The 63,412-nt window shown below is 54.7% G+C and overlaps 8 protein-coding genes across 8 annotated transcripts in view; 4 read left to right on the plus strand and 4 right to left on the minus strand.

Annotated features, from left to right (window-relative positions):
* NCLIV_057800 (conserved hypothetical protein) overlaps nucleotides 1-9,195 on the plus strand; it is a gene marked incomplete at both ends in the record, with an annotated part of 12,264 nt that extends 3,069 nt beyond the window's left edge. Inside the window, 8 exons of the mRNA XM_003885336.1 lie at nucleotides 1-225; nucleotides 712-1,881; nucleotides 2,355-2,499; nucleotides 2,848-4,589; nucleotides 5,546-5,735; nucleotides 6,222-6,673; nucleotides 6,999-7,780; nucleotides 8,787-9,195. The exon at nucleotides 1-225 is cut by the window's left edge and continues 3,069 nt beyond it. Of these exons, the coding sequence (XP_003885385.1) occupies nucleotides 1-225; nucleotides 712-1,881; nucleotides 2,355-2,499; nucleotides 2,848-4,589; nucleotides 5,546-5,735; nucleotides 6,222-6,673; nucleotides 6,999-7,780; nucleotides 8,787-9,195 (5,115 nt within the window). The remainder of the gene's footprint in view (nucleotides 226-711; nucleotides 1,882-2,354; nucleotides 2,500-2,847; nucleotides 4,590-5,545; nucleotides 5,736-6,221; nucleotides 6,674-6,998; nucleotides 7,781-8,786) is intronic.
* Nucleotides 9,196-10,713: 1,518 nt separating this feature from the next.
* Nucleotides 10,714-18,445, minus strand: NCLIV_057810 (putative NAD-dependent DNA ligase OB-fold domain containing protein; the record flags this gene model as incomplete). The annotated part of the gene is made up of 5 exons (XM_003885337.1): nucleotides 10,714-14,284; nucleotides 14,907-14,998; nucleotides 15,409-16,234; nucleotides 16,669-17,144; nucleotides 17,465-18,445. 5 exons carry the CDS (start codon nucleotides 18,443-18,445, stop codon nucleotides 10,714-10,716), a joined length of 5,946 nt encoding a protein of 1,981 aa, XP_003885386.1.
* Nucleotides 18,446-21,507: 3,062 nt separating this feature from the next.
* NCLIV_057820 (hypothetical protein) lies at nucleotides 21,508-34,051 on the minus strand (the record flags this gene model as incomplete). The annotated part of the gene is made up of 20 exons (XM_003885338.1): nucleotides 21,508-21,603; nucleotides 22,262-22,830; nucleotides 23,283-23,346; nucleotides 24,251-24,296; nucleotides 25,197-25,434; nucleotides 25,979-26,030; nucleotides 26,631-26,698; nucleotides 27,214-27,335; nucleotides 27,571-27,620; nucleotides 27,933-27,939; nucleotides 28,679-28,765; nucleotides 29,370-29,442; nucleotides 29,854-30,055; nucleotides 30,383-30,464; nucleotides 30,818-30,936; nucleotides 31,238-31,299; nucleotides 31,819-31,880; nucleotides 32,452-32,794; nucleotides 33,295-33,392; nucleotides 33,948-34,051. 20 exons carry the CDS (start codon nucleotides 34,049-34,051, stop codon nucleotides 21,508-21,510), a joined length of 2,544 nt encoding a protein of 847 aa, XP_003885387.1.
* A 4,580-nt stretch (nucleotides 34,052-38,631) lies between these two features.
* NCLIV_057830 (conserved hypothetical protein) lies at nucleotides 38,632-46,758 on the plus strand (the record flags this gene model as incomplete). The annotated part of the gene is made up of 10 exons (XM_003885339.1): nucleotides 38,632-39,916; nucleotides 40,714-41,763; nucleotides 42,120-42,211; nucleotides 42,506-42,641; nucleotides 42,865-43,139; nucleotides 43,429-43,646; nucleotides 43,950-44,214; nucleotides 44,566-44,659; nucleotides 44,947-45,399; nucleotides 45,845-46,758. 10 exons carry the CDS (start codon nucleotides 38,632-38,634, stop codon nucleotides 46,756-46,758), a joined length of 4,782 nt encoding a protein of 1,593 aa, XP_003885388.1.
* Nucleotides 46,759-48,334: 1,576 nt separating this feature from the next.
* NCLIV_057840 (hypothetical protein) lies at nucleotides 48,335-49,975 on the minus strand (the record flags this gene model as incomplete). The annotated part of the gene is made up of 4 exons (XM_003885340.1): nucleotides 48,335-48,633; nucleotides 48,875-48,982; nucleotides 49,119-49,317; nucleotides 49,931-49,975. 4 exons carry the CDS (start codon nucleotides 49,973-49,975, stop codon nucleotides 48,335-48,337), a joined length of 651 nt encoding a protein of 216 aa, XP_003885389.1.
* A 1,776-nt stretch (nucleotides 49,976-51,751) lies between these two features.
* Nucleotides 51,752-57,600, plus strand: NCLIV_057850 (conserved hypothetical protein; the record flags this gene model as incomplete). The annotated part of the gene is made up of 4 exons (XM_003885341.1): nucleotides 51,752-52,810; nucleotides 53,251-53,643; nucleotides 54,018-54,473; nucleotides 55,327-57,600. 4 exons carry the CDS (start codon nucleotides 51,752-51,754, stop codon nucleotides 57,598-57,600), a joined length of 4,182 nt encoding a protein of 1,393 aa, XP_003885390.1.
* Nucleotides 57,601-58,803: 1,203 nt separating this feature from the next.
* NCLIV_057860 (putative prefoldin subunit 5) lies at nucleotides 58,804-60,746 on the minus strand (the record flags this gene model as incomplete). The annotated part of the gene is made up of 4 exons (XM_003885342.1): nucleotides 58,804-58,972; nucleotides 59,443-59,537; nucleotides 59,986-60,150; nucleotides 60,636-60,746. The coding sequence occupies 4 exons, from the start codon at nucleotides 60,744-60,746 to the stop codon at nucleotides 58,804-58,806; spliced, it is 540 nt and encodes a 179-aa protein (XP_003885391.1).
* Nucleotides 60,747-62,689: 1,943 nt separating this feature from the next.
* Nucleotides 62,690-63,412, plus strand: part of NCLIV_057870 (conserved hypothetical protein) — a gene marked incomplete at both ends in the record, with an annotated part of 2,152 nt that continues 1,429 nt past the window's right edge. The window contains one exon of the mRNA XM_003885343.1: nucleotides 62,690-63,126. Within this exon, the coding sequence (XP_003885392.1) occupies nucleotides 62,690-63,126 (437 nt within the window). The remainder of the gene's footprint in view (nucleotides 63,127-63,412) is intronic.

The following is a 63,412-nucleotide window of genomic DNA, read 5'->3' on the forward strand; positions in this document are numbered from 1 at the left end:
TCGCTCTACCTCGCGGGCAGCGCGGCGAATTCGTCCACCTCACCTTTGCCTCCTCGAGTCTTGGCTTCGCTTTCTTCCCAATCTTCTCTGGCTGCTCATCGTTTTGAAGATTTGCGACGACGAGCGCCGGTGGGAGAGACCGGAGACGGGGCCGCAAGCGAGGCGATGGAGGAACCGTGTGAGCCTACCCAAGAGGCCTTGCGAAATGCAGCCAAGCTCTTTCAGGTGCGAGCCTTGCACATGCACTTCAAACCGGCAGACACATATAAAACCTTGAACGGATATATACATATATTTATCCATATCTATCTATCTATCTGTCTACCTATGATTATCTATGCGCTTAGAAACTGTACTGCCGCCACGTGACAGTCGAAGGAGATACATTTCTGCACTTGTGGAAGTGTATATACATCTTGATTATATACATATGCAAATATGTATTTACGTGCACGTGGAGTTGTATGTCCTCAATTTCGGGAATATATATATATATATATATATATATATATATATATATTTGTGTGTGTGTCTGTAGGGGGATTGGGAAAATTCTGTTTGTGTAACCAGGCATACGCGGGCGCTTTGGATGTGGACACACGTGCGTGTCGCTTTCTCTCCACATTCAGCTCCGCGATGCTCCGGCGTTATGCCTCTCCTTTTTCCTGCGTACGTGTCGGTGGGTGCGCGTGTCTCCTCTTCGCCTCTCAGGCCTTGCTCGGAAGGATCCTGGAGACGGACAGTCTGTGGCAGAACGGCTGGGCCGGAAAGGAAATCGTAACTGTAGCTGGGGCTGTGGCGCGTGCAGCCCCGGCTTTGCTCTCTCTCTCTTCGGCCTCGGCTGCTTCACCTTCGCCGTCGGCTCCTCTTCGTTTGTCTCCTTCCTCTAGCTTTCCGTCTCCTTCACCTTGTCTTCTTCCGGCTTCCGACTCCACGAGTAGCACCGCCGACTCGCCGTTGGTTCCCGTCGAGCGTCCGCGAGAGCTTGCGGGCACAGAGTGGGGGGAAGGGGAAGACTGCGAGAGTTGTTTCTTGGATCGAGAAGGCGAAGACGACGACGACGGATTTGGACTCGTCCACGCGACATTGCCCAGCGAGAAAGCGAACGAAGCACTGCACGAGCGCACAGGGCGCGATGTGGCCTCGGCGCCGCCTTCTCAGGTCTGCGTCGCTTCGTCTCTGACTCTCCTTCCGTCGTCTGGGTCAGTCCCCGCGCTCTCGCGTTCCAGTCTCGACTCTTTGCAGCGTCCAGCGCTGGACACGCCAGTAGCAAAGTCGCCACCTTGCCTGGTGTCTCTCTTCTTCTCCTCACTCTGTTCCTTCCTCCTCAACCTGAAGCTTCGCAGGTCTCCATTCGCTGCGGAAGGCACTGCGAGCGGGCCGTCGCACCTGATCTCCCCGCCACGTGCTTCCTCGCAAGGTGAACCTTTCCAAAACGCCTCGCCCTTTTCGCGAGAAGGTTTGTCTCCTCGCGTGTCGTCAGTTTTCCCGGCGGAGGGGCGTTCTCCCGGAGCTGTGCCGCTCTCTCTTTCGACGAGGAAATTGGAAGAGATTTGCGCGTCTCCGCACCTCCTCGTTATGTTGATGGATTCGATTGTCTCGGTGGCGACTACCCTCCACGACTGCAGCCTGGCTCTTGAGAGAAGAAAACGGCCTTTCACTGGAAGCACAACGTCACGCGGAACCGCAGATGCAACGTGCACGGCGCGAACAGACAGCGAAGGGGAAGAAACGCGAGAGGACGTGCAAGAGGACATCTGTTTCGGAGAGGGGAGCGGGAGACAGGAGCGTGTGTGGGCTTCGTTCGCAACACCAAACGATTTGAAGGCGTTCCTGGAGAGAGGCGACGCGGCACATCGAGACTTGCTCCTCCTTCTGCAGGTAAACGCTCAAGTTTCTTTGTCTCGGACACGAAAAATCCCGGAACATGAACACGCGACTGAATGACCGAGAAACGGCGAAAGAAGAAAGTGGAAGAAAGTGGAGGAAAGAGGAAGAAAGAGGAAGAGAAACGACCAGTGCCCAAAGACGGATCGAGAGACTTAACAGGTTAACGGGATACGCGGAGAGGGACAGAGTGAGAAGCGCAAACCGCGACAGAGGGTGCGCCCGAGAACGGAGAGGCTGCCAGGAATGCGATCGAAGGATCCTCCCGAGGCGCGACGAACGGACGAGAACAGAAACAGGGGAAGGGGACGGAGGAACGAGGTTGGGAGGCTGTGAAGCAACGAGCTGGGGAAGGCACAATTGCTTTGAAGGAAAACGCGACTTTCAAAAGCGAAGGCGAAAATGGCATATGTCAGGCGTGTCCTTCTCCCTCTTTGTCTTTCTCTCTCTTTGTCCTGTTCTTGTAGGTCTGTGGCCACGTGCTCGCGTCCCGACATGGACCGGATTTATCTCTGCTTGACATTGCGACTTTGTCGCATGCCTTTTTGAAGGCTCCGGCGCTATTGAGTGTTTTCTGCCTTCCTCCAGCTCTCGTGGAGCCTCCCGTATCCAGTACGACAGCCCGCCTGTTACCTTCGGCCCGTTCCTCGCAGGCGTTGTTGTCTCTCTCCTCATCTCCTTCAGTTGCCTCTCCTAACCCTTCGGTGTCTTCCTCTGTCCCCGCCTCGGCTTCTGCTTCTTCCCCGTTCCTTCCGTCTTTGTCTCCTTCGGCAAACGCGCAGGCATCGCCACGCTGCTCGCAACAGAGGAACGGGACCAGCCCGCACCCGGTTCTTCTTTCCCTGGTCCTTTCGTTTCTTTCCCGAAACGGAGACGGAGACCGTGCCGTGGCGTCGCCGCTCGCCGGCGCGTCTCCGCAAAGTTCCTTCGGCTCAAGGAGACATCGAATGTCCGTCGCAGTCGCTCTGCTGGCGACCTTTGCAAAGGCGGCGACGGTGGCGGAGCCGAGTCTCGAGGCGAGTCTCAGAGAACCGCCTACGCGGAGACAGGCGGACGCCGCGCGAGCCTGCGTCAAAGAACATGCGCCGCGAAACGGGGGGCGAAGAGACACCAAAGAGCGCTTGCCGAGCGAGACTGAGATGCGCGGCGCAGACCCAGCGAGAAGGACAACCGTCGCTGCAACCGACAGAGAGCGGGGCGATGGAGGGGGAGAGGAAAGACCAGGCGAGGAAGGAACCTCGGAAAGAGAGGTGACGAGGTTCTGCGGAGAACGTCGAGTTGTCTGCCGACCCAGCAGCGCCGATTCGTCCGTATATCGGACGATGCTCGCACACCCAAGAACCTGCGAGTTCGTGCGAGAAACGTCGCACTTGATTCGAAAAGAGTCCGAGGACTTGGCGGCGACGCTTCGATCGGTCGCGTTGCCACGGGACTCCCACGAAGCTGGAAGCAGAAAACGGTGTTCTAGTGCCACGTCGACTTTCTCGGCTTCTTTAACGGTCCTCGCCACTCTCGTCCAGCAAGGATCCCTCGCGGCGTCTCGCGCTCTCACGTCTCTTCTTTTGCCGCGTTTTCTCCCCGCTTGGCCTTCGTCGAGTGGTTTCGCATCTTCGGCCTCAGCAGCCCCTGCATCGAGGCCGCTCGCCCAGGGAGTCGACGAGGCGCCTGGCTGTGGAGCCAGAGGCGAAGGCAACTGTGAAGAAGCACAAGAGAGAAGCAAGGGAAACGGGGGGGGAGAGAGGCAGAGAAACTACGAGGCACACGGCGTGGTGCACGACTACGTTTCCCTCTTGCTCGCCCTGGAAGACCTCAGCGCCGTGCTTCTCGAGTGCAATGCGGCGCTCTTGGGAAGAACGTCCCGTCCGGTTGCAAAAACGGCGGAAGAGTCGGATTTAAGCCCGTTAAGCGCGTCGAAAACGGATCCGTCCCAATCGCGCGAAACGCCACACCAAGGCCTCCATGAACATCCGTTTGCTCATTCGCGGGAGGCTTCCTCTTCCCATCCTATGTCTTCCTCCTCTCTTGTTTCTTCCTCCTCTCTTGCTTCTTCTTCCTCTCTTGCGTCTTCTTCCTCTCTTGTATCTTCTTCTTCTCTTGCTTCTTCTTCCTCTGTTGCTTCTTCTTCCGCTCTTGCTTCTTCTTCGCCGTCTGCTGTGTCTGTTGCCCGCGCCCCGTCGCCTTCTTCCGGGGCGTTTTGTTCCCCTTCGAGCGGAGGCAAAGCGCTCGACATCTCTGCGCCCCACGCGCCGCAGGCGATGTGCGAGCGGTTGATTGACATGATGCTCGGTTTGGAGAGCCTGTTGCTCCTCGCGCGGCACGCGATGCTCACGAGGAAGATCCGCGTCGAGCGGCCGGGATTGGGAGAGATGAACTCCACCCAGCGCGGCGAGGAGACAGCGGGGCCCGAGAGCGAAGCGATCGGGCGAAGGCGCCCTGCCGTTCGCGTGGAAGCCAGCGCGCGGGAGATCATGGACGCCCAGCGCATGCGCCGCAGAGAAAAAGAGAAGCGCAATGTTGAGACGGGGGAGTCGAGGCGAAGCGCCGTCTCGGAGGAAGACGAAGGTGGAGACGCGATGGCGCGAGAGAGAGCAAGTGCGGCGGAAGCTGCAGGTGCTGTCGATTTCCTTCCTCGTGAGTCGAAGGCTTTCGAGGACTTCTACGAGACCCGAATCGAGAAGCTGCTCGGTGAAGCAGCCAACCAGGTAGGCAGGATACCCGGAGGATGGACGAGGGAACAATGGTGGAGAGAGGAGAGACACAGACCTCAGCCGGTTCTGCTCACTCGTCGAGGATCGAGGACAGGGTAATCGAGAACGCGCAAGAAGACAACAGGAAAGAGAGAGGAAGACGTATGACGGAGCCGTACAGTTGAGAAGGCCTCTTGCGTCTTTTCGAGATCGCCTCTTGCGTCTTTTCGAGATCAACGAACGGCGCGTGGCTCCTTTTGTCACCTTCACACAGTGACCTTAAAGAGAGAGTTTTTGTGTGTCTGTGGATGGGGAGCCTGCGCGCTTCCCAAGAAACCGCTCCCTTTTCCTTCAGCTGGGTCTCAGTCGTCCCTCTGTCCCAGCTCATACGGTGGCGGCAGCGGAGCCTGTGTGCGTCCGCACGTTTCTCAAAAACGCTTTTCAGGCTCTTTCCACTTTTGTCGCAGTCGCACCTAGGAGCGCCGTGAATCTTAGTGCCTCTGAAACAGTTTCTGCCTCTGCTCGAGCGCCCGTTTCGGCTTCCCGGTCGGCGCCTCAGGCTGCACTCTATAAGGTCTGAGGAGGCGGATGGGCCGGCCTAAAATCGGTTTGCCAGAAACGCCCCGGAAAGACTTCATGTCGCTACGGGATCTGTCGACGTGACACGTCTGCGTGGTGGATTCGCATTCTCCCTATACATTGACATGTCTTACTTGATGCCAGGAATGATGTCCAAAAATATATATATATATACATATATATAGGTATATATATATATAGTTATATATATATATATATATATAGTTATATATATAGTTATATATGGATAGGTAGATTGAAACGTGCAGCCGTATGCCGACGCTCGACCAATAAGGTGTTGTGTCTTTTTTTGTGGATGTTTTGGCATGTGTCAGTGTGTGGACTGCGTGGTCCCCACTGCGTGTTTTTGTGTCTCTCTTTCTTTCTTCTAGCTTGAGAACCTTCTGCTGCTCTCCGCGCATGCGAGTCGCGAGACAGCCTGCGAACAAGAGAGGGCGAGGAAGAAAGGAGACGCGCGGCACAGCGAGACACAGCCGAGGACGACGCAAGGCGAGGACTTCCTCTTCTCTCCCATCCGGTCGTCACGTCTCGGTCTCTGTTTGCGAGTTCTTGATACGGGCCGTAAGGCAAACACACGCACAGACAGTCGTTCCTGATTCCACGAACGAACAGGAATATTCAAGCATTCCGTGTGTCTTCGACTGTCCGTCCGTTTGTGTGTATCGGTGTCGACTGATCCCCCGTCGAGCTTCGACGCAGGATCAGTCGTAACGTCCGAAAAGTGGAGCAGAATGCGCCGGAAGGATTTATGGCCTTCGTTTGCATGCGTTAACGGAGCTGTTCGTCCGCTGGGTCGCCCGTTTGCTGACCACGTTGGGGCCGTGTCTGGTGAATCTCAGGACTGTCACAGAAATCCCTGCGTTGTAACCTTTCTGGGTGATTTCGCGGCCCATGCGTTCGGCCCGTGGCCTATCCATCTGTTTTTTGGCTCGCCGTTTAGCCTGTCGACTGCGGAACACAAATTCGTCTTGTGTTTAGGAGGCCTCACAGCGTTGCGCTCGACGTTCTTCTGTCTCGTCCTCTCGCGAAACGTTTTCCTCCCTGCAGGTTTCCGCCAAACTCTCCTTCTTCCGGCCCTTCGCGATCATCTGCTCCGCCGCGCACTCGCTACCCTGGGCCCCGGTCCCCTTCGAGGACGACACGCGCCTGCCTCCGTCCCTTCACCGCCCTCGCCTCGTCCACGCGCCTCCACCGCAGACCAGGCGCGTCGGCCTTCTTCCCGTTCGCCACGCGCGCCTGCGTCTTTCTCTCCTTTGGCCTCTCTCTCGGACGCTTCGACCGCTGCTGTCTCTCGTTCGGCCGCCCTCGCTTCGCTCTCTCCCCGCCGGCTCCGGAAGGCGCCTGCCTCTCTCGCTCTCACCTCCAGTGAACTGTGTGGGGTGCTCATGGCGCTTGCCTCCCTGACTGCGTGCACGCCGCACCTCCTCGCGCAGTTTCTCCTGTGCGTCCTCGAACGCTCAGCTGGGTTCCGAGACAGAGACGAAAAAGGAGACTTCCCGGTGAGGCAAAGAGACCCTCCCCGTCGGGGCTCCTCTCTCTTTTGCTGTTTCCGATTTCGCCTTCTTTTCGGCCCCGCGCTTTTTTGGCTCCAAGCCCGCGTCGGATGTCTCCGCGGCGAGGCGCCGTCGGGCGGCGCATGGAAAGCGGAAACTGACCGTCGGCGAGAATATTCGACAGATGACAGAAAAGTGGAGCGAGGAGGGGCGTTCGGATGAGCTGCGGCGCAGACTGCCAAAAAGCACTAGGATTCGAAGGAGGGAATGCTCCTCGACGTTTTTGTCTCATCCAAGTGTTTCGTCTCCTCTTGTCCCTTGCTCTTCTCAGGTCACGCTCTCCCTCAGCCACACGCTCCAGTTTCTTCATACCTACACCGTCGTTTTCGTCATTCCTCAAAGTCCTACATCTGTCCTGTGGAACACGGTTCCGTCGTCCTCTTCACCTTCTTCGTCTTCTTCATCTTCTTCGTCTTCTTGGCCTGTACCTGTTTCGTCTGCCTTCTGGTTTCTCCTTCCCGCAACTTCTTCCTTTCTTCTCTCCTCTTTCTCGGACTGCCCTCGCTCTTCTGGGCACGCGCCACTTGAGCTTCTCCACGCTTCGCACCGGCTGCTTCTTCAGCGGCTTGGCGATTTCTCGGAGGACTTGCTTTTGCCGCTTTTGCGCGTTCACCACAGTCTCCTGCTTCAGCACGCGCTCGATTGCATGCCTGCATCCGAAACGAAGAACATGGAGGCGAAGCTGCAGACGCCCGGGCAGAAGGCGCGCGGCGGTCTCCGCGGCGATGGCGAGAAGCCGGCGGAGAGCGCGGAAAACAGAGACAAATCTGCTTCGGCTGATACTCGGAGCCGAGACGAACATACGGGACAGGACATACTAACAAAGGGCCAAGACGGAGAAGGAGACGGAGGAAGGAGAGATGGGAGACCGGTCGACGACGAGGCCGCGGATGTGCGAGAAGATGGAGTTCTCGACCTGAGTGAACGCGAGACGGAGAAGAAGGTCCAGCATCTGATTCTCTCTCTCCGAGCCTCGGCCTTGGGCGTCTTCGATTTCCCTTTCCTTTCAGAGGGGAACGCCGAACGGCGATGGAAGGCAGAATCCTACATGCGGTGAGGCAGGGGGGAAACGTCCGCTCGGCGCAGTCTGGACGATCGAAAAAGCGAACAGCGTACACAGCCGAAAGACTCTTTTGGTCTGACCAGTCACTTCCACAGACACGTGGACACTTAGACCGAAGGACGTAGATGGAAAGGCGAGGCGAAGCGGAACGGAGATTGATCCTGGAGGATAAATATACACGCAGGCAAACGAAGCAACGGCGCAAGTGGAGGCAGATAGCGAGACAGGCTTCCCACGTAGGTCGATTCAGGCTTATGAGACACCGCTGCAGTGTATTCGGGAGAGTGAGGGCAGAACGCGGGACACTGAAGGAAGTTGAAAAGAAGCGAGGCGACGCCGCCACAGGTTGGAAAGGAGAGCGGTGTGTACCGCTTGTTGCGTGTTTTCTATGTTTCCGCTTCCCATGTTTTCTTCTTCGTGCTGTCTCTGTCTTTCCTTGCACTCTCTCGGCGGTTTGTCGGTTTGTCTCTGCTGCTGGGTCTGTCTCCCCTTGCGTCCCGGCGTCTGGAAGTCGACCCCGCCTTTGCCATGTTCTTCTTCGAGGTGCGTTACCGTTTTCCGCTTCTCGCGTTCGGCTGTCTTTACGCACAGAACGCTGCCTCGCTCCCTGCTGCGGCAGGCTCGGGACCTCGTCCGGGGCATGCAACCCTTTCTTAATGCGGCAAACCCTGAGGAAGAAGAGGTACTCTGGCAGGTCTGTTCTCCTACGGCACACACGGAGCGTGTGTCATTGCCCCCGGCTTCGTCCGCCTCTCCGCCATCGTCGGCGTCTTGCCGCGTGTCGGAAGGCGAAGAGCGACGGGGGGAAAGAGCGCAAAACCCAGAAAAAGAAGAGTTTCATTTCTTTGAGGCGCTGGCCGACCCATCTCGGACTCTCGACACAAGACACCATCTTCAGTCCGTTACGCTTGCCACAACCCACGCTTCTTCCTCTTCGTCCTCTGTTTCATCTGCGTCTTCATCGCGATTCCCTCGTGCGACTTTCTCACCTAAAAGTTCGCGCTACCATGCAGACGTGTTGGACACCCTGCGGCGCGTGCTGCTCGCGGAGCTTTTTAAAGAAGAAAGTCTTCCGCTGCCGACCTTCTCGCCGCCTCCTTCGTCGCCTGCGTGCGACGCCCCAGGCCCCGAGGACGAGGCGGTGGCGCGGGGAGACGGCGACAGAGAAGGAGGGAAGGCGAGAGAGAGAAGAGAGAGACAGCAAAGAGACGAAACTGAAGGTGACCGCCACTGTCACGAACTCGCGAACAGGCAAGTCGTTGACGTTCAGGAAAGCCATGGAAGGCTCAAAGACGACAGACAGGCGTTGCTCTCCCTGAGGGACGTGCAAGTCTTCTCCGAAGTGAGGGTCTATCCGTGGTATATCGACCTCGTCATTGTCAACGGGTCCGCTCTCAATAAATGACTGCAGAGAACGAGACATGTCAGACACAGAGAGACAATGGCGGTTTCGAAGTAATTACCGGCGGCAAAAGGGTTGGGAGGCTGAAAAGAAAATTCGGAGGGTCTTCGCGTCGTTGCTGACTCGGGAAACGTGGGATCCGTCAAAGCGTCACCCGGCGCATGCACCACCGCCGTTTTCTACGCGTGGAAAGGCAGAGGGGCGCTGGGGCCGTGTTGATGCGCGCGAGGACTCAGAAAGGACAACCGGCGACGCAGCAATCGGGGCGCTTCAGGCGAGGCAGGCACCCGCTGGTTTGAAAGCGGCATCCCAGGCAGCGCCGCCGGCAAGCCTAGCAGAAGAGACGTGCACGGCCGATCCTTTTGAGAGAACGCAGATGAGCGAGAGACAGAAAAGAGACAGACCGAAGATGAGACAGAGCGCGAAACGAGAAACCGAGGCGAGGAGAAGAGAGAAAACACGAGAGAGAGAAGAGAGAGAAGCAGCAAGCCGTAGAGACGAAACAGTAGACACATCAAGAAGAGAAGGGACGAGATAGAGAACACATGGAAGCGAGAGAGGGAGAGACGGGTATGCGACCAAAGACAGAGAAAGGCGGTCGGAAAGGACGACAATAGAGATGAGAGCACGCCGATGCAAAAAGACCTGGAAACGAGAGAAGCGGAATCACTTGAGGTACATGGCAGCCATTGGCAACTCGATGGAGCGAGTGGAAGAACAAAGCGAAAATCCGCCAGCGGCTCCTCTGCTTCGGCGAAGAAAGAGGAAACCGAAGCGCCGAGGCAGAGAGACACCAAAACGAGAGAAAAGCAAAGAGCGCACGTCCCTTGCGTTTGCAGTTCGGAAGGCAGCGATCCTCGACACCCTTGCGAGGGGAGAGGAGGACATTGAAAAAACCGTTTGACAAGACCTTTTGTTCGTCGAGCGTCCAATTCGTTTCACACACGTTGCGTCAAACGAGCAGAGACAACAACCACAGTGAGGAGAGCGATGAAAACGCCTTTCCCTCCCTCTCTTTCTCAATTGCTAAATATCTCTCCCATGCACAAAGAGCCATTGTGCATCCCCAAGACAGCGGTTTGTGCACCAGAAGACTCAGACACAAAAAATTTCCCTCAGTCCATACACACATGTATCTATCATAGACATAGCTCGCAGAAATGCATGTCCCTACTTATATGCATGCATTTCCGGGAAGTCGATATATATATATATATATATACATACATACATATCTTTGAACGCTAGTACATATGTCGGCACAATGTGGATATATGTCCAGTGAGACCGTAGTACATATATATATATATATATATATATGAAATGAATGGAGGTGCGCAGACGCATAGACACGTGCGTGTCTCCATCAATGCTGCGTTGGTGAGAGAACAGGAGAGGCCACGTTGGGATCCGTAAGCCTCTAGACGCCACCGAGTGCTTGGTAGATAAGGTGAAAGACAGCTTGGGAGAGAGCGTCTCGATCACTTCGAACTCGTGTCACGGAACCCGGAAGGTTGCGAATCAGCAGATTCGCTCGCTCTCCCCAATCGGGGCAGCGTTCCTGTCTCTCGCAGGGGGGGGTAAGTGACTGGTCTCCCGCGGCGACAGCGAGGAGACGGACGCATTTGAAAATGCAGGAGACGGGGCAGTTGGAAACTTAGCCTGACTCGCAGGAGACGCGGGAGAGCAGAGGGCGGCCCTGAGGGAGACAGCGGAGACACCCGGGGCGAGAGGGTGCGGCAAAGGCTGCTTGCAATTCCCCCGGCAGTAGGCAGCAAGGAGCAGAAGTTCGCGCACGTTCTCATCATCCGCGAACACGAAGGAGAGGCGAGAACGAAGCGTCTCTGGAAGAGACAGGAAGGCGACTTTCATTTCTTCAGGAGTCTCTGGGAGGCTCCTCAGGAAGGCCGATGGGGAGAAGGACGACTGGGGATCGGAATGGAGAAGCGTTGCAAGCGAACACGCAGACGCCGGCAAAGACGAAGAAAACGAGGAACCCGAAGGCGGGAAAGAAGCTTCACCAGACTTCAGCGAAGACGCCACAGGGGCCGAAAAGCCCCGCGGCACTCCGTCATCCATTCCCCGAAGTGTGTGACCTTCCTTCCTGATATGTTGTCTTTCTGCTTCGCCTCGACCCTCGCTCGCTTCGCGGTCACCTGTTCCCTCTCTTGGCCCTTGTTTTCTTTCTCCGCTTCCGTCTTCTTCTCCGTCGTTTTCGCCCTTCTCTAGAGCGTCTCGCAGCCATCTCAGGAAGTGAAGTAGGCCCTCGACCGTCTCGCCACAGGCCTGGGCGACTTGCTTCGAGGCACGGAGGCCGAGACGCTCGACCGAGAGAGCAAAAATGAGCGTGTGAAGAGGCACGCCCTCTTCGCACCTGTCCACGACTCTCTTCACCAAACTCTCCCACCCCCGAAGGAGAGGAATGCCCGAGCGACATCCGCGCCTTGTCTTTCCCTCGCCGAGACACTCTGCGCCAGCGCTGTCGCCCTTGCCCAACTTTTCTCCGAGTATAAGCCGCGGCGCCGCGAGCAAGGCCGAGGGCGGCAGACGAGCGTTGGGTGACGGAGATCGACCTGCAGACGGCGAGGTGAGGCCGAGGACTTTCGGAATGATTCGCGGGTCGTCGAGCTCGGACCCCCTGAGGAAGACGGGGGGAGGGCGATTGCTGTCGCTTTGCGGCCTGCAAACATCGAAGAGCGACGGCAGCTTTTCGATTTGGTCCTCTCCCGCTTTTGCTCTGCGTGTGCGAGTTCGCGGCGCCGGTGCGTGTTCTCCCTCCGCGTGCTCTCGAAACAGACAACCCTGCGGAGAGGCTCGAAAATCAGCAGGGGAGCGGGAAGAAGACGCGGAGGCTTCTCCTTGACGTGCATGCGTGGGAAAGGGCCCATCCGCTGGACAGGCGTCAGTCGGCGACTTGCCAAGTCCCGGGTCGTTCTTCCTGGTGTCGCGTCGCAGTCTGTTTCCGGCTTTGGGTGTCTCGGCAGGCGTTGAGGCGAAAATCAGATGGCGCTTCTCGTGGTACAGAAAGCAGAGACGAAGGAAATCGGAGGGTCTCAGAAGAAGGCCGCTCGCATGCAGGTGAAAAAAGAACGTCGTCGGAGGCGCGCGAACGTTCAAGCATGCGCGGTCGAGGAGACGAAGCAGAAGCCGCGACACCTGGCCTGGACAGGCTCGGCCGCGAGCGCAGCGAAACCGGCCCGCGTCAAAAACAGAAGTTGACGCAGATGTCCGAGAGGGAGAAGGAGAAGGAAACGGCGGAGGGGGAGACGAGCAGCGCAACGGAGAAGAAGACGAAGAGGGGGTAAGCTGAATCGAGTCTGATTCGCGGGCCTTGCCTTGGGGCTGCGGGGCGGGGACGAAGACGAGTGCGCTTCCACAGGAGGGACAGGAAACGTTGGAAGGCTCAGGCGCAGCTGGTAGCTTCGAGCCTGTCCGATCGTCCGCGCCTGGAGCTTCAGGAGCCAGAGGAGCGTTCGCCGCCAGAGAAGCGGCAAAAGGCCCAGGCTGTGTTGCGAAAACGCCGCAAGGAGTCTGCCGACTGTCCACACACTGTGTCTGCTGCGCAGACACACCAGCCAGAAGGCGAGAATCTTCGCCAGCCAGAAGGCGAGAATCTTCGCCAGCCAGAAGGCGAGAATCTTCGCCAGCCAGAAGGCGAGAATCTTCGCCAGCCAGAAGGCGAGAATCTTCGCCAGCCAGAAGGCGAGAATCTTCGCCAGCCAGAAGGCTTCTCCCTCGCAATCGACCTTCACTTCTGTCCGCTACAGCCGCGCCTCCAGCTCGCCTCTGTGCGGCAGGTGTTACTTCGAACTTTCCCCCTCCACAGTTAGCCGGAAACGAGGCATCGACGCCGGAGCGAGGCGTTGCCGACGCTTCGTTCCTGTCTTTGCTTCGTTTCCTCTCGGCACCGTTCGAGCCAGTCTCCGCAGACACCCCGAGGGCCTCCTGAATCCCGACAATCAACGGCGTCGTGTGGCCGCTGAGGTGTACATACACCTCGTCGCCGACGGCGAGTCCACGGCGCGCCAGTGTCTCGATCGTGCCGACGGAGGCTCGGGAAATTGTGAGGTTCCCGAGGCGCACGGGCTCCAGAGCGGCGACGACGTGGACGTAGCCGAACTGCCCGACAGAGAAGGCAAAATCGCGGATCCTCGAGAGCGCAAACGGCTGCGGGAATTTCCGCGCGAACGCCCACCGCGGCCCAGTCGCGCGGTTCCCAAGAAGCAGTTGCGCAGGCAGCGACAGCACTTTGAACACGACGCCGTCAGCAGGAACATCCGAAAGGGGGGGAAACGAAGTTGACGAGGACACAGGAAAAGCCCCTCCAGAAAACGACGTTCCAGATGACGGCGAAGACGAACGCGCAGAGGAAGCAGACGCGAGCGAGGTCAGAGAGGACAAAGAAGACGAGGGAAAAGCGAGAGGGGGAGCTGAGGAGGAACAAGACTGCGGCTCTCCATGGGCACACGCTTTTGCTGACGGAAGCGAATGCGTTGCGTCTGCGGTTTCTGCATGTCCGACCTGGGGGCGGGCGTTCTCGTTTTGATCTCCGTTTACCGTTTCCGCTGTGACGTGCGTGTGAAAGAAAGCGAATGCGGAGTGCATTTCCTCGACAGTCGTGCAGACTCGGGTCTTATCTCGAAACGTGGAAAATCCCAGACGCTCGAGGAAGAAAAGCAAATCATCTTGTGTGGCCAGTGTATGGACAACTCTGCGTTCGTGTTTCGTTTCTTCGCCGCCGTGTCGCTGACGGTCTCCTATGGATTCCTCAGAGTGCTGATGCTTGCGGGCAAGTCGGGAATCTGAGTCTGCAGCGCGCTGTGCCGAATCCGCGTCTTTAACTTCGAGCGAGAGAACCGGATCGCGAAATGGGGCCGCCGCCAGCGCGTCGGCTCCTGCTGTACGTACACCCGGAGGCGGACGGCTGTCATGGGGCGCCACCAGCACAGGCGAGCTTGCTTTGTCCGGAGAGCGTTCGGAATCGATTTCTGTTGTGTCACTCGCGACTTCTGCCGATTCGACGAGGCCGTAGGCTGCGAAGCAAAGAAGGTCGGCGTGCTCACCCGTATCCGCAATTCCCCTTGCCGCGTGCCTAGACAGAGAATGGAAAAAAAGGGAAAATGAGATGAAGCAGAGAGGGGAATGGAAAAAGAGGAAAACGAGAGCAAAAAGAAGCGGCCAAACGAAAACAGAGCGAGCATGACAGGGCGGGAAGACGAGAGTAAAAAGAAGACGACGTTGATTAGCAGACGTCCAGGCATATAGCTCGAGATCACAGACCCCGCAGGTCCACGGCAAAACGAGAAGAGACAGATTCGCGCCACCGGGGGTTGGCGAAAGGGCGAGAGCAGCGCTAGGAGACAAATGAGCGCAGATCAGCGGTGAGCACCGAGTACTGCGAGAGAGAGGAAGAAGATCGCGATGGAGCAGGAAGCAGATACGTGAAACATAGAGTCGTGGGCCCGCAGGCGGGACAAAACGCAAATGTAGATTCAGCTATTTGCAGTAACCGACTTCAACAACGTTTTTCAGGAGTAGAGGAAGGCAAACGCCATAAAGATAGGTTTGCATGCAGGCACGCCCCTATGCACAGCTCGGAGACTTCGGAGCAATCGGCAGCAGCGCGGCGAGACAGAGGCAGGTGTATATCTGGAGTTGCCGAAACAGACAGGCAGCCTATGCTGGAGCGAACGGCGAAGAAGCAAATCACGCACCTTTCATGAAGGGGGGTATTTTTGCCTTCCTTTCGGCGGCGCTCCACGTAGTCTTGGAAGTTGGAGCGGGGCAAAAATAACTCGCCCCGAATCTGGCAACAGAAGCAGAGAGGCAAGACTCACAGCTTCCCTTCGATCCATGCAGATGGGTGCGAACTCGATTCAGCTCCCCACGGTACACAACCATATACTCGCCCATGCTGGTGCACAGGAAAACAGTTATATGCATGCAAATGTGTATCAGCATTTCATCGTATATATATATATATATATATATACATATCGCGATAGATAGATCTGCCTTTCCGGCATCCTCACACCCCTTTACCGGTGAGGGAAGCGAGAAAGAGGCGACAGGGGAGTGCCAAGAAACACGCAGAAGGGTACGCAGTTTCGCACCCCAATATACACGCAGGAATCCAACCGATAGACACAGACACACAACATATATATGTATATATATATATATATGCATGGATGTGCATGCGGTTGTTTGCTTCACCTCCAGAAACTGGTTGGCGAGGGCACCCGGCGCAAGAGGCTGGGAGGTGAGGAGTCTCGTGGAGAAGGCGACCGGCAGGCGGCCTGCTTGGTGCATCACGCGGACGCTGTGAGAAATATCTTCGCCCCAGCTGCCGTTCCCCCTCGGCGATGCGTCGACAAGTTCCCAAAGAACCCGCGAGGAGAAGCGCGCGGGACGAGAACCGGCAAATGAAGCGAGAGATGCAGAAGAGGGAAACCCACAGGACGAAGAGGAGTGAGAGGCGTCGCGAGGGAGGGGCGATGCTCCGCTCCCTTGCAAAGGCGGGCGGGGAGCCGAGGGAGAATGCGAGGGCGACGCACACGCAGCGGCCGTCGTGTGGCGTGTCGGGGATCCGAGCGAGCCTGGAAAAGGAAATAGGGATCCAGAAGAAGAGGCGGTGACATCGACAACATTCGCGTCAGAGACCGGAGTGGAGCGAGACGGTGACGGAGGGGCCGAGTCGAGCAGCCGACCCTTGAAGCGAAGCGCACAGGAAATCCCGTCGATCTTTGGCTCGGCGAGAAATGCGAGGGGCAAAGCCAGCTGGGGTGTGACGGGGGCGCCTGTGGAAGGGGAATCCGACGCGGGACGCGACGGCGACGAAACAGAGACAGGAGCACAAGGTGCCGGGGACGACTCGGGGAAGGCCGCCGTGGAGGGGCATGCGGCGCGACGAGAGACTGGGCCAAAGGAAGATGTCGCTGCAGGGTTCGCAGCTCCAGTAGGGCAGGCCGTGCGCCTTTCGGTCTCTTTCTTCTTTTTTCCCTTCGTCTCCTCTCGAAGAGGCCAGCGAAGCCCAAGAGGTCTGCGAAGCAAAGCGCGGCACCAGAGGACTCACAAGCAGGACGGGGCTGGCATGGAGGCAAAGAGAGGACTTTTTCAGCTTTCAGGGTCGCTTGTCCTCTCGCAGTCTGCGCGTGTCCCTCCCGTATAATACGGTGTCTCGCGCTGAGCGGCCTGACGCCCTCGTCAGGTTTACCGTTTTTAGACGCCTGAGTCGACAACGGTGGACGGAAGTGGTGTTTGATATCTCCGTTCCTTCGGTCGCGCCCCTTTGTTTCCTTCCGTTTTTCGTTGTCTCCGTTCGCCCTCATCTGCCGCGTGTTTCGCTCAGCATTCAGCCTCTTTCCGTATCTTTTGCCCCTTATTTTCGTCTGTGTTCCCGCTTCCCAGGTTTCCGTTCTCCGCGGGCTTCTCACCCCGCGAGCCCGTGCGCTGCCGCTCTCCTCGCCGTCTCACTTGCAAGTTTGTGCAACCGCGTGCACGAGATGCTTGTCGCAGTCGCCTTCTTTGACGACAGTCAGCGACAGCATCGGAGCAAGGTGGTAGATCCGCTTTCTCCCTCGAGCGCCGAAAATGATTCTCGGCTCGGCGTCTTTGCACGTCGGAATGACTTCTTCGCTCCGCGTTTCGCCTCGCTCTACCTTCCCGTTTCTCTCGCGAACCCGCGACGGCGCGCTCCGTGGCGAGGACGAGGGATGCGCATGTGGAGCCAAAGGCGAAGAAGGAAAAGAAAGAGGCGACGAAGACGGAGAAACAGAAGAGGAACGCGGGGAAGGAGCGGAGGAAGTCGGAGACAGAGAAGAGGAAGTCGGAAAAGAAGCGGGAGAAGTATTGCATGCAGAAGCTCGACCGCGAGGAGATGTAACCGAGGCGAACGGTCCCGCGCCGACGTAGGACGACGGGCTTTCCGGCGTCACAAGGGAAGGGTGTACCTACACCAGAGATGAGAGCGTGGGAAATCGCAGCACAAAACTCGTGGGAACAGCGATGCACAGCCGACTCACCATTCGACGCAAAGGGACAAAACGCCTGGCCGCAAATCCTAAACGGAAACAATCTCCGCTCTCTCAGTCGGCACCCGCGAAACAGGAAAGTCAACAGAGACAGGCCGAGGACACAAACACTCCAGCGCCTGCAGTATGTCTGTTTTGCGTCTTGACAGTCATCCAACCGAAGGACACGAATCTCCCTGAACGCGTGGCCCATCGACCCGGCTTCGTCTCTTGCCCGTGACGCGTCTCTGCTTTCTCACCTCCTCCAGGTGCAAAAGTCTGGCTTTCAACTGGTCATACACCGCATCTGGAAGGGGCGAGTGCGCTCCGACGTGGTACGCGCGATCGCAGGCTCTCAGCGTTTCCACGAGCTTGTGATATTCCTCCTTTTCCGAAGGGTCCGGAAGCGGAGAGACAGTGCAATCCTCTTTCAGCGCGTCCCCATGCCTGCTCGATCCTCTCCGCTTCGGTTCCACACCGCGGGCGGTTCGCGCACGTGTTTCATTTTCCCGACCTCCTGCGCCCCGCGAAGTCTCCCGTCTAGCCGCCTCATCGCGAATGGGTCCTGTCAAGGAGCGCGGGCTGTGTCTCGACTTGGCAATCAGGCAAGAGTCGCCCTCTGACTCGACATCTACCGGGGGTTCGCCTCCGTGGCGGTGTGCAGTGCCGGCCTCGGTCTTCTCGCGCAGATCTGCTTCTCCGTCTCGTGCGGAGTCGCAAAAGACTCGACTTAAATCGTTCCTATGGGCATTATTTGCGGGCTGAGAACGCGGAGATTGGTCCGAGGCAGCGGCTGCGAGGGAGGCGCTGAGTGTACGTGTGGGGTGGAGACAGGGAGCTGGGTGACGGAGACAGCGCTGGCGGCGACGAGAAAAGACAAGCAGATGCGGCTGAGAAAAGCTAAGCCTTGGAGAGGGCGAGGCCCGCGCTGGATTCAAATGAGACGCCAAGGAAAGGGAAAAGGACGAAGAGACAGAAAGAGAAGAGGAGAGAGAGTGAGATAACGAAGGTGAATACGACGGGGACAAACGAGGGGCCAGGGGTGAACACGAAGGCAGATAAACTCGAGAAACCGGAAAGCAACGCTGTTTGGAGACGCAGAGAGAGGCAAGAGGGCGCCACGGCAGGGACGAACAAAAAGGCAAGCAGAGAGAGAAGGATCGAGAAGGAGAAGAAGCCTTGCCGCCGGAAGAGTGAAGAGGAGAGAGAGAGGAGAAAGAAGGCGAGGCGCCTTTCCCCATGGCATACAAACGAGAAACAAATAGAAACGGGAAAAGCCAAAAAGAAGGAGAGGGACAAGAAGAGAAAGGCTGTACAGGCGAGAAGCAATGCACCGAGAATGACGCAAAAAAACCAGACAGGACCGTGGCGAGACCGCAGCCACAGCCGAGAGGAAGAATGGAAGGAGAAAAAGAGAAGAAGATAGAAGAAGATGATAGAAGAAGAAAGGAGGAACCAGGAGAAGAAAGAAAAGCGGGGTCAAAGAAAAGAGAAGGCGATGACAAGAGCATGGAGAGAAGGAAATCAAACGCTCGCCGATGCGCAGAGACAAGAACGACGACCAAGCCAGACCCAGCCGCGTAAAGAAGGTGGAAAGAGAGAGATGAAGGCCCGAGCAGGAGGAAAGGAGAAAGCCAAAAAGACGGGGCGCGAGCTTGAGAGAAGAGAGCGACGAAGAGAAGCGTGTATAAAGTGGAAAAGCGAGGCATAAAGGTAACGAGAGACGAGAAATTGATTTTTCGTCTGTGTGCTTTAAAATCGATCGTCAACTTCAGCTATTTGACAGGGTGAGAAAAGCGCAGGGATCGCTGTCCCTTTTTCTCCAGCGAGTTCGCTCTTTTCTGACTTGGAAAAACGAGTTCAGTTGAGGGAAAATTTTGCTATGAACAAAAGCGAGAGACCGCGAAAAAGAGAAGGAATGAACAAAGAGGAAACGGGCTTTTTCTCAAGTTGAAAACGTATGTGCGGCTGTTTTCTCCTCTGCATGCGCAGAGCGACTCGCTGTGTGTCGCGCGTTGCGCAAAAACAAATTCAGACTGGTTCGCAATCGCCTTTCTCTTTGTACACTCGCAGTGGAAGAGTTAGCGGTCGCCTTCGTTAAGCATACATCTGTTTAATTCTTGATTTTATCCCTTTTCAAGTTCGCCAAAAAGCTTCCCAGATCAAATATCTTACCAACCAGGATCCTACATTACCGTTTAATCTCCTATTCATATCTTGATTTCGTCTTCAATTCCACAACAGTCATCTTAACTCTCTAAATCTGGCGTATCTGAATTGTGATTTCTAGCCCGAAGATTTCAACTGTATCTACACCAATGAAAAGAGGGAAACGGATGTCTTGCCGCTTAACGACAAAGTGAGACGCCAGACTTCCTTTTCGTACATATATCTCCATGTCACTTCTCAATTCATGTACAAACAACGCCGGAAAGGAAACGAAAATACTTACAGTTGCGCCTGTATATAAATATTAATGCATACATATTTATCCATATACCTATGTATGTGTACACATGCACATTCACGTAAATCTCAAAGCGAGTATATAAATATATATATATATATATATATGAATATATATATATATATATATATATATATATATACGTAAATCAGAAGTTGTTAGAACATATAAATAGACGGACTGATATTTATGTATACAAAGATTTAGAAGCGTGTGCAGTATTTGCACTGCTTTTCTCTATCTGTATACGTATAGATGTTTGTCGAGTAGAGGAACTCTATTTCTGATTATATAACTGGCGAACTCCTCTTTCGAACAGGAGTTGCATGCAACGGAGTACGTGACGGTTGTTCCTTTCTCTTTCGTCTGGGTCGAAAAGGAAAGCGCGAAAAGTGAAACAAAGAAACCTTGTGAGGAATGAAACGTGAAACGATTAGCTTCGACTCGGGCGCACGTCTCCTGGACCTTTTGTAGCAAGCGATTTGCAAAGCTGTATTCTTGTTCAGTATTCACAGTCAACGAACGCATGCACAGTTGGAAAGAAGGGATGCAAACAAGTGTAAAGCGGGGTGTCTACGATTCTGGATTTATTCAGGAGACCAACCTCCACCGAAACACCCCTGCTGGTGTTCTACACTCCTACATATCGTCCACCTCCAATTTGTAAAAATAAGATATATATATATACATATATATATTTAGCGAGCGAGAGACGTAAGAATGAACTAGACATACACATTCGAGCCTACAGAGAGCCGTAGGTCAGCGAAATCCTAAAGATCCTTGACCCTTTTGTATATTCGACTGCCAGTGGTGTTTTTTGCGGTTCTGTTCAGGTGTGGACAAAGATGGAAGAACAGAGGAAAACAGGTCGCTAGTGGCGCCGAGTAAACACACGTCTGTGCCCGCGAGCCGGAAACCCGAAACCGAGTAAGCATGTAAAGACTGAGGCGCGAAGAGGAGGTCTCGTACGAGCAGGGAAGAGCAGAGAAAAGGACATAAATCCCGGCGGAAATTGCGTGTGTTTTTTTTTTTGAGTGAGGGAGAGCGCACTCAGATCCAGAGAAAATTTGCATAGGAACCAGAAAACGCGCCGAGATCCATCTCGTCTCGACCTTCCCGTGGCAGACATACTCACACATATTCCTTCCCACCCTCTCCTCTGCTTCCTTTCTTTACCTTCCTCCTCTTGCGCCCGCCCACCTCTTCCTTCGTTCACGGCAGCGCATGTCCACTTCTTCTCCCTTGCATTTGACACACTTCTGGTCTTCCGCTGCCGCTGTCTCTGCGCACTACACTTGCGCGCGCGCGCGTCTTTGTTTCTCCTCGTCGGGCGTTTCGTCCGGCCTCTGACTCGCCACCCCCGCTCTCTAGCGCGGTCCTGATTTCTCGTTTCGTCTTCTCTGCAGCCTCTCTCCACTTCGCTCCTCATCGCGCTTCTCGGCCCTCTCCCCCCTGAGCCTGGACCGCGCCTCTCCCGTCGGCGCTGCGCGGCGGTAAATCCGCAGGCCTGCAAACACCGCGAGGACGCCGCAGAGAGAGACAGACAAACGAGAGCGGAAGGAAGAGTGACAGGGGCGAAAAAAGGAGAGAAGACACAAGAAGAACAGAGGAGAGGCGCACAGTGTCCCAGGCGCTGAAGACCGGCAGTCGACGACAGACACTGGAGAGCTTGAAGGCACGAGACACACACGCGCGTGGTGGTGCAAGGCGGCTGAGAGCGGGGTAACTGAACCAAGGAAAAGCGCGGGAGGTTTTCGTGCGCAAAAAAAGGTTTCCCGAGAAGGAGCGCAGAAGAGAAAGAGAAAAGAAACAATTGTCTCCTGTTTCTAGCGTTTACCTCGAAATCGTCTCAGGCGCTTTTGCGCCTCCGAGGGCACTCGCAGAGATTTCGCGCGCTGAGCGCGCTGGCCGCGCGGCCGCGGGTTGCGGCTGAAACGAAAACAGACGCAGGAGCAAGAACGAGAAGAACAAGGTAAGCAAAACGAGGCAAACACTCACGGGCGAAAGTGTCCGGCGACGAACTGATACCAAGACGCGGGAAGGTGATAGAAAAACATACAAAGACATGCATACGAGCGAGGAAGAAGACGCACGGGAGAGAAAGGAGAACGGAGACACAAAAGGACGCAAGAGAACAGGCAAACGAGAAAGCAGTTGCACTCGGCGAGACGAAAAGTAGAGTCGCGTGAAGAAAAGCGAAGAAAGTAAAAGAGCAACACAATGGTCTTTTCCGTTCCTCAAACCGAAGCCTGCAACGATGTCCAGGAATAACGACCGACCCGACTGATATGACTGCAATACCCCGTTCAATTTCAACATCTCCATATCTGCACATACATTTATATATATATATATATATAAATGTATATATTTGTGACTATGAATATAGATAGATAGATAGATAGATAGATAGATAGATAGATAGATAGATAGGTTTGTATCCATACGTGTATGGATCATGTGTCTCTATGTTCCATACGGGTCTGAGTGTGTGCCGCCTCTTGATTCAAGAGAACTTGCGCAAGACCAGTTGCGTGCATCTACACAGCTGAAGGTACGGATTTCGTCTCATGTGGAGCTTCCCCACCTCCACAGCGTTCAGAGCCTTGATGAGGATTTGTTTGGCGACGGGAACGGCGACGGTTTTCGCGAGGAGGACAAAGTGATTAAAACTGGCGAGCACCACTCCGACGTTTCCGGTGAAGACTGCGGCCGCGACCGCGACGACCGTCAGAAGAAAGAAGGGAAGAAGGATCCAGTTCCCTGTGACAAAGTGGAGCAAAGCCGCGAGTTCGTTCCATCCGAGGGCGAGCAGTACCAGCCAACCCCACAGAGGGACACTTCGCCAGGAGACAGCGGCTCGGCCCTGCTGGAGCATCTGGGCGTCTCGACACATTTGCTGCATTTGGCGAAGCGTCTTTTGGTGCGTTGCCTGCGTCTGCAGAGCGTCCAGGAGATCCGAGAAGAAACGCGCCGGAAGAAAAGGAGTCAGCTCGCATTTTTCCGACTCAGAAAGAACCGACGTCTCAAAAAACTCCGACGCCGAAGACGGCGAAGAAGGCACGCCCGGCCCCCGAGGAGCCGACGCGGGCACCAACGTCGGCGTCGCAACCGAGAGAGGATGCAGGCGCATGCAAGTGAACGTAGGAAGGAGCACTGAAAACAGAAAAGCAAAAAAGGCAGATGCATCGATACACGAACAGAGCAATCTCCAGGCGAGTGTCGCTATCTAGCCATATACATATACATACATATATATATATATATATATATATATCGACAACGTATCTAGACTTGCAAGTAGACGTAGATATACAGCAATCTATACAGATGTGCAAGCAAGCGCATATGCCTATGCTTTGGCTGTACGTATTGATACGGATATATCCAGTCGTACATCCACGTATACTACCATATATATATATATATATATATATATATATATATATATGTATATAGGGTGTAGGATTATATATACTAGTATACGTAGCTCTGCGTCTACGTCTATGGACGAATATTTCTAATCACCTATACCAATATATACATGTCGGTATATTAGCATGTGGATGCTTGTATGCATTGCCGCCGTGGCAGTCTGGAGTGCGGACCTAGAGCTTGTTCTTTCGCCTCGACAAAGATTTTTTGAAGTTGCTCCGGAGACAGAGACTCCCACTGTGACACCAGAAACCACAGATCCACAGAAAAGAAGGGAATATGGAAAAACAAAGTATTACGAAGAGGCGAAGATAGCCGGCACCACGACGACCATTTGCGTCTCTGCCGAAGCGCAGAGGTTTCGATCTTATTGCGAGACAAAGGCAAGCAGAGAACAGCGGAGCAGCGGGCTCTGAGTGCTTGAAAACGAAACTGAGAAGGCCTAAAACTGCCTGGTCGCCTCAGGGCATCTCTCCAGGAAATGGCCCCAGAAAACACGGATAACGTGAATCGATTTGCCTAGACAAGAAACAGTCTACACGCATATGTATATATACATCTATATACATTTTTGTAGATTGTTACAGATCAACAACTACATACACAGTATTCATCTACATAGATCTATATATACGAATGTAACTCGCAGTAACTAGATTCACGTAAAGGGTGATACATAAACATGCATATGGTACATGGATTCATACGCAGATCTGCATAAACATATACGTAGACATACACGGGGAGAGTCTCTATCTACTCACAAATTGTTATGTCTTGAAACGAAAAGCGTACAATCCCTCCCAGACACACAGCTCATCCATCACACCGTACCCATGATGGGAACATCGGAACTGACAACGCAGAGGGAAACGATACAGGATGCCACCGCGACGAGAAACTCGCAGGATGCAAAAACAAGGACGCCCGTTCCGTGATGTCGAACTGGTTCGAAGGCTAGACACGCCATGATAGATAGAGATATGTATAGGTGAAGATAGATAGATGGGCGTGGTCTTTTTCGCGTGTGTCAGCGGGGGCTGGGGCGTCAAAGAGTGTCCTCCGAGACAGCGTGTTTGTCTGCATGCAGTAAACAAGAGAGGGCCGAAAAGACCGGCAGACTCCAACCGCAAGGGCATACCTGCCGCGGTTGGTCTTCTTCGTCGTAGCTGAAGAACGTTTGGAAACTGCAAGAAGAGAAGAAGAGACGCAACCAGCGACAAGGCAGACGAACAGGACATCAACGGGCCTTTCGCTGCGCGTTTGTGGTGGTCAACGAGAACCGAGAGTGTAACGAAGCCGCGGCGCTCGCGCAGGAAAAACTTCGACAGGATTGGCGAAGACAAACGGGGGAGACGGAGAGGCAGCTATCTCAGTGTGTGGCGAGAAAGCGAGGAGGTATAACGTACACGCGAAGGTGAACATTCCGAGCGCCGCGCCGCGCTCAGAAAGAAAAAAAGGAGCTGACGCAGAGAGACAGACAGAACGCTGGCGATTTGCAGATGAGTGATGAGAAAGAGATCGGTCGACCCAGACAGAGATAGCGAAGCGGTGAAACAAACACACAGTTACAGTTTCAGAGAGCAATCAGGCTATCCACGTCGACTGCGTCGAAGCCCAGTAGACAGCACGCGCGCCCGAGGTTCTGCGCGTTGGGCGAATGCAAGAAACCCCACAAAGACGGTTTTGAGTCTCTGGGTCCGCTCACTCATTTACACTTGAAGAGCGACACGATTATCATCTTGGATTACGATCCCGTCGCACAACACCCACAGCGCCCTTGCTCCAGCGTGCCAGCAGTTGTCGACACTGGCAGTCTGCAAATGTGGTTTTGTGTTTGCCATAAAAGTATACATAAATACACATGTATATATATGTATATATATGTATATATATGTAGATATATGTAGATATATATACATACATATGTATGTATATATGGGCAGGGTAGAGATGCGCATGACAAAGCTACCACAAATATATGCGTAAACATATAGAGGCGTCCATTATGTATAAAGCATATATACACGAATTGTGAACGAATTCAAATGCAGAGAGAACGGAAAGGATAGAGGCGTTCAGCCTACCGGTCGAGAATGAGGACGTGGAGGTTTGCGACGACGTTTTCGATTTGTTTCCTGAGTTGCGTGAGGGCGAGGACGCGACACTGAATTTCGAATTCCACTTTCCTCGACTCGTCCGAGCCTTCTGTCCCGTCTTGAGACGAAAGCCCTCGGTGAGCGTTGAAAAACATGCTGAAGCAGTCCCCGGCGGCCGAGGCTGCCTTCGAGCGGCAGATCTCCCAGAACTTTAGCGGGGTAAAGCCTTGAGAAAATAACAAATACACAAGCCGTGCATTGCGCCGACGACTGACAAATGAGCTGCTAACCGAAATCGAACAGCAGAACAAGACCCAACAGAAAATAGAGACACACGCGCATGCGAGGACGTATACATATATATATATATATATATATATATATATATATATACATACCGATATGTATCCACCTACATCTGCATATTTCTGCACATACAGATCTATATCCGTCTATCCCTATAGGATTGGATATATGTATGTATGTATGTATGTATGTATGTATGTATGTATGTATGTATGTATGTATATATATATATATATATATGGATGGCGTAATGATGTGTACGCCTGAGAGACGCGAATGGCAGATTTGAGATTATCGATTTCTTCTCTTGAAGCGCGGGAGCACACAGTCTTGTCGTTGTACATGGCTAGCTGTACGTGAGCGCAGAAGCCGAGGAAAAAGAATCAGCGAGGTTGTGGAAGTGAGACGTTTCAATAGAGAATCGCCCGCACATGTCTCCCTGTCTAAGCGGAGGAACGACGCACCTCTTGAAGAGAGACTGTCAGCCACGCCGATGAGTTTGCCGTCGCACGTCGTCTGCCATCATCCACCGACGGGACAGGAACGCGAGAACACGAAAGTGTCTAACGCTAGACGAAGCCGCAGGAAGAGATTAACGAAGAGAAAGACAGACACAGAAGGAGACGAAAAAGAGAGGGACGCGAGACTGAACGAAGAGGGAACGAGACGAAAAGAGCAGGGGAGAGGAACCGAAAGGGGAGGAGTTCAGAAAGATGAACGTGCGAAGCGATAGACAGGTACGGACGGAGAGAGGAGAGAGAGAGACAGCGAAGAAGCGACGAGGGGCAAAACATGAGAAAGAGCCTCTCTACCCTGAAGAAGTGGATGACGAAAGAGCGACATGCAGAGAGGTGGGCGGGGACGAAATGCATTGCTTTTTCGTTCGTGGACGAGTCGCACAAATCCGCGGGAGAGAGAAATTGAAGATAAGAACCCGGACGCGTAGCCACGACCCTGTCCAATGCGAGAACCGGGAAAGGCGGGCGAGCCCCAAGCGCCAAACGCACCGTGGGGAGGCACACAGCCGTGAGGCGTGTCTTGCGCCTGCTGCGACGCACGACCAAAGAGCGTCGCGATTTTGCTTCCTGCCGGAAACGAATTAGCAATTTTCCTCACCTGGAGAAGGCCAACGAGTTGGACCTGCTGCTTGTCCCTGACAGTCTCAATGTCCTTCGTCAACATGTCTGAGAAGCGAGAAACCCAAGAAACAGAGGACGCGAAACGCCGGCACGAGACGGCAGTACACAAAAACCGAATGGAGACACCAGGCTGCACTGCAGATTTCAGCCGAGTGCCCATACACCGCATCTGAACTAACGCATGCAGCACAATACTTTCCAGGCGCATGCAAATACACATCTCAAAAAGTCACATAAATACAAGCGCCTAGACACATTTATATACTTCTCTTCATATTCCCAGGCAACTGTGCTGAGGCGTGCAACCACCGAAGACCTAAAACGCCTTTCGCTCTCACTTTCACTGCAACGTCTTGCATATATATATATATATATATATATATATATATATATATTATAGGTATACGCGTCGATCGAGTCAGGGAGAGGGAGAGAAAGGTGGTAAGCCGTAGAGAGGCACATGCGTGATAGAAGCAGCCGGTGAGACGAAGCCAGAGAACCTTGCTCAAGTAGGTGGACTAGCAAAGAGCACTCCATCGATTGGAGACGCCTTCGCTTACGCGTCATGCCGTCGAGAACGAGCTCTGTGGAAAAGGCGATATGCGATCCGTCTGGGAGGTCGGCGTTGCATGCTCTGGCCGCAGCCAGGAAACGCTGCTGCGCATCTCGCAGAAGCTCTGCACTGAAAAAAAGGTAGACAGATACATGAATGTATATACAGTTATATCTACATATATGTATATATATATATATATATATACACATATGTATATATATGTATATATATCTGTAGATGTGCAGAGCACTGGATACACATATCGATGTGTATAAGCTAGCGGGGAAGGCCGAAGGAGGGTTTTGGCTTCTCGTTTTCGTATCTGTTTTGCGTCTTCGACTTGTGCTCATTCTGTGCTTACGACGAGTCGTTGTAGGTGCTCCACGCGTCGAGGACCAGCCGGCCGGCGAGCTGTGACGCCGAGGAGAACGGACGCGAGAATCGAATAAAAACGGCAAATCAGAGACACACTCGAGAACTGGGCGACACACGCCCAGAACTATAGCTCACATAGCCTGCGCGCGCGAGAAACCGACTCTCGCCGTCCAGGAAGGCAGCAAAACTCCCCCGCTTAAAAGTGAAAAGCTGAGATTGAACGACAGCCCAAGAGAGCCGACTGCAAACCTGCATCCTCGCTGTGTCCCCTCTGCGTGTCCCCTCAAACCTCCCCGACGCTCGAAGGTCCCCTACGGTGCGTGTATGGTCTCCTGTCGCGGCTGTTACCGACGCCCTGAACCCAAACGAGACACAAAACGCGACAAGGACAGAAACAGGTTCACGACAGCGACGCGGAACGCGCCCCACCGGCTCCGCCTGCGCACACGGCGTGTCGGCGCAGGTAGAGAAAAAAAAACGGAAAAATACAGAAAGACAGAAAGGACAAAGGAAGGACGAGGGAAGGGATAAAGAGTCGATCGAGACTTGAAGGGAGAGACAACGCGATGGCGTGGAACGAGAACGTCGTAGGAGCCTGGAAGGCGGGTAAGGAAGACGCAGAATGTACGGAGACTGCCGGAAGAAGAGACGGAAACTCTGAAGGGCGCGCGTGTGGCGAGGACATGGCGCCACAAACGCGGCTGTGTGGGGAGTGAAGGCGGGGCAAGAAACGAGCAGGAAGTGGCCAGAAACACCCGAGCGCACACTGCTTGCAGCGCCTCGAAAAGACCCCCTCGGCACGCAGCCGAATCAGCGCCTAGACTGCTCTTTCGATGGGCCCTAAGCGCCCGCCCTTGTGCCCCGTTGCGCCTGGGGAAGGCTCGCCTCGGCAAAAACAGTGATTGCGCGTCGACATCGAGGTGGATGCCGGGGAAGCGTCTGTGACCCTAGCTGGATTCACGGAGAGCGTCTGCCTCTTTCGGTGCCTCCAAAGCGTCAGCTAGGTTGGATAACGCGTTCGAGAGACACACAGACAACGGGCGATCTTTGCGTTCTGGTCCCTTCTTTGAGGACACGTGCTGCGTGTCTCTTACGTGAGTTTCTCCAAAAAATCATTTGCGATGGCGTCGCGCGCGCGACTCAAGAGGCCGTCGACAACAGGCTGCACGGTTGATGTGAGGCTGCGAGGAAAAGGGCCGAAACGAAAGAGATCCGAAGGCTTAGACGCACACAAAAGACAGGAAACGAGCGATCGAGAGAGACAAGCCATCGACGAGAAACGGGCGACGAAGATTACGAATGCACAACAGACGAGAGGACAAGAAGACGAAGAGAGAAGAACAACCGACGCGGAGATTCCAGAGAGAAACGAACCAGAAACAGACAGAAGAGCGCGACTGGCCGCGAGAAGCTTGCCAAGAACAAAGCTTGGGACCACCGCCCGGATGAGGCAGCCGAGCCCGACAAGGAGAGACGGAAAGCATGAGAGACGAAGAGAGAGACCAGAAAGATGAACGAGAAGGAATCGAGATACGCTAAACCCTGGTCTTGCGCCTATCGACTGCAGCGCAAGCGCAAGTCACGGACGACTGCAGGGGATGATGGACAAGAATGAACCCCGAGGAAGAAACGGACTGAGAGCGAGAAAGAGAAAGACACGAAAAGGAAGAACGAGACGAACGAAAGACAGAGAGAGAGAACGAGACGAAAAGAAAGACGGAGACTGAGAAAGGTTGAGAGAGCAAAGTGTCTGCGGCAACGCGCTGTGTTCATCGGGAGGCTCACCCCTCGAGAAGTTCACCTTTAACGCGCCGACAAACGTCGCTCTGGTACCGCGAGGCATGCTCCATGTACTCCGCTGTTCCCGAGCAGAACCCAGATTCCACGCACAAGAAAAGAGTGGAAATCGACGAAACCCCATCCGAAGAAAAACACGGTGTTCCACAAGGAGACGCACCCAGAACTCGTGAGCATACACCGAGAAGAGAGTCTACATGTATTTGCGTGATCTCTTCATCACCCTAGCCACATGTAAATCTGTAACGCGTTTACTTTTTACACATCTTCAGGTTCGTCCTGTGTCCCCACATACGCCAGATCTGTTCACCCAGTTTTAAATTGAACTGTATTCTGTTTTTCCGGTTTCCAAAGCGTTCCTGGGAAAGGCGCAACTGCCAGCGTGATGCGTGTGTCTTTACGTTTTATGGCGCGGTACTCTTACTTCGTTTTCCCCCGTTTTCTCCCTTTTTTTGATTGTGTCGTCGCTTACCGAGAGCCGCTGTAGCCACCCGCTGCAGCCACTGAGAGAATGCGCCCTCGTCCATCTGGCCCTGCTGAACTTTCGCCTGCGTTGCGGAGACTTCGCCGGCGAGGCTGGATAAGACCGACGTTTTTATTTCTTGACAGCGATAAATAGCCAGCATCTCCTTCTGATTCGGAATGTTCAGTTGCTCCTGCTCTTTAATCACTTCCTGCACAAGCGAGCGACAGGCAGGTAAACGCCAAACTGCACAAGACCTTGAACATATATTATATGTATATCTATACTTGTATATATACATATACGAGGGTTCTCTGACGCATATGGAAGTATGTAGAAGGTGCGTGTATATGGCGGGAAGGTTCCACGTGTCAACAGCTCTCTGGGTGAACAGGCGCCCACGTCTGCACACGCCTAGAATCTCTCGGGTCTGATCTAGAAAGAAATGCAGGTAGGCAATGCAGGTGAGTGAACAGGCAGCGGAGAGCCTCGTGGCTGCCTGGCCAGACAGGCGGTTCAGTTGAGAGAAAATGCATACCCAGATGGAAGTTGCGTATCGGGCGAAGCCGTCCGCGGGGACGTGCCGGGAGTAACGAGGAGGGCGGAGAGAAGTTCGCCACCTGACGAAAGCGAGAGAAGAAAACGCGGCAACAAAACACAGTCGCAACGCGCACATCCTTCGCCGGGTCAAACCAGCTTCGCACACTGCCAAATCTTCCGCCCTGTGACTGTCTGTGTTTCTTCCTCGTCTGACTGTGTCGACTCGAGTTTCGTTTTCGAGCTCTTGCGTGTCCTGCATCGCAAATTTTATCTCTCGTCTTTGTCTCGTTCTCCAGCTTTCTCGTCGCTTTCTCGTCTCGCTTCTGTGGCCGTTTCGTTTTATCCGCCTACGTATCTGTCTGTCTCCCTTCTCGTCTCTCCCGTCTTGTCCTATTCGATTTCCCGGAGCCATCGGCATCTGTGTCTGACATACATTTCTCTCAGCGCCGCCACATCGCGGTCGAACTGCTCGGGATTCATGAATTTGTGCGCGAGGCCAAACACCTGGAAATCAAAGAGGTCGTAGGGCGTCGAGTTCTCGTACGCAGCCGGCTGTATGTACACACGAGAAGCCAAGACACAAGGGCGGAACGCATGCAAAAAGAGAGTGGAATGGAAGAGCAAGCGATTTTCTAACCGCCGCTTTCCGGCAGAAGAAGGGGGGGAAACAGGGACTGGTAGTCTCTCTTCATAAAAAAGCCAACTCTGGCAATCGACAGAAAAAAAGGCAAGAGCACCGCGTTTGTCACCGCACCAAAGAATGCCGAGGAGAACGAGAAACAGAGAGAGGAAAAGAAATGAGGAGCGAGACAACAGAAATGACAAAGCTAGGCAGGAACGCGTGGCAGCTTACCTTTTTGATTTCGTTCCATATTCGCTCTACATACTCTCGAGCAATCTTCTCCTTAACAACTTCTGATTAAAACCAAAACACCCAAGAACGTCAGCCTTCACATGTACACCCGACAGCCGAAACACAAAGCTGCTGCGTTTAGGGAACACCTCAATATACATAGATTTGAGCTGTCTTGCTGGATGACCACGCTGGTCCTGTTATGCGTGTCCCCTTCCCTATATCATCAAACATATATATATATATATATATATATATATGTTGACCTCTGTGTGTGTATTTGCAAGCATACTCACAGGTGTAATTAGAAGAAGGCATAAATTTACAGGTGAAGAAAAAGCACGACGAGTGTGGGAAAAGGATTGGAAGCTGGAGCGCATGCAAAGGTTAAAAAAAACAGGCAGTGGGTCATTCCTGTACTGTACGCAGGGAGAGAAAAAACAAAGGCGACACACAACGAGGACACGGGAGAGTAAACGCAGGGAAAAGCGTGGCTCGGCCCAATGGCCATCCGATCCCTAGCCGTTACCGATTGGAGAGAGTCAGGAAGACCCGAGACCCCCTTGCGTTTTTCCTCTCACCTAAGGGCGTCATAACCTCAGCCCAGTCTCGTACGGCGAAAAGCAGGAGCGTGCGCGGAGTGCTACAGAGAGACATAACAAAGACAAAAGGCGGAAACTCACCTCAGCAGCCATCTGCATGCAAATGTGAAGATGTGCATGTAACAGCTACACAGAGACACCACGACACCCGGAGGATATAACGCAACACATACGCACATTCATGGCCGCGGACTAGACTCGTCTTACTTGTGCATACACACACACACAAGTATATATATAAAAGTATATATATATATATATGAATATAATCTGAATGTGACTGAAAACCCGGCACGACTTGTGTCAGACCGCCAAGACAACGCGGTTGTTCTTGCACAAGTCGGCTCCGATTTCAGGAGGACAAACGACGGAAAAAACCTCACACCCGAACGGCCCGAATCTCGCGAGTGGAGGGGACGAGCCTTATCGCGCCCCGCTGTTCGTGCAGCCGCCCACTCCGACGGATCGATGGCGACTCCGCCGGGTCTCTCCGAGTTTCTTCGACTCGAGCGAAAGCCGGAAACGGATGCAAACCGTCTGTGCCACTGGCCAGCACACAAAAACGCGCGAGCGCGTGGGAGCCGCGTTTGTCGCGACATAGCCTGGACCTACTTTTTGTCTTGCGCGAAGAGTTCGAGATTCACTTCCATGACGGTTTTCAGCAGGCCGTAGCCGGAAGCAGTGAAGTTGCCGAGCGAGTGGTACCACACATTGATGCAGAGGCAGTCGGTGAGGGCGAGGGCGAAGAGCGCACTTCGATGCTCGAAGGTTTGTCGATCTTCGCCGCGCTCTCTGCTGTCGATTCCCTCGACGTCGACAACCAAACACGGCGGCGCGTTCGAGGCGGCCGAAATGCCGTCGCGGCCTAGCCAGATCCCCTTCGTCGTCTGCGAATGTCCGTGGACGTGGTCCATCACCTGAAAGTTGCACTTGAAGAGTGCGTTCATCAGCGAGCCTGGGGCGGAAAGAAGGAGAAGAAACGCACGAGAGCGTAAGAGTGCGAGAGAGTGCAACTGAACGGGAGGCGGGGAGAGACGCGCATGGAAGGACACAGTGTGAACGAGAGGACGCAACAGAGTGAAAGAAAGCGAAAGCCGGAAAAGAGGAAGAAAGGGTGATCGAAACTGGGACGGCTAGGAGCGGAGAAGGTGTAGCGCGTGCGCGAGAGGAGAACGCGAATCTCTGGCATCAACCGCGACGTTCGCGACAAGCAAAGAGCAGAACACGCACATGCCCAGCAGCCGGGGGATCAAAAAGAGAAGACGAACGACAAAAGAAAAAACAGGGAAGGACGGCGCGTCGAGAGCTGGACGGTGAGATGGGCTCCTACACAGACTAGACAGCGACGTGACAGAGACGCGGGGCTCTGGAGGAGGGGACAGGAAGGAGGGGCGAAGCACGAGCAAGCTGAGAGAAAGAAGAAAACAGCAACGGAAAGCGCGGAGAGAGACGTACTTTTCCCACTCGACTGAGAACCTAGAATGGTGATCACATTGTAGTTGAAGCCGACGTCGGCGAGGTTCTGCCGCTTCATCCACGCGTCTATGTCTCCCCTGGCGAGAGAAAAGAGAGAAGGAAACACCAAGGCGATGACAAAAACCCGACTGCACTCAGAGGGAGAGAAACAATGGGAGGAAAGCAGGAAAAAAGGACGGAAATCCGAGTGGCATGGAAGAGGGCGATTGTCACACGCGGCCGTCCGAGAGAAGACGCGCGAAGGCAGGCGAGAAGCGGGGGAACGTAAAGGAGTGATAGGAGCTCTGAAAGACTGCCGATTCCTCCAGGTGAGATGCGAGAAAAAATACAGCGTATGGGGACAAAAGGAGACGCGCCACAGAAGCCGAAGAAGCGTGGAGAGGAAAACAGAGCAGCTGGAGAGACGAATCAAGAGTGAGGCGGAGAAACGGGAACCAGTCCTCCGAAATTGCGAAACAACCGAGCAATGGGAGCAGAGACAGTTGCCACGGGAAGAAACGCGTGAAGACCACTGCGCAGACGAGAGGCAAACGAGGAGGGGAAGAAAGAGAAGAAACTCGAAAAGGCAGCGAGCGAAGAGAGGAAACGAAAGAGAAGAGTGAAGGAGGGGACAGACGACTACTTAAACATACACGATGTCTCCATCGTAGTCGATGATTTGGATGAGTTGGCCACCATCGAGTGTCTCTCCCTTTTTGATTCGGGAGGGAGACTCCTCGCGAGCTAGCAGCGACATGTTTCGCTGTTTCAATGAAAACAACCCAATTTTCGTGGGCAGCAGCTGTCCTTCTTCCTGACTGCCCGTCGCTCGTTCTTCTCGTTTTGCAAGAGCCTCGGTTCGGCGCGATTCCTGGCCGATCCCTGCTTCGCCGTCTTGCTCTCGCTGGACGCCGCGTTCCCCCCTCGAGAGAAGACGGGAAAGATCGCGTCGCCAGCACGTACAGATGCGTTTCTCGAGTGCCGGTGAGATAAAGAGATGGCGCCCTCCTTCTCCAATGGCCGCGCGTGGGTTTCTTTGCTCCGTGGGGGATGTGCGGAGGGGAGGCGAATCAGGAGAAAGAGGAAAGACGAGAAAGGACGAGAGCGCGCGACTTTTTTGTGGGGAAAACGGAAGGCTCACAAAGAACCAAGAGAGAAAAGGCTATGCAAACCCCAGGAGGAGAAAAGGCGGCCAGGGAAGAAGCCTGGAGATTATGTGTGCGATCTTAAATTCGCGGCATCGACAGGCCTCTCGAAGTTTCTGTTCCAGTTTCAGGGATATCTCTCTCTCCCGTGGAGAAATCCCGCGGGTTTCCACGAGTCACCAAACAGCCTGAACCAAAGAGGATAAAGAAAACGGAGTCGAAAAGCAATGGGAAACTGGTACGGAAAACGTTTGTGGGGAACGGCGTTTCTTTTTTCTGTTTCTTTTCCACTTTTGCCTGCACACCCGGGTAGCCGTAGGAAAAGAGGGACTCGATGGAAAGGGAACCGTGGCTGGGCACTGACAGGAGTTTCTCCCTGCCTGTTTTGTTTTTACTTAACTCTTTTCACCAATGTATAAACGGAAAAGACAACAAAAGTGTCTAGAGAGAGCACACAGTCGAGAGACAAGTGTGCTGGAGAAAAACGGGGGAAAGGCGTGAACTGTGTCTTTGCGCAGGCGTGCTGTCGGGCCTCGTGTCTCAAGTTTTGAGAATTTCTCGCAGTGTGTGCAGAGCCGCCAACATAAGCAAGACAAAAAAAGAAGGCGAGGTGAGCGAGAGAAAAACGCGAGCAAAACAAAGAAGGTTGAAAAGCGGAAGGAACTGGTGTGGAAGTAGAGAACGAGGAACTTCCTCTTTCGATCGAGCGGCAGATCAGCTGACGAGCTGAAAATTTGGCTTCTCTCGGTTTCACTTCCTAGGATGCGAGAGAAAACGGAAAGCGACACTTCGCACTGTTTCTGTTTTCTATCAGCGCATAAACGCAGAATGCGGCTATCCAGCCGGAGAAGTGAAAGGGAAATCGGGAAAAGGGAATGATCTGATGCTGTGCGAAGCATGCAGACTGTGACCTCGAGAAGGCAAGACTTGCACGCACGGAGAGAGATACGAGTTTCTCGCTTTTCAGAGGGTTTTTCTCGAATCTGCCTGTTCGGATGGAGGCATACAAACTCTAGAGAGGGGAATCGGATCGAGCGGACTGTTTTTCGTCCCTGGCCAGGTTGTTTAGAAGCAAGTACCTCCTCAAGGCGTGGAGCGTGAGCGGAGCCTTTACACTTCCAACTTTTTTTCCGAGTCCCCCTCTTCAGTCGCCACAGAAATGTGTAAAAGAAGATATTGCAGCGATGAAAAACGATCCGTGCAATGGACTCACTTCAAGAGAAACGAAGGGACGCTATTTCCCTGTCGAGCAAAGATCTTCCGGGGAAAAGAGGCGGCGGCTCTGCCAACCTAGGATGATTCCGACTGACGCAGTAGATGGACGGACGGAAGTTGAAACGGAAAAAGAAGGCGATTTAGCTGACAGACACCAGACAGATCTTGCGCTGGAATCCTAAGAGCTGGGAACGCGACAGTTGCGTGGAAAATCGACTTTCTCCAGTGGCTCTTCCAAAAAAAAAGCATCCCTCGGGCAGAGCTAGAGCCTCTAGCAGAATGGACGTCAACACGCGAAAGAAAAAGCTGGAAGTCAGGAACAGGAAAAATCGAGTCTACTAACGTTAGGGAAGATGCGCCCGGTTAGCAAACGAGCAGCGTTTTCACGGGTCTGCAAACGGAGACACTCGCTCGTGTTGGTGTGATTCTCTACCACATTCCGCGGCGGTCCGAATATCGACAAGACACTCTCTACGCCCTGTTTTCCTGTTCCTCGCAAGGAGTCTGAACTGTTCATTAGAGCGTAGATGTGCCTCCTGCGGTTTCTGAAAGGACGGATGTTTCTGTGGAGGTTTTTCTTGTCTTTGTCGCCCTAGAAGGGACATGACATGTAGCGGAGTCGTCCTACACAACAACGGGTACAGCCTGTCGGCAGGGGGTTCGAAGGAAGCGCTTTTGGTGAGCGAATCTTCTTCTGATGTGGTAACCCCTGTCTTCGACAACGACCGACAACGGATACTTTTTCTCTACCGACGAATTTCTCGCCTCAAAACGTGGATTGCTGTGCCTGAAAATGGTAAGTCTATCTCTGACAGCCGTCCATCGGAAAACAACAGACAGGACTTCGAAGCAAAGTGCATGTACGAGTAAGATGCAAGATGCGTCGGAAATGGTTTTCGTTCGGGTTTCTCATTCATGTGGATGCATTGCGATTTTTCCACGGTTCGATCAGGGGTCAGCGTGAACATTGTAGTTCTGCTGAATATATTTACACGATTTTAAGTGGTAGATACGGAACAAACTGTCTCCAGACGTTCTTAACCCAGCTCACGGTGGGTTCCCCTGTCACTGAGAAGCGCCGGGCGAAAATCCGTAATTGGGACGTCGCCTTGTCCTCAGAAAACGGTTCGCGCCTCGATCTAATAAAGAACTGACGAGAAAGACACACGGGAGTAAAACAACGTTCAGATAATAGAGAAACGTCCTTGCAGCGAAATGTACCAAACCGTGAGCACGCATATCGACATCCTAATCATTTATCTACCTATATATATATATGTATATGCAGTTGGTACATGCATGAAACCGTACCCACTTTTTGCCACGCGAGGAAGATATATTTCCCTACAAATTTTCTTAATTCGAGACATGTTTGTTCGGTAAACTTTTTCGAGCCGGCTCGCACACACGCGTGTGTCTCATTTTAGACCGGTTTCACACACACACAGGCAGACTGGAACAGCGGTTTTCTCTCGAGATGTGAAGAGATATATGTATATATATCTGCTGAAAGTGTGTTTGTGGAATAGGGAAGGAGACTCGCAAGGAAGAAGCTTTGTGATTTGACAGCAAAACGATAACGGTTTCTCTCCAGGCGACCATGCTTCCTCAGCCAAACCCTCCCCTCTCAGCCGCAAAGGTGCATGCACGGCTACCCGGCGAGAATCGACGCTTACTTCTCGTCCACGTTTATTCACGGTCTCCACTTTAAACTCTCGGTTCCCCTCTTCTGTCCAGCTTAACTATTTTCTTTCCCGTTGGTCTAGGAGAGAATGTCGCATCCCTTCGGGAATTTCCTCGCTTTGCAGGGGTCTGAGTTTGTGCGCACCTTTCTCTGCTAGCTACGACTGGAAAACCCTCACGGGGGTCTATTATAGATGCTTTTCTCTCCGTTCCCCCCCTTTTTGCAAATCTTTGTCTCTTCGTCTTCTGTCGAATCTCCGCTACAGCTCCTACGTTTCTCAACTGAACTTCCAGCAACAGCCTCAGCCCACTCCAGGCCTGTCTCGCTGGCGTAGCACGCCAAGTCGCCACACAGGGAAACGCCTCGTCAGGAAACGTGAGTACTTCTCTTCTTCTTCCCACTTTTCAGCTGTAAACTGCTTTTCCTTCCTTTCCCCGTGGTTCCCAATAAGGTCGCGTCCCTTCCGCCTCCTTCTTCTAATTCCAATTTTGTTTCGTTAGCTTCTAATTCCGTTTCCTCTGCGACTCGTTTGGGTTCTTCTGTCCTGTCCCTCTAGAGTTCTTATCCCCGAGCCCTCACTTTGCTTTCTCTTCACCCTGAGAAAGAGAGAACAGGGGAAGGAAAGACTGTTTACGGAAAGCCGTACGGGGAAGGCAGAAGAGAGAGCGGGGCGGAAAGGCGTATGTACAGAAAGGTTGGAAGAGGAAAATAGAGAGCGACGGAGCGCGCGGGGAAAGGCGAGAGACGAGAAGGGCGGAAGGAACAGCGGCGCTGAGAAGGCTGAAACGAGAGTTTTCCAGCTAGAATTCGAGCATGGACCCGAACGAAGCGAGCCAGAACAAGGACCGACTGTGCAATGCTGATACGGAGATAACGAGATGGGAAAAAAAAGAAAGAAAACGTTTCAACCGGCGAGCAGAAACTCAGTGACAGGGTAACGGCGGGAGAAGAAGCGGGAAATGAAACCGAAAGGCCGTCGTCTTATTCATCTCTCCCTTTCTCCTTTCGCTCGCCTTTCCTTGCTCTGTTTCTGTCTATCCCCTATCTACATTCGTCGCTGTCTTTGATGCTCGTTCCCCCTTTTCGTCTCGTAGTGCTGTCGGCCGGCAGAGACACTCGTCCGCCATTCTCCCTTCTTTGCTGCGCGCTTCTTCCTCTTGCGAGTTTCCCTTGCGTCGGTGCACTTTCCTTCCACATTCTGTCTCCTTCCCTACCGGCTGTTTCTCTCGCTTGGCCGGCTGTGCCGTTGCATTTGTGGGGGTGTATCCGCCTCACTCCTTCTCTTTCCGATCCATGGAGACACACTCGCCGCCCGGAGACACGGACCCTCCGAGGGGAATCGCGGTGGCGTCTCCTCCCTCTGACTGTCCAGAAGCTGCGAAAGAGCGAAACTCCCTCCCAAGGCAAACGATCGAAGGCGAGCGAAAGAGCGACAAAGACGAGGCGTCTTCTCACTCTTCCTCTGTCTCCTCCGTCTCCTCTGAGTCCTCTCTCTCGTCTGTTCACTCCTCCCCTGTCTCCTCTATCTCGTCTGTCCACTCCTCCCCTGTCTCCTCTCTCTCGTCTGTTCACTCCTCCCCTGTCTCCTCTCTCTCGTCTGTTCACTCCTCCCCTGTCTCCTCTCTCTCGTCTGTTCACTCCTCCCCTGTCTCCTCTCTCTCGTCTTTCCGCTCTTCCTCTGGCTCTTCGCTGTCTTCTCCGCACGCGGCATTCTCGCCTCTCGCGTCTCCTCCCGCGTCGACTGCTGGCCGCTCTCTGAGCCTCGAAGCGGGCGAAGCTGACGCGGATCCCAGCAGCCGCGAAGGAAACGAAGAAGGGCGGACTCAGAGTAGTGTGTCCTCCGCCGCGTCTTCGCCTCGGCCTTCGTCTGAAGTCCCTCGCGTTCGTCTCTCCTCAGAGGCCTCGCGCAGCTACGTGGTCTCCGTTTCAGACTCGGCAAGTTTCGCAGGAAGAGCGCAAGGAGTCCAAAACGAAGGAGACGCCGCCCCCGAGGACAAGGTTGCTCGGCGACGAGAGAAAGCAAAGCATCAATCCTCAAGCGGCAATCGAGGGACAATCCAGTTGGAAGAAGAAATCTCACCGGACCCGGCATGCAGCAGATCTCTCAGTTGGGTATACTTTTCACCCACCTCACGATCTTCTTTAGATGGCGTGGAACTCTCTCAGCCTGTCCCGCGTTTCCCTCTAATCACCTACCGCGGGAGCGACTCGGCGACACAAAAACTGATTGAAGAGAAAGTCGCTGCGCTCTCTCACGCGCCGTCTTCCTCGTATGCTTCGCATGCTCTTTCTTCCTCTCACCCGCCCCATTCCTCTCTCGCGGCGTCGCGTGCGCCTGGCGCTGCCTCGGCGTGCATCGCGCCGCCCAGGGGAGATCCGCAGAGAGTCGTCGCAGAAGGCGAACCACAAGAAGAGAATCAAGCAGGCTGGTCTTTTCAGCCCTTTGGAGACTTCGCCTCTTACGTCTTCCGATCGCTCCTGACCGCCGAGAGGCCCGAGCGCGAAGGCGAGGCAGACGCGGCGGTTCCACCTCTCCCCGAAGCTTCTCTGGAGCCGTCGGAGACTCACAGCCCAGAAGGTGCGCTCCACCGAAACTGCGGCCGCGGCGAGAGACGCGGGCGAGAAGTGGGGGCCGTGAAACGCTGGAAAACGCAAGCAGAAAGAAAACGGAAACACACAAGACAGCACTCAAGGCAGGAGAACAGATGCGGGAAGCATGGTGGATGTGTGAGCAGAGTTTGACAGAGAACTTCCAGGCAAATCGAAAAGACAAGACGTCCCACACGCAAACAGATCAGCACAAGCATTTTGTTAGTGGACACGTAAATTGTGTGTCTATACAGAGATACTTACCTGTAGGCATATATTCGTGCATGCATATATTCGTGTATGTATGCATGTGTATGTAGAGGCACGTGCTCCACTGGGGAATGGCTATAGAAGAACAGAGGCAGGCGTGTTGACATCCCGGTGGTGATTTAGGGTTCCTTCCTGTGTCTCTGTCTCTTCGGCGCCTTCCGCGCGACGTCGAGTTGCAGTAGCTGGAAAAAACTAGGCTGTCCCAGCAGGGTGTGAGCCGCCTTTGCATGCGTTTCGTACACCTGTTTCGAGACAAGTCGATGACGAAAACGAGTCCAGACCAAGTGGGGGCCGCCCACGCGGCGCAGATGCCGGCGGGCATGTGGGGAGTTGGGGAGGCCGAGACTCCTCTACAGAACGAAACGTGGATGCAAACACGACGCAAACACCTGTTCGGTCTCTCTCTTGAGTTCTGCTTTCTCTCTTTCGGCTTTTCGCCTTCTCCGTCATCCTTCGTTTTCTGACGCCTTCAGTCTGGTTCGGCAGTTTTTCACGCGTGTGTGTTTCGAGTGGCAGAACCGGTGAACACGTGCGACGACGTCAGCAGCCCGGACAGCGGGTTGTTCTCGTCTTCGAGCGACGACGAGCTATTCTTCTTGACTCCGCGCGACCCGCCCCGTCGCTTTCTGTCGCTTCGCTCTTTCCACAAACGGCCGATGAGTGAACGTTCTCTCTTTTTGCACCGTTCTCGGCGACGCGCGGAGGGCGAAGACTCCGGCGGACGCACCCGTCACTCTGATGGAGGCTTCACCGGGGACCGGGTTCTCGACCGGACGCCGATTTCAGAACGCAGAGACATTCCCCGCGACGGGCGAGACCGAGTGTCTCTCCGAGGACAGACGCAGCAGGCGGCGAGTCAAGCGATCGCAGAGCTCGGTGCGAAGACGACGGAAGAGAGCGAGGGGACAGCCATGCGTTTAGGCTCCGGAGATGCACGCGACAGAGAGGTCCGACGGCGCCACAGCCACCGAGAAGACGGCGGCTCGTTTCCCTTCTCGACCGACAAAGCGCAGCGCGTTCCCCGTCAGGACGCGCCTCTCGGTTCCGTCGCGTCTTTCCATCGAGAGAGAGGGTCGTCGTCGCATGCGTCTCCTCTGTCTTCGGCGCGGATGCTGCATGCCACGACTCTCGACTCGTACTCCGAGCTGCTTCGAAGTCCGCAAGACGCGTGGAAAATCCAGAAATCCCCGACGATGCTGCTCGCGGCGAAATGGCGGAAACGCGCGCAGGCGGCTGCGGTCGCCTCCGAGCGGGCGCGAGCCGCTTCAGCGTCTCTGCCGTCTGTGGACGGGAGAAAGAAAGGCACAGGCGACGACGGCGAGTCCAGGAAGAAGAAAGAAGCAGAGGCGCTTTCGCCCGAAGAACGCGCGCTGAGAAACAGCGCCATCGTCAGCCGCGTGGCCGCAGCGGCTGCCGCACAGGCCGCGCAGGAAGCCGCGGAAAAAAGCGTCCAGGCTGGCCTCGTGGAAGCTGCGCTCAAGTTTCGAATGTCCAAGGTGACTCTCGAGGAGTGGATGAAATCCCCGGGCATTCAACAAAGACGGATCTGGGATGTGATCCTTCCAGGTGCGAGGCGTGCCCCCGGGCGAAAAAACACGCGAGTTGCGCAGACGAAAATGTGGACACAAAGATGAGAGGAACGGGACAGGCGACGTCTGCGTTTTCTTGGTGATGGCGTGCGTTTGGCTCAGAGAATCAACACCGAGTCAGCGCTTCACGCTGTTGTCTTATCTCCTGCCGCTCTCTAAGTACTCTGCTTTTGTCGCCTTCTCGCGTCCTCGTTCCCGGCTCAGTGTGGTCGTCACCGCTCAGTCGCTCCCCTGTGTGTTTCATCTGCTTCGTCGTCAGTGTAAACGGCGTGTGGGGTCGAGGAGTCACAACCTGCGTCTTTTTCTCGCTCGTCGATTTTCGTTCTCTCTCAGCAACGCACAACAGCGCCTCCTGGAAGGTTGCCGACTCGACCATGAAGCGGCCTCTCCTCGTTCCCATGATCAAAAACTGGGTTACGTGTCAGGTAGGCTGAAACTCGGTCTTGATTTCCCTCCACGGCGGTGTCTCTTCTCGCCCTCTTTGTGTGCGAAATGGCAGTCAAACAGCGCCTGTCGATGTACGCCGTGTGTGTCTCCAGCGTCGCGCATGCACCCGTTTGCGCGCATCGCTCGTCTGCTTCGCTCTGAGATCCCTTCCGCGTGTCGCCGTCCTCGTTTAGCTGTTCTCTTTTCCTTTTCTCGCGCGCGTGGTGCGATATCTCTCCTTTTCGCATTCGCCTCTTCTGCGGGGCCCGTTTTCTTCGCGCTGTCCCATTCAGCACGTCAACATCACTGAGCAGCTGCGACGAGGCATCCGCTGGCTAGATCTCCGCGTGTGCAAGTTGGGCGATGCGACCTTTGAGAAGGTTTCTGCCTCTTCCGCTGCTCCTCGAAAGGGCCAGGAAGAAGCAGGAGGTAAGAGACAAAGTCGTGCGGTCCGACTGCGGAGACTCCGACGCGAAGAGAGATCGCAGAAAACGGAAACCGTGGGGTGGCTGCAGCGCCACGTGGACACGCTGAGTTTGCGAACGAAATCCCACGACGCACACAGACCGCTTTTCTGTCTTTTGTCCTGGCTGTCTCACGTCTTCTGCATTCCGCCGCGCTTTTCGTGTCTCGCGTCTTTGCTTGTCTAAAGATTCCAAGCACCCCATTCCTGCTGTCCAGTCTTCGTCGCTCTTCGCCGAGGTCGAGGGGTCTGGCGGTGACCAGAGACGGGGATCTTCGGAGAAGAGAGCTGTGACAAACGAACGCGAGAAGAGCGAGGGGGGAGACGAGGACCGACGGAAACTGACAACAGACAAGGAACGAAAAGCAGATCACGAGAAGAAAGTCGCCGACCTCCTCCGCGGTCTACGTTCCCTGCGAGCCGTCCCTTACTGCGCCCATGGCGGTGTTTGTACAGTCCCACTGGTGAGAGCTCGCACGACACCCAGAGCCGAAAACAGTCCGTGCCGCCTACACCTCGCCTGTCCCGTGTCCTTTCTGGCTGCGCCTTCAGGGTTCGGTTTTTGTTGTGCGTCCAGTTGTGTGTTTCCACTTTCGAATCGCAACCGTCCTCTGAAGAGCACAAAACGGCCGTGTCTTCACTGTCGATGCCAATGTGCAGCTTCTCTGTTTCGTCTTTGTTCGGCCGTGCTTTCTCTGCTCGCGGACGTGTTTCTGTCTCCTCGGTTGCCCCGCGCGTGTTCTCCTCTCGCAGCTTCCCGTTCTCGGCGACGTTCGAATTTTCCTCGAGGCGCATCCAACCGAAATCATCATCCTCAGCCTCGTCGCCGATCACGGCGTCTGCCAAGGGACATTCTGCAACACCCGAACTCTCAATGCGGGCGAAGTCGACTTTTACCTCGGAAAAATTCTCGGGGCGTTTTTGGGTCCTCGACTACGCCGAGACACCACGCTCGAGCAACTTTTGAGGCGGTAAGAAGCGGCAGATCACGACAAGACAGAACAGGCAGACGGCGCAAAACGAGGAAAGCGAGAGGAGAGATCGCACGGACGGGGACGGCAGAATACGTATCTAGGTGGAGACGCTGATGGCCGTCAACCGTGTTTAAACGGATTCGCAGTGGAGGTTGCGCGTCGCATCTGCGTTTGTTTGTCTGGTGAGAAAACGTGCTCTCTGCTCTTTCGTCGACCCCTGCATCCATCTGCTCGGTATCCCCAGGACGCCAGCCCGGTCGCTCTCTCTCTCTGCCTGTTTTCCGGGGCGTTTCCGTGCAGAAATCAGCGCGTGATCTACTTTTGGAACCACGAAGAGCGTTGCCTTCCTCCCTTTGAACCTTGTTTCGCCTGTCTCAAAACCTTCTCTCCGGCTCTCTCGTCTCCCTCTGTCTCCGCGACGTCGCGGTTTCCTTCTCGGTGCGTCGAGGGCACTGACAGCCTGGCCCAAGCACGCAGAGAGAAGGAGCGGGAGGCTCTCCACGACATTTCCCTGTGCACCTGCGAACGAGGACACCTTCAGGCCTGGCTCCGAAACGCCCATCTGGTGAGTTTCCCATCGCGTCGGGAGTGGTCGTCCCTCGGCGACGGCCTCGCCCGTTTCCGCCAGCCACGCGCCGCCTCCCCCCCAGCGCACTGCGTTTTACGACGGGGCTCACACAGTTTAGATCTGCGACACGGGCATGGGCGAAGCGCCGTCTCTGTCGCAACGCAGCGGGTGTCGCTTGAGTCTCCGTGTCTCTTTGTGGCTGCGAGCTATGCGCCCCACTGCCGTGCTTCTTCTCAATCGCTTTCTCACCCGTCGGCGGCCTCTTCGCTCTTACTGTCTCATGTTCGAAGGGCGTTTTCCCTTGCCATCTGTTACCTTTTGCGCGTCGTTCGCGGGTCTTCCTTGCAGCTGTTCTGCACGGACCCTCCTCCAGAGGACGCCGTCAACGACTGTCAAGAGTCCCTGCGTCGAGTGTGCCAGAAACTGCACGCGGGCCAACGAGGTGAGGTTTGTGAGAGAGGCCGGGAACAAGGAGAAACGGGAGAATTCGAGAAACAGACACGATCCGAAGCAGAGAATATCGGACGCGAGAGAAGTTCAGAAACAAAGATCCGACGCGAGAGATGGAGGGGAGAGAACAGGAGGCTGTGTCTGTATGTCTCTTAGAGTTGCTGTTTTGAGGAAGGAAGGACGCGACCAACCGTTTAACGGCGCCTGATGGTGGGGCTGTCTAACCCATTTTCTGCTCCTCGAGTTTTGGTTTCTTCGATGCATGTGCCTGTCTCTCAGATCTTCAGGCTCCCCGCGACGGCGCGGTTTCTGCGTCGCCCCAGCCGAGCCCGAGTTCCCCTGGAGTGGAGCCCCGCAAGGACCGGCATGCGCCTTCGTCTCTCGCTGTCCCTGTGTCTCCCGCGCGTCCGGGATCGCTGATTCCGCAGACACCCGTCGCCGACTTTGTGTCTCCGTCCCTCACGCTCTCTTCTGAAGGGAAGGGACACGTCTCTCGCGAGTCCTCGTGTCCTCGTTCGGGGGCGACTTCGGGGTTGAGTTACTCTCGGTCTCCGTTTCACACCGGGAAAACGGTGGTGCTCAAGAGCTGGAGAGACACCCGGGCGGCGAAGCCTGAAATCCTCATCACGCACCTCGACGCCTGGCTGCAGGAGCGGAAAGAAGAAGCATCGCAACAGAGAGGAGCCGACTACGCATATGGGAATAAACCGTTTGTGCTGAAGATGCTGTGTGGTAAGATGCAGATGGTCAGAGTCTCTTTGATTGTCGCTCTGTCTGTCTGCCTTCGGACTTTTTCCATAGTTCGGCAAGTCTCCTGAAAGGAAGCGAGCTTTTTCTGTCGATGTGTTCTGTGCGGTTTTTTCCCGAGTCGCGCGTTTCTCAATGTTGCTTTCAACGCCAAGAAGAACACACACTCGAATCCCGCTCTAGCCGGAGTACGTTGTGTCGACAAAGGGGTGCGGGATGCATCTCCCTTTCTTGCCTCTTTCACTACTCCCGTGTTCGATGTTCTCATGTGTCGTTTCAGCAGTCCTGTGAGCAGCCCGTTTCTCTCGCTGTGGATGTTAGTGTTTCTGGTACTTGCGTGCGTGTCGGTGAGTCTGGCGCTTTTTCCTTTGGCCTCTCCCACGTTCGCGTTTTCTTTTTCGATTGGTTTTTTTTCGTAATGCGTTCTCAGGAGAAGTCACAGCTCCGGACTCGCTCGGTTTGCATGTGGTTCTCTATTGGACGAAGCAGGCGCAGTCTGCTTTGCAAAGTCTGCCCCACGGCATCAAAACGAACGCGAAGACGACGAATCGCCTTCTTCTCCGATTTTTAGTCGAACAGAATCTGCTCACGCGCGAGCTGAGAGACGCGCGAGCGCACCGCCTCAACAAGGCCCTGCGGCGTGCCAAGCGGAAGCGACACAAGAGGGAAAGAGAGCGGCGCAGAGAGCAGGCCGGTAGCGCACTGCGCGAAGTCAAACCAGAGGAAGAACGGGACGTCGGGGCCACTGACGAAGAAGAAGAGACGAAGGTGATTTTAAGGCAGTTGGAAGATCGAGACGGTCTCGGCGAGGTTAAGGGCCTGCATGTGCTGAACGCGATCTCCCATGATTTCGTTAACAAGCATCTGACCCAGTTCATCGTTCAACTCAACCTAGAGAGGCCAGACTACAGTTCGGCTTCGCTCGCGTCTTCCCCTCTGGGACCGTCCTCTTCGTCGTTGCTGGGCTACGCCGTTTCTCAGTCTCGTCTCGCTTCTCCCCTTTCTTCTTCTCCACGCGTGACGAGCCGCGTTTTGCCAGCGCCGAACAAGACCGACGCGCTGCAGACGGTCGCGGGGGAGGAAAGGAGGTCGGAGGCACACGACGAGCAGGCAACAGGAAACCAAGGAGGCGAGGCAAGAGAGGGGTTGATGAAGGGGGGGGAAGAAGTGCCTGGAGGCGCGCACGATGACACAGGACAGAAGAAAGAGGAGCAACTGAGCGAGACGGAAAACAGGCTGTTTGAGAAGGAGGAGCCGGTTTCGGTAAACGCCTGGGCCGCAGAAGTCGCTCCAGCCGGAGACAAAAGGGAAAGTAAAAGGAAAGGAGGAACGGCGAGAGAATAGCGAAAGGAAGAAGAGTCGTATCTTAACGAGAGAGGAGCCCCGGTGAAAGGAGAGACACTGCGAGGGCGAGGTGACCAATTCCCCGAGACGACTCAGGCGAAGACGCCGAGGAAGAAACGGACGGCGACTCTATGCGACAGTGGCTAACTCAAAAAGCGGCTGCAGCCGTACCCTCGGGGAGATCCTGCATGGGAACCAACCAGGGAACAAAAAAGGGGAAGACACGATACGTAAAAGGAGAGCAGAAAGTCCGAGGGGAGAATAAAGCTGGTAGTGATGTGCCGTCTCCTGATCAAAGAGCCAGGAGTCTCCAGTCGAAATAAAGAGACATTCGTGCTGTTACATTTCGTCGTACATCAGTGTAGCTTGGTGAACCACTGCGGATGTGGGCGCTGTCTGCGTCGGGGCTCTATTGTGGCAAGACGTTCACGCGAAATACGCAAGAGAGAAGGCGACAAAGAAAGACAAAAGGACAGGCAACCGGTTCAGTTCCATTAGTCACGCTAAGGGACAGTCTTTGGTGTGTCTTGTTCACTGCGTGATTAATTCTCCAAAATCGCTCTTCGAATGTGGGCGTCGAGAGGTGTACAACAAAGACTATTGTAGTCTTGTCTGCTCTATCTCACCTCTCACGCCTCGCTCCCTTTTTTTCCAATTTTCCCCCTCTCGCATGCTCTGTTGTGCTTCAATCCCTCGTTCTGAAGGAACTGTGCCGGCTTCGTCCAGCAATATATATATATATATATATGTATATATATATATATATATATATATATATGTGCAGGCCTTGTATACACGCATCGGGAGGGGTGGAGTGCTATAAACGTTGCGCCATAATCGCGCAGCTCCTGTGCCTGTGAGTTTCCACGTAAATCTGCAGAAGACGGTAGTCTGCGAGCACGAGTGAGCCAAGGCGAGAGCCACAAACGCACTCGTTCTGTCAGCTATAGGATGTCATGAAAACAAGATGTTTTTTCGAGGCCAGTGTGGTTTTGCTGTCAACGTGTGTCATTTCCGTAGAGGACCTTCAGTAATCAATTTTGTCTGTCCAAACAGGGGTTGGCTGCGTCGCGTGCACGGGGAACTGCAATATTCTCGGGCTTCAAGGTTTTCGCCTCGGCGACACCTTGTTTTCTTCAACTGTTGTTTCTCGTACGTAGCTCCTGGCGTGGCTGCAGGGCGCACTGTGTTGTTTTCTGGTTTGTGTCCTGGCGTTCCCAGAGCAGGAGAAAAGGGTACAGCCCAGCCACTAGGCGCATGGCTTCTAGGTCTCTGCGAGCGATTTACAGTGGTGCAAGAAATGAGCTACTCGCCAGCAAAATGTCAGCCTGTAGCTGGAGTGAAGCTTCTGTTCGTATTGGCACAATCGCTGCTGAGTCGCAGGTGGCCAAAGACGCGCAAGCGGGGTCTCTGCCTTCGGCGAGAGCAGATTCAATTTTTAGTACAAGGCACTTCGTAAGACCGACGACAGATAGCAAAGCATCATATACTGTAACCAATATACAGAAGGGTAAGATATAAACTGACACGCATGAACATCATGCAGCAGTGAATGCATCACTGCAAAAAGCAACAGTCAGTATGTCGCAATCCCCAGGATGTCGAATGACCTGTAGGAACCCGTATCGATGGAAGACACGGAGGTACCCACGTTTTCCACACAGCCGAGTTTCAGCCGGCGAATGTGTACCTGGGGGACTACCGATGGCCTCACGGAAGGCCGGTCTGTGACCCGAGGGGTCAGGTAACCCGACTCGCCCGCATCATCTTCATCGTCAAACTCCGAACACACGCCGCCGGCGGACTCGGTCGTAGACCAGGATTCGGAGGGCGTCGACGGTTCCTGTCCCTTGATCAGCATCCAACCTGCACAGGCTGCAAAGCCCAAGAACACATGCCAAAGCCGTGCTTGTGATTTTAAAAGGCTTACCCAAGAACGGCAACCGGGGGGAACTGTCTGAGGTGCTAACGGCGGCACGGGGAGAGACGAGCGGATTTTCGATCAAGCGCGCCGGCGGCTCAATACCAGCGCTTAAAGACGTAGCTGACGCAGATCACTTACAACAGGCGCGAAGCCTGCACGGCACGACCGAATGCGATTCAGAACCACGCCTACCTGCTGCTGACTTCTCGGGCACATCATGGCGTGGTGAGTCGATGATCTTCCCGGTGTATGCAGCTTCGTCATCCAAGCCTCCTCCCATTTCCAGATCCGGCTGCATGGCTGAACGAACGCCACAACAGGAATAAGAACCAACTCACATTCTCACATGCGCGACTAGATAATCCGGCGGTCCCATGCACAACAGTGGATCACGTGCGGTGGAGAGAAACGGCGAAACCGTGCATTTTGTCCTCACCCGTGTCTGTGTTTGTGCCTTCGTGTCCACTGTCAAAGCCACGATGGACCTCTTGGGTCAGGAGGTCCGTCAGGAACCCGAAAAGGCCGTGAAGCGGACGAATAGGAAACAACCGCAAAAACAGTCCAAGCAGTGCAAACACGGACAGCAGCAAGACCAGCAGAATGGGGCTGACGGGAACGAAATGCGCCCCCGGTTCCTGATTTGATCCCCCAGAAAGAAACGCCAGTCCGTTCGAACGAGAAGAGAAAGATGCAATTTTGCTCAAAGCAGATGGCAACGGGATACAGCAAACACAAAGTGTGCGAGACAGTGCCGTGGAGGTCCAGAACGATTTACTGGCTCCCAATCTCGTACCACTTCGCTTTCGTTTCACATAAATGAAACACAGCAACACTCTGAGCGGAGGGCTGGGGGTTGTTTCTACAGGGTGTAACTCGTGTCATCCGTATGCACGTTCGAACAAACGGTTCAGTGGGAAATAGCTAGCTTGGCAGTGTCAGAGTCCTCTTATCCTAGCTCGTGTCTTGCGAATCTGTGCAGGACTGCCTCGGGTGAGTCAACGCATTTTGACTCTTGTCTTTTGCCCACTTTGGAACAGCAAAGTTGTGAGAGCAACCTAATATCCTCCAGATCGTCGTAGCGCAAACCGGTCACTCTACAGGAAGTCGGCGTTTCTTACGCTTCTAACAATGCCAGGTGATTTCCTTGGGCAAATCGTCACACCAAACAGAAGGGCTCACTGATCGGGTCAACGGCGCCGGCTAAAACAGTTGGAAGCCGAATACCTGTCGTGATGACGTGTTGCTCACCGCTAGATTCCGGTCGGTAAACCCAACCAGATCGCACGTGTACATTTCCACACGGTGATCCTGAAGCATATCCCTCGCCATCGACCTGAACGGCGAATTCGCTTTTCATAACCGCATTTTGGCCTTGGCGTGAACGCTCTCGCTTCCACGGCAAATTTGTTTTTCCCCCTGCGCAGTGCCGTTCTGGTGTCGGAGGAGTGCTTCCCAGCCAGGACGGATCGCTGAGTTGCCCTTCATTTTTCCTGAGATATCGCGCATTGTCCAAAGAAATGTATTTCTTGAATGCGCGAGAAACTAGCTCTGAAGACTTGTCGGTTTTCGATGCAGCCACAAGGCATTTTATTAACTCGACCAATCGTCACTGTTTGGGGGCACGTCTTGGCCGCACTGGTACACCAACACGCCGCCTCAGCGACGAATTTGCCGTTAAAAGCGTACATCGCTGTTGCCCGTAGTCGTAGCATATTTACAAGCAAGTGTCGTCGCCCGCACAGGACCACTGCTCTTTCAACTTTGCTTGGGACGGTATCGACCTTGGTTCCCTTTTTCGTCTGCTGGCCAGAAGACACAATCGAGCAGCAACGGCCAGGAATGCTGAGCAAAAGAGAGCAACTTTGTTCAGAATCAGTTTGCGTGTAGGTCACGGAGTACACCCGTTCTCATATGCAACTCAACAAGAGTTGCAGGACACTTGAGGCTATAAGGCACGATAAAAAACGGCAGCGGAGTGCGTTGTGCTTCGTGACTCCTCACGGAGTAGCGCTCGACTAGTGCCAAACGTCACACCCAGCTGGCCGCTCCCCTAGTGACGCACAAAAGGCTTTGGCCGTGTGTTCACAGAATTTACAACGTCTCTGATAGCCCGCAAAACTTGTTGGCGTCTCTCAAACCGCAGGTGTACTACTCTTGGTCGTCCCACAGCGTCCGGTTTCGGGCCCATGAAAGTCAGTTGCATCTGCATGTCAGTTCCCTGCCTTTTGTGGGGCAGTTGGGATAACCCCTGACTGTTTCATTAAAATTCTCTCCAAATGTATTGAGCGATGTGTCAACGCCTGACGGACAGCCACCCTTGCTTCGTCCAAAACCCGTTGCAGAGACGGGGCGATAAACTGGTAGACCGCGAATCTCTGCTGAAAAGGTCTGCAGCTATCTTAGAAGCCCAGTTTTTGCAGTTCGCGTCTGTGTTTGCAATGAATATAGACAGTCTCGATGACACTCGTGCGTTGGTAGCCGTACAAATACTCAGTGGGCTACATGGCCAAGTTGACCATGTGGTTGTTGGTGTTGCACGTGAGCAGATGAAAGCAGATCACGGCAGCGGTTGGAACCGCTGAGGCATTTCAACACACGCATGACGGTGCTGAGAACACACTGCGAAGATTTATGTTACTTGTTTTGCAAGAAACCAGGTACTTCAGCAATACGAGTATATCGCGTTGCTTCCCTCCACCTTGTGTGAACGTACTCATCGTCTCCGGAACGTGAGAGAGATGAATAATATTTCTTCGACGGCGTCCACAGTAAAGGCGTCGCGCTGTCTAATGGAGATTTCGCCTTGGTCACATGAGGGCACATAGAAGGCATGGCACGAAGAAAACGTTTTTCGAAGAAACGTTTGAAAAACGGAAGCTGGGACTTTGGCAGCGCACGCCTCAGAGACTTCGTTTCTCCCATTCCCCGTGTCCGTAGCGAGGCCGCCGGGTCCAGAGCTTGGGCGGCATGCACTCTTCCATTGGTTTTCCGCCAGTTGTGTACATCAACAAGCAACTTACCTGCGAACCGACGTTGGTGGGCTGAAAGGTGGGATGATCACAGCCGATTATGGCCACCGAACACTCGGACTTTCCCGAGGCTTCTGATGATGCTGCTTGTCAGTCGGCGGATTTCGGCCACGGGTCGGTGCCCGTTGGACGGCAGGAGTCTCGTGGTTCACAAGTTCATTCTGCGGATGTCGAAAAGGTCCCCCCTAGTTCTTCTCTACAGTCTTCCGACGGCCTTACGAGGGATGATGGACAAGAGAAACCCGCGCCCACAAGGAACAGATTCCGGCCGACAGTGTCATCTGAAACGAGCACACAACGCCATGGCGGAGGACGTCCCGCCACCGCCCCCTCCGTCAGGAGGAAGGCTGCAGAGGAGCTGCCAGGGCTACGCAGGAGGACCAAAGAAATTCTTCGGGCGAAGAAAGCCAGGAAAGATAAACACTTCTCTAAAATTGCGTTCATCAGTTCCGACCCGAATTACTACAACCTCCTTCCAGTGCAACCAGCCGTGGGATGGTGGAAATGCGTCTTGATGCATCCGAAGCATTCGCTCGCATTTGTTTGTCGCCTGGCAAGTAACCTGGATGTTATCATTCCCGACACGGTGTTTTGCTCGGGTACGGAATGCTTCTACATTTCCAGTGGTCCAGAGGGAATGCTAGGCACGCCAGATAGCGACGCTCTCAAGCAGGACCACACTGGCGGAGCAGGTGCGTCCAATGGCTGGGTCATCAAGAGCGACTTTTCAGCGGCAAAGCTGCTGGAAAACAATCTGTTCACTTGGATGCATGCCGACGAGCAAGCGAGGCTAACAGGGGAGACTGGCCAGCTGGCGCCTACTAAACGTCGCACCTCTACCCCGGGGCCTTGGAACAACCCAGAGAGAAGCGAGCAAGGGGGCGACCGCAGGCAGCGAGGATCGATCTCTTGTGGAAGGACAAGTCAACTGCTCGAGGGTACGGGTTTGGAGGCACAACTCCAGGCGTCACCCCCTTATCCAGCTGCCGTGATGAAGCAGATGCACTACATGAGGAAAGACTGCAATATCACCAAGGCTGTCGATCTGACTACGCTGAGTTCCGTTTCCTCAGACAGCTCGGTAGAACGCGTATATCAGGTCAGCTCACACCGACAGTCTCTCTCTCCCCCGAGCGAAGCATTTACAGATAGAGACAGAAATCTACACGTATCAACATGTTCACGCATCAGCCTCTTCAAACAGTGTGCACACCAGTCGCGTCTGCCATGATCGTGAACAACTAGATTTCTCTGGAGACTGCCTGGGCGAAAGTTGAAGCATACTGAAGGATCTTCAAATCAGTGAACCTGGGGCTGAAGGGACAGTCTCCGCTGACAAGAAATGTATATTCCATGATGCAAATGCATGCCGAAACGTGAGCGTGGTACGCATGTGGAGAGGCCCCGTCTACAAACACGCAACGCGCTTCTTTGCTGGGAGAAGGGGACCTGCCAAGCGATGCCTCAACAAGTCGTTCTCGACTGGAATCGAACGGGCCTTATGTGCTTCGTGGGCAGAACCCTTGTTCGCTGGTGCAGGCTTTTGTGAGGGGCAAACTGCGAAGTCGCTGTCAGCTGACACGTGTCTGCTGGAGTGCTTGTCGGGCGCCGTCGGGATTCACGCTCGTCAATCGGTTGACTCCTCAACAGGCTCGGAATCTCGGGGGGGACTTGACATCCCAGTTCTGCGTTAGCTGCGACAACCCCACGTTGAATGGCGTGTCAAGGACGGCAGAAGAAGAGCAGCTGCGGAAAGCCGATCCAGATGAAACGAGCTTCGACGTCTTTCCAGTTGCAGGAGCGACGCTTGCTGCCGCTGCGCAAGTCGCCAAATCAATCTTTCACTTCACACAGACGCTGTTCAGAGTGTGGTTGGAAACCTTAGTCGTCGACTTGGTAAAAGGACCTTCCAGCACGTGGTATTTCATCCAGGTACGCTCAACACCAGCGACTTGGGTAACAGACCCCGCACGTCGTCCTGAGACGACATCTACCAGAATAGAACGCACAAAGGGCCTGCCGACCAAGTCCGCGAGTGGAAGCACCTACGAGGAGATAGCAGATCACTTTAAAAATGCCTCGGAACAAAGCGGGCGTCCACGCCAAAGCATCCCTGGAAGGCCCGCCGCGGGGGACGTTTGAGTCAGCGATGGAAAAGAAACATTGCTGCAGGGGGGGGGGGGGGGGAAGATTCGGCGAAAAATCCCTCAACCCTCAACCGACACAGGGAGACGGCTTGGCTTGGTAATGCACCGGTTGCGATTGGTCTCCGCTTCTTCCGGTTTTTCTGCGAAACAATGGTGTAGGTGAAATCGTTTACCGTTCGACAAGCATCACCAACGATGCCAATCACGTTCTCTTCTTCGGCGGCTGAACCCCCAGACGAGAGCGAAGACGACATCGGCGAGCGCCGCAGAAAGAAGAGCTGCGAAAACATCAGCCGTTTGGCAATTCCGGCCATGTGTCAGATGTGTGGGTTAAAGCATCGCAAGCAAGATCTCAGCAAGACCGTGAATTTGCGAATGATGCTCGAGACCCAACACCACATGAGGAAACGCGGGGTTGACATTCTTTTCTTCCCTCTCTCCGGAAGACTTCAGCTGTCTTACAACTATCCAGTATGTTCTCTATGCTATTCACTATACTTGGCCGAGCGGGAGCTGATCAAGGCCGAGCTCGACCTTGCGCAAGCTCTGCGCCAACCGATGCCTTCCAGAGAGCCGACTTTCTTCAGTTTCACTGGCGTCTTGGACGCGATTCAGGTGAGCGAGGCCAGTTGCTATTCTCCGCCGTTCGGGCAGGATTTTACACATTTCCCCGGTGCGCCACGCGGCCGCAGGACTCCACAAGAACTTTTGCCCCTGAATCGATATAGACATCGCTTTTCCCGCATCCATTGCGGCTCTGACTTGTTCCACCTCGGCCCGCGTGTCCCCACCGGACACGGTACGTTCCTCTGCCAGGGATCCAGAGAGAGACAGCTGGGTTGGGTTCGCTGACGCCTGAAAAATTCGTGACGCAAGCGTTCACGTGCCACAGCAACACACGAAGAAATCGGGCACAAAATGTGGGAAACAACCCAGGAAAGTAAAGGCCGTTTCTCGACGGTCAGACCAAAAGAAAGACGCTTGGAGTGTTTCATTCCGCTAGTGTTTCCTTACTTCCACTATCCGACTTTAACTACATCGTGCGACAGAAACAGGTTAAGTGCCGGCAGAGGGTGACGGGGTTTTCTGAACTACCACACGCCGAGACATCCAGTCCTTCCACTAGGCGCGACGTCTCCTCCGCGGAGCTCCTGAGTGCATTTGCCTGCGATAGAGCGTTTTGCGGTTCTGAGAGTCATCGTAATCTTCCTCGGCATACTGGTCCTAGCGATCAGTCTCTTTCACACAGAAAACTCCCACACGGGGCGGGCGGCCCCCGCAAAAAAAACTCTGGCTAATTGTCACCGTTTCGAAAACAGCCACACACTGAGGACACTTCACATTGGAGCATCGACGTGTGCGAACGCCCGTCCCTCGGTGAGAACGGATGATGTCGCTGCGTCGTCTGTGCACAAGCACTTTTCTCCGTCAAGATGGATGATGTTGTGTCCTATCGCCCTCTTCGCAGAGCAGCACGCAACCAGATGATCCTTATCTGATTGACCTTCTGCGTTCCTTCAACAACGCACCTCCTCGACAAACAGCATCTTTCGCGGAACAAGGCAAAGGAGACAACGAACACAGCAGCATTAACCTGCAGATCGATCGGGCGAAGGAACGTGATCCGCTGCTTGCCTTTGTCCATACGGACGAAGATCCCCGAAGATCAGTTGCGATTCCAACCGTGCAAGGGAGTTCCAAGCCAAGGAACTCGGTCGCGTTCTCGGTCCCCTCGACCTCGTCCCTCCCACCGAGCACGTCGTCTCTCACCGCTGCTCACCTCTCCCGTCCCGCGCCCGGCGGTTCGCCGTCTTACCCTGTTTCTCCTCACCACCCTTCCGCTGCTTCGCACGCCTCGGCGGCAACTGCCGGGCTCTCGGCAGGCCCGACAGCCCCCAGGGCGTCTTCCAAAAGCCGGAATCCTCCCCGACATCGCATCTTGACTGGCAGCGGCGCCGCCGTTGCGCCTCCCAAGCAGACACTCCGGGGAGGCGAGGCTGTGATGGGAGGTTCCCTGACGAAGGAAGACCGTTGCCGTCAGTTGCCTCCGAAACTGTATCAGTGGCGCATGATGCTCTTTGTCCATTCGCTGCAAGATCTGCCAGGTCACCTCTTGCTCCCAGAGGACGAGAAGCCTGTTTCCGACGATGAGCGTCAGGAAGTCGACTCGGCCAGCTCACAGAATCCCTGTGGTCCCCAGATAGCGATTGAACTGAAGCTTTTCGGGTCCACCATGATGGTGCCACTGGCTACGCCGGAACTGCCAGGCAGCACGCTTGCCAGCGGTTCACCAAGTCGTGGGCTGGGATCCACCTCCTCTCACCATTCTGCGGAAACGGGGAACGCCTCTGAAGGGGACTCGACAGCGGATTCTCTGGGAGACGGACCTTTGGGCGTCGCCCCCCACTACGTGCCAATCAAGCGCATCATCGTTTTGTACCTCTTTTCCGTATCTCCCACCCTGCACAAAGTCTTCGAGGAAGAATCGATCGAGTTCCGCCTTCTCGCGTCTGCACTTCCACGAACATCCACAGATCGTGGGAGCGAAAGCTCGTGTCCTTCTGGACCTGCTTCCTCCCCGAGTCAATCGTACCCTTCATCCTCGGTCTCCACTTCCCAGTCGCGCACCAGGCGCAGTCCAGTTGTTTCCGTTTGTCCTGCTTGTTCCCGCCCCTGTTGGGTACCCTACCACTCGCCGCCGATGGTCCGGCGCACCGATTTCGGCCCGACGGCGCGTCTTACCGCTGCCGAGATCACGGGGCAACGGCCTTACTCGGCAACAGCCCGAGCGCCCGCGTCAGTCTGCGCTGCATGCAAGTCCCAGCCCTGTTTCGACGTGTCGAGATCCTTCCCGTGGGGCCGCCGGCCGCAAACGGCGAGCTCAGCCCCGGGATTAGACAGACCCCAGAGCTGCAGCCGCTTACCGGGGCCGTCGGAGAAACGCAGATCAGGCATATACCGCCCCAGCAGCACTACAGCGCTCAGCAGAACGTCGGCGACTGCGGCGGGGCAAGCTGGGAGCGTTGCACTCCATGAAGTCGCAAGTGGTAGCTGCAGCCTGCAGCGACTGATTGGCATGAAGCACTCGAAACAGCAGACCTACGTGTTGCTGTTTGCGACGCGGGGCAAGGGCCAGGTCCGGCTGCGTCTTGTCCTCGGTCTTCACCAGGACATGCAAGTACCATCGCAGTACGTGTGTGTGCGGCCCTACGCGGATGCGTTTCTGTCAGCTCGACCCTACAGCAGCCCGTGCCCAGTTCCGGCGGACTGGATCGACTGCTTTGCCGGAAGCGGCGGCGGGTTCCGTTCGTCAATGCCAGTTAAACAAGACCCAGGAGGCGCGAGCAGCGCGGGCGCTCTCCAGAAGCAGGTGCGGCTGCGAGGCAAATCTGAGAGGCCTCCGCCAGGCGCTGCGTCCCGTCAAACGGCGTCGTCAGGTAGTCCAGGACTCGCGAGCGCCAGGGTTACGGCCCTTCCGTCGGCAGCTTGGAACAAGGGAGCCCGAGGGCTGGGGACCGAGAGGGGGGGGACTGCCTTCGGCAGGCCGCTGAGCGCGGAAGCGTCGATTTCTGCAGCGAAAAAACCTCTTTTCGGGCTTCGATTCAGCACGTCACAAGACTCCGGGCGGCCCCCAGTTGTCGCCCCGCGGCCACACAAGGGGGGCCGGCGGCTCCAGATGGAGAGAAACGCAGCAGCTGTACGAGGCGTCTCACCAATGTTCATGCTGGACCTCGAACGCTGAGGCGTTTTCTTCCACACACGCTCCACAGTGGACTGCGCGCTGTGGACCAAACTGGGAACTGTAACGCGTCACTTCAGCGATAATAGCATGGAAAAACGTCTGATTTTGATCAAACACGCCGCGCATTAGACGTGGTTATTCCTCTAGCCTTACACCGGAGGACCGCCAAGCACTACCGCACATTACTCTGCTCGTGAGCTGGACCAACTGAAGAACGGGGGAGAAAACACCCGTGTGTTTTCAAGATCACCCAGCCAGGATTCTAGACCACTCACGCACAGAGAGTTTCCGGGTTCGAGAAAACGGCATCCCTCCACAAAATTGGTCGCAAGGTTCTCCGTGTCCAGAGGATGCTCCTGACCGTTGCCTTTCGGATATATATATATATATATATATACATACATATACATATATACATATCTTTGCGCACTGTGGATTCACTAGCTTGGTGGAAAGAGCTCCTCGACCGCCAGTTTAATTGAGTGGATCTATGCAAAATCGTAGCGCGCGCACCACACAGGGGCACTCGTAGACGAGATGTGCAAAGGCTGTGTCAGCTGGCCCCTTCGTTGTGAGCCGTGCTGGCGATAAGTGTGACTGTCTCCGAAACAGAGCGCCGTCTGCTTAGACCATTTTCGCCTGTCACTTTGAATAGTCGGCAACATTCTTTCAGGGGTAGCGGTATTGTGTGTCGAGCATCCACAACCATTGCTGACCTGTGCGCTGCTTCACTTCCCGTTTCCACTCGTGTAAATTATACGTACGAGGCGATTGCGATATGCATGCGTACGGCTGCGACAGTGTCCCGAGATCCGGCGGCTCTTTTACCCTGTTCACGTGCACGTCACGCGGTCGATTTCAGCAGCCTAGCGTAACGGCGTACCGAACGAACGACGCACAACCCGCCCCTCGCCTTTGAGAAAGACGGTGGATTGCAACGAACTGCTTATGTTTGCGCGTTTATGCTGACAAGATGACACACGCTGGCGTAGCGCCTAGAAATTCGCAGTGCTATCTTGTGCACCCGTAAGCAGCCACGTGTGTTTGTTTGTATACGAAAAAACGCACGCCCCGAATCCCGATTGTTTCGCGCGCACTTTTGGCTCCACCGTCCCCTCGCTCAGCTGACCCCCACTGGAGGTCCACGGCACCTGCACGAGAATCGGACATCTGCTCCGTTCCAACTCGGAAAAAAGAGTTTTTTCACTTCGGCGCGGGCTGGGCGCCGCTCTGCTGGAGCTGTTGCTGAAGCAAGAGCTGCTGTTGGAAGTATTTCTGCTGAATCATGTTTTGTGCAGCTTCAGATTGGCGTTGCTTCTCGGGTAGAATCTTCTCCACCTTCGCCACTTGCTCGTTCACCATGCTGACGTTCCTGAGAGTTCACCAACCGTTGGAACAAGATGCAGGGGTTTCGTGACACATCCTTTCACTCAGCACCGGTGAAACACGACCAACCTCTCTTTTTTTTGCTGTGCGTACACCCAGCTGTCTACGCGCACGGCCCCTCGTCTGCCCGAAAAACCTTCCGTCCGAAACGAACCTCGCTCATGCTGGGCAGGAGTCCAGAGCAAAGGAAGACGTGCGTGTTTTCCACTTCAATCACCGCTGCTCCACGACGATGAACAGACCGCCGCCCCCCCCGACGTTTCCCCAGACACACGAGAAAGAGCCACGCGTCGGATCTGCCGCTGCATTGTCTCCCGTTCTGCAATCTGGACGAACGACGACTTCTACTCTATCGACTCCGCACGCGCGCCTTCCACGTCCGCTCGGCCGAGACGAGGAAGGGAGCACCCAAACAATCACAGACCCGCACAAATCGCCACAGGCCTCAACACTCACTTGTCGAGACCCTTCTTGGCATCCTCGCAGTTTTTCTCGATCAGAAAACCTGTTCCAACGTCCACGAGGAGCTTCTTGCGTGTCACGAGCCGACCCTGGCAGCCCCAAAACGCACAAAGGGAGAGAGACGGGTGACGTGAGATTTGAGGAAAGACAGCGGCCCCCCCTTCCGCTTCGGAAGTCGCCTTCCAAGTGGCGAAGCTGGGAGAACATACGCAACGCGCCGGCTCCGGCTTTTCGGGTTCCGGCTTCCGATTTCCCGCAGCGGATCTGATGCGGAGAAGACCCGCACGAAAGAGTCTTCACATTCTGCGTGTTCGCATTCCGCCTGGGGCTGCGCGTCCACGGAGAGAGAGCACAGAGAAGGGGCTCTTGAGGCAGTGCAGAAGAGATGGCGCTTCAAAAAGAAAAGGGACAAGATACACCACACGGTGTTTAGGCACATCGCCGGGATTGGGAGAGGGCCGTTAGACCCCACCAGAAGCACAAGGAATTGCCGTGGCTCCCTTGAGCCGCTCTTCGAGGCGACCAGGTTCGTCTTACCTTCACGTAGACGGAGCTCGTGAGTGGCACGAGAACTTCTGCCTGGTCTTCTTCGTCTGTCGCATCTCCAGGACTCGCGAACTTGTTCAAGGCCTCTCTTGCCTCCTGCAGGCGCCCGCTGGCCATGCGCAGAGTGCGCAGATGAGCAGACAAGTTTTGCACTTCCTGTGGCCGATTCAAACACCCAGAGCGCAGCACCTCCAAACCACAAATGAGACGAAAATCAAAGGCCTTTCCCGAAACGGCACACGTCCGCACTCTGTTCGCGCCCCCAGAAAAAACTGCGAGTATCCGTCTCTCCTGATCTATCCTCATCAAGCCATAAACAAAAGTGGCTTCCTCCCTCTCTAGAGATATATGGGCGCAACAGGGTGAAGTTAACTGTGGAACCTAGAAAACGTTTTGCGTTTCGAGCAAGTCCAAGCCTGTGAAAACATCCGGAAAAGTGAAGAGTCCCTGGGCACTTGTGTGACGAAAACAAGGGAGCCGGAAGCGCCCGGCTGCCTTGCGCACACGCGACGGGAGTGGGGCTTCCCGTCAGTTCGCGGTTGAACCAAACGCCTTCCTCGTTCTCCTTCCCCTCCTCGCTGGACTCTGGTTTGTTTCGCATGCACGTTGCGCTCTTTGTTTTCCGCGGAGGTCGCTCTCACCGCGTCAAGTTGCTCCTTCACCCCCACGAGTTGCTGGAGGCTGAGGGCGCCCAGACTGGCAGGGGTGCGCGAGGCATGGCTCGACGCGATGCCTGCATCAATGGCAGCCATGTCGACTTGTCCAGAAAATTCGAAATTGCGGGTTGTGCACAGACAGAAACGGCGAAGCAGCAGAAGAGAAGCGACAGAGAGGCGCCGAGTTGTGTATAGCGAATGGCGCTGCAGAGGAGAGAGAAACAAATCTCGCTTTAAGAGCCTGTTTCGATGGCGGTAAGAGACGCCGCGCAGTAGGCTGTCGCGAAAAATAGAGCGACAAACGACGCGGTGTCCACACAACAGAGACGTTCCTTGCTTCAGCTTACAGCAGCCTGAGAAATGCGCTGCTCTGAAGGGAATGGCGAGAATAACACGTCAAAGCCGAAGAGAGGATGCAGAGGAGTGGCGAGTTGCCAGAGAAGAAGGACTACTGTGAAGAGAGGAGTCTGCGCACGTGGATCCTTCCTCGCCGCTGTCCTTCGATACAGCTCAGAGGGAGGACAACACGAAAGTCGGAAAACGCGCGAAGCACGGGAATGCGTGGAAGGAAGTGGTATCTTCTGGAACAAGGCCCCGAAAGCAGCCCGATGTATTTGCTTCAGAATCGCTTTTCCCTTCCGGGGATATTTATGGTCGGAGGGTCAGACAGAGGAACACAGACGACGAGCAATGAAAACCACACTCAGAGCCGGAAGGCAGGAACAGAATGAGGGGATGTGCAGCAGACCACCACCGCAGTGTCTTTGGGCATGCAGTTCGCCGTCCTACCAATGCAAAAGAGCGACAGACACAGTGTGTGCTTCGCCCTCGCTTCACCAGGCTTTGAAACAGTGCGGCGCCGACACCACAGCAGCGCCCTCGAAGTCCCCAGAGAAAAAAGAGGCGGAGCTGGGAGGGGAAATCAACGCAGAGAGAAAAAGGAAAGAAACAAAACAGTCGCCGGCACGGGACCCTTAAGGGATGCTTGTTTTCTTCGGCGGGTGTAGCGGAAAAATATGGGGTGTGCTCCCCGTGTGTCTGTGCGCCGGACACGACACTAGTGGTGTATGTACACGCGAGGTAAACACACACAAATCGTCCTTCCAGGTGAGAATCACTCAACTGTGTATGAGGATTTTGACTGTGTCTGAGAAAAGAGAACAAAACATGTCTTTATCCGCACTCATCTTCCCTCTACGTGCGCTCCTGCTGTGTATTTACACATGAATCAGCATGCGCAGGTGCTTTTCTCTCGTTTTTGCTGCATGCTGGACCGGCACCCGAGGCAACCGATAGAAGACCACGGCTCTCTCGAGGCATCTTTCTGTGACCTCAAAGCTATCCTTTTCGTCCGACTGTCTTTTTTGTGCTCCGGTCTTCTTCGGCCCCCTCTGCTGTGAAAACTGGGGTTCCCCCCGTTTCACTTGCAAGTTTCGCGCGTCGAGCGACACCGAGAGAGAGTGGCGTGGCGTGCGGCTCGCTGCCTGCTCTCTCTCTCCCGCGGTCGCCGAAGCGCGTTTTCAAGAAAAAGCCAGTGACATCGCGGCGCTTTGTTTCTGTCTTCAAGAAACGGGGATCCTAAATTCAAAACCCTTTCAACGCCTCGCACTTGCTGAGCAGATCCTCGCGCTATCCGCGTGGCCTTTGCTCCTCGTCTCCTCGATTGCTCAAGTCTTCGTCTGTGGCGTCGTCTGCTTTTCCAGCTGCTCGTTTTCCTTGTCTCTCCTTCTGCCTCTCTTTCTCTTCCTCCGTCTCCTTCGCCTCCCTGCCGTCCCTCTCCCCTCGCGATCCCTCTCAGCCCCGTCTTCCCAGTCGCCGCATCGGCTTTTGCAATCCGTCTCCTCATCTCTGTTTTCAGGCCTGCTGTTTCCGTCTTTTCCACGTCCGACGCCTCTTTTTCGTTTTTCTGGTCGCTCCTTCTCTCCCTTCTGCCGTCCCGCCTCGTCTCTCCACTCCGCAGTTTGTCCCTTCCTTTCGTGGCTCAACTATCTGTCTCTTCCTCCCCCCCTTTCTCTTCTCTCAGCACCCCCCTTCCTACCATGGTGGACCTGAACCCGGGGAGCCTCGAGGCCTTCCCTTCGACTGCAGCCGATCAGACAGAGAACTCTGCGGGGATGTCTTCTTCCTCGTCTTCGACTTCCTGTGCAGCTTCGGCTGTCATGCCCCCGAAGGACCAGAGCGGCGAGGAGTCCCGAGGTGGGGAAGACCGTCAGGTGAACTCCGACGCGAGCGGCAACGGAGGCGACTTGCGTGCGGAGGGCGAAACGAGAGAGGCGCACGCGCGAGCAGAAAGAGAGAGAGACGAAAGCGAAAGACCCCACAAACGCTGGAGAGGCGTGCTCGGCTCGGAGGAACTTCTGACAGAAAGAGACGAACATGTCCTCGTGAGCTTGGAAGAAAAGGAACCGTCCATTCTCGACGAAGTATGCAGATACTGGCTGCATGCCGTAGGATGCGCCACGACAGACCGGACAGTGTAAGTGGAAGATCTGCAAGCGCAGCCGTGTGAACAGGAGCCGGAGTGCTCTGATGAATACCCCCCCGCTTGTGCCTGTGCCTCTCCGCTTTCAACGCAGCCCTCCCTTTTTCGACTCTCGCTCGTGATCGGTCTTGACCACTCTGTCGCTACGGAGACGTGTGTGTCTGTCTTCATGCGAAAAATGCACGTTAGTATGAACGCCTTGTTGATTTTTCCCCATCTCTACGTGGGCGGGAACACATCATTAAAGAACCTCTCTTCAATAATTCCTTCCCATCTGTCT

This window comes from Neospora caninum, chromosome XI, assembly GCF_000208865.1.
Source record: "Neospora caninum Liverpool complete genome, chromosome XI".
Taxonomy (NCBI): Eukaryota; Apicomplexa; class Conoidasida; order Eucoccidiorida; family Sarcocystidae; genus Neospora; species Neospora caninum.